Raw genomic sequence first — 72,089 nt, forward strand, 5'->3', positions numbered from 1 at the left:
GTGCATCGCTAAGGAGCTAGAGCTCCTGAAGTGTGAGTTTCCGGACAAGTTTGTCATGGGTTACATTATTGCAAAACTCCCTCCTGGATGGAAAAACTTTGCTACTTCTCTCAAGCATTTGAGACATGAATTCTCTCTTGAGGATGTCATTGATCATCTTAGTGTTGAGCAGAACTCAAGAGCAAAGGACTCACACTTGAATGGGCAGAGGGTTCTTCTAGCACCAATGTGGTGCAGAAGAACTTCCACAAGTTCAAGGAAAAGAACTCTGTCCAGCAGAATACTGCCTTTAAGAAGTAGGGTAAGAAGAAAGACAAAAGGAGAGATGGATGCTTTACTTGTTGTTCGGAGGAACACCAAGTGCCCAAACAAGTATAAGAAGCCAAGACAGGACTCCAAGTCTGTCAACATCACTGAGCAACAATGATGCGGCATCTGGGTATGGTAATCTATTTACCATACTTTCAGTTTGTCAGTCCACCGATTGGTGGGTTGACACTAGGGACAACATTCATGTGTGTGTTGATGTGTCTTTATTTTCTTCTTACCAGGTCGCACGAGACTGTTCCGCCCTGATGGGGAATGGCTCGCATGCTTTTGTTCATGGTGTTGGCATGGTAGATTTGAAGTTTACATCGAGAAAGATCGTGCAACTAAAGAACATGCAACATATCCCCGCCATCAAGAAGAATCTCGTTAGTGGCTCCCTTCTGTGTAAAGAAGGGTTTAAGTTAGTATTTGAGTCCAACAAAGTAGTCATATCTTGGTATGGACTATTTGTTGGAAAAGGATATGATTGTGGTCGTTTGTTCCGCCTTTCCCTAGAGGATTTCTGTAATAAAGTCGTGAACCAAATTCATTCTAATGTGAATGAACCTGACATTTGGCATTCATGTCTTTCTCACATAAATTTCGGTTGTATGACACGGCTATCTAAGATGGACTTAATCCCGAGTTTCACTTTAGCTAAAGGCTCTAAGTGCCATGCGTGTGTGCAAGCTAAGCAACCTTGTAAGACTCACAAGGCTACGAAGGAGAGACACCTGGCACCACTAGAGCTCATACAATAAGATCTCTGTGATATGAATGGTGTGTTATCTAAAGGTGGAAAGAAATACTTCATGACTCTAATTGACGATTCCACTAGATTCTGTTATGTGTATTTGTTAAATACTAAGGGTGAGGCTTTGCACTACTTTAACATCTATAAGGCTATAGTTGAGAACCAACTTGAGAAGAAAATAAAATGAGTCCGTTCTGATCGTGGTGGAGAGTACTTTTCCAGTGAGTTTGACTTATTCTGTTCGGAATAAAGCATTATTAATGAGAGGATGCCTCCCTATTCACCCTAGTCAAATGGGGTTGCCGAACGGAAACTGTACTCTAATATATTTGGCTAATGCCATGTTAGATACATCAGGTTTATCCAAGGCATGGTGGGGGAGGCTATATTGACATCATGTCATGTCCTGAATAAAGTTCCCACGAAGGATAATGAGACTACTCCCTATGAGAAATGGGAAGAGAAAAGAACTACACTCTATTACTTGCGCACTTGGGGCTATTTGGCGAAAGTCAACGTGCTGATAACCAAAAAGCGCAAGTTGGGACCAAAGACGGTGGACTGCGGTTTTCTTGGCTATGCCAAGCGGCTATAGATTTCTAGTGGTGAAATCTGATGTACACGATGTGAAAGTCAGCACGATCATGGAGTCTAGGGATGCTACATTATTTGAGGATATTTTCCCCACGGGAGATATGCAAAGCATTTCTAGACTGGAATCTGATGAGACTCCTGAACCTGCCATTCCGATAGAATATTATGAACATAAAAGTGATGAAAGTTCCATGGAGGATGATGAGGAAGCTCCTGTTAGGAGCAAGAGACAGAGGACTGCAAAGTATTTTGGTGATTATTTCCTTGTGTACCTCATGGATGATGACACTCCCAGTTCCAGTTCAGAAGCTTATGCATCTCCGGATGCTAACTACTGGAAGAATGCAGTCCGTAGTGATATGGATTCCATCTTGGCTAACGGGACTTGGGAGATCACTGATCGTCCTTATGGTTGCCAACCATTGGGATGTAAGTGGGTGTTCAAAAAGAAGCTTAGGCCTGATGGTACTGTTGAGAAGTACAAGGCTAGGTTTGTGGCCAAGGGTTATACTCAGAAAGAAGAAGAGGATTTCTTCGATACTTACTCACATGTGGCTAGACTGACGACCATTCAAGTGTTACTCGCTTTGGTTGCCTCGCATGGTCTTCTCGTTCATCAGATGGACGTTCAGACGGCTTTCCTTAACGGAGAGCTAGACAAGGAAATTTACATGCAATGGCCAGATGGCTTTGTAGTGAATGGTCAGGAAAGATAGGTGTGCAAGCTAGTGAAATCTTTGTATGGCCTGAAACAAGCGCCTAAGCAATGGCATGAGAAGTTCAACACTACTCTGACATCTGTTGGCTTTTGTTGTTAACGAAGCTGAAAAATGTGTATACTATCGCTATGGTGGGGACGAAGGAGTTATACTGTGTCTGTATGTCAATGACATATTGATATTTGGGACTCACCTCAAAGTCACTGAGGAGGTCAAGGATTTTCTATCTCATAACTTTGAGATGAAATACCTGGGTGTGGCTGATGTTATCTTGAACATCAAGCTACTGAGAAATACTGAGGGTGGCACAACACTTTTGCAATCCCACAGTGTTGAGAAGATTTTGAGCCATTTTGGATATTTAAACTGCAAACCTTCTACAACACCATACGATCCTAGCGTGTGGATTCGAAAGTTCGAAGGCATGGCTATGGATCAATTGTGATATTCTCAAGTGGTTGGTTCACTGATTGATACGTCTCCAACGTATCAATAATTTTTTATTATTCGATGTTGTTATATTATCATTCTTGGATATTTTACAATCATTTTATAGCAACTTTATATCATTTTTGGGGACTAACTTATTGACATAGTGCCCAATGCCGGCTGTTGTTCTTTGCTTGTTTTTTACTTCGCAGAAAATCAATACCAAACGGAGTCCAAATGCAGCGAAACTTTTTGGAGATTTTTTCTAGACCAGAAGACACCTATTGGGCCAAAGAAGTACAAGAGGGGTGCTCTAAGGGAGTACAAACCGCCAGGGCGCGCCTGGGCGGGTGGGTTATGCCCACCTCAGTGGCCTCCCGAACCGCCTCTTTGCTCAATAAATAGCCCAATATTCCAGAAACCCTAGGGGAGTCGACGAAAATCAATTCCAGTCACCGCAAGTTCCAGAACCACCAGATCCAATCTAGACACCATCATGGAGGGTTTCATCTTCCTCATTGGTGCCTCTTCGATGATGCGTGAGTAGTTCATTGTAGACCTACGGGTCTGTACTTAGTAGCTAGATGGCTTCCTCTCTCTCTCTCTTTTGATTCTCAATACAATGGTTTCTTGGAGATCTATTTGATGTAACTATATGTGCGGTGTGTTTGTTGGGATCCGATGAACTTTGAGTTTATGACCAGATCTATGTTTTTATCCATGAAAGTTATTTGAGTCTTTTGATCTCTTATATTCATGATTACTTATAGCCTCGTATTTCTTCTTCGAATCTTTGGTTTAGTTAGGCCAACTAGATCGATTTTTCTTGCCATGGGAAGAGGTGCTCTGTGATGGGTTCGATCTTACGATGCTTGATCCCAGTGACAAAAGATTAACCGATACATATGTATCATTGCTATTAAGGATAACAAGATGGGGTCTATTTCTACATAAATAGATCTTGTCTACATTATGTCATTGTTCTTATTGCATTACTCCGTTTCTCCATGAACTTAATACACTAGATGCATGCTGGATAACGGTCGATGTGTGGAGTAATAGTAGTAGATGCAGGCAGGAGTTGGTCTACTAATCTTGGACATGATGCCTATATAATGATCATTGCCTCGATATCTTCATGATTATTTGAAGTTCTATCAATTTCCCAACAGTAACTTGTTTACCCACCATACCCTATTTTTCTCGAGAGAAGCCACTAGTGAAATCTACGGCCCCCGGGTCTCTTCTTTATTATATTTGCCTTCGTGATCTATTTTTATTGGCTTTTTTTCAGATCTATTAATCCAAAAATACAAAAATACCTTGCTACAATTTATTATTATTTATTTTATCTCGCATTCCCGCGAGATCTATTTATCCAATCTACTATAATTTTACCTATCTCTTTACCCGTGAGGGATTGACAACCCCTCTCTTACGTCGGGTTGCAAGTATTTGTTCTTTGTGTGCAGGAGTTGTTTACGTGGTGTTGCGTGGTTCTTCTACTGGTTTGATAACCTTGGTCACATCACTGTGGGAAATACCTATAGTAGATGTGCTGCATCATCCCTTCCTCTTTGGGGAAATACCGACGTAGTTCAAGCCGCATCAAAAGGGATTTCTGACGCCGTTGCCGGGGAGACATCATCAACATCTACCAGGTTCCTAATCACAAATCCCATCTCCTTGCAATTTACCATATTTTTCATTTGCCTCTCGTTTTTCTCTCCCCCACTTCACAATATTTGTCGTTTTATTCGCCCTCTTTTTCGTTCGTCATTATTCTTGTTAGATCTGTTTTTGAGTGCAATCTTGTTGCATAGTCACAATGACTCAAGAGAACACCAAGTTGTGTGATTTCTCCAACACCAACAACAATGATATTATTAGCACTCTGATTGCTCCACCCGCCACTAGTGCGGAGTCTTGTGATATTAATGTTTCTTTGTTGAATCTTGTTATGAAAGATCAATTTTCCGGTACTCCTAATGAGGATGTCGCGTCCCATCTTAACACATTCGTGGAATTATGTGATATGCAAAAGAAAAAAGATGTGGACAACGATATTGTGAAGTTGTAATCATTTCCGTTTTCTTTGCGAGATCCTACAAAGTTTTGGTTTTCTTCTTTGCCTCACAATAGTATTGATTTTTGGGATAAGTGCAAGGATGCTTTTATTACTAAGTATTTTCTGCCCGCGAAAATTATTTCCCTTAGGACGCAAATCATGAATTTTAAGCAACTTGAGGATGAACATGTTGCGCAATCTTGGGAAAGAATGAAATTGATGCTAAGAAATTGTCCTACTCATGGTTTAAATCTTTGGATGATCATACAAAACTTTTATACAGGATTGAATTTTGTTTCTAGAAATCTTTTAGATTCCACCACGGGGAGTACTTTTATGGAAATTACTTTGCGTGAAGCTACTAAATTGCTTGACAATATGATGGCAAATTATTCACAATGGCATGCCAAAAGAGCTCCTGCTAGTAAAAAGGTCAATTAGGTAGAAGAAACAAATTCTTTGAGTGAAAATTTTGATGCCCTTATGAAGTTGGTTGCTAATAAAAATGCTCCTATTGATCTTAATGATGTGCCTTTGTCTACTTTGGTTGAGCAAAATAGTGATGCCATAGATGTGAATTTTGTCTCGCGAAACAATTTTAATAACAATGCTTATAGAGGTAATTTTAATCCTAGGCCTTTTCTGGGAAATTCCTCTAATAATTATGGTAATCCTTCTTATAATAATAATAGGAACACCTTTGATCTTGAGAATAATATTAAAGAATTTATCAATGCTCAAAATAATTTTAATACTATGATAGAAGAAAAAATGAATAAGATTGATGATATGTCTAGAGGCATTGATACAACTTCTCATGATGTACAAAATCTCAAGATGAAAATTTTTATGCCTAAGGTAGAAGAATCAATTAAAGCTTTATATGTTTCCATGGATGAAAGTAAGAAAAGAACCGCTATGCTTAGAGCTAAAAGAGAATTTTTAGAAAGAGCATTTTCTAGTGATTGCTTTCATAAAAATGATGAGGATCTTAAAATGATTGGTGTTTCTTCAAATTAATATTGATAAAAAAAGAGACTGAAGAAGAGTCAACTTTAGTTATAAGGTGTCCCGATAATTCAGAGGGTGAAAATCTTGTTGAGAAAATTGACAAAAGTTGGTTTAAAGAGGTCAAAACTTTAACTAGTGATGTGCCCACTCTTTTGGATTACAAAGACTTTAATTATGATAATTGCTCTTTGATTAATTGTATTTCTTTGTTGCAATCCATGATAAATTCGCCTCATGATTATGAACAAAATAAAGCTTTTACTAAACATATTGTTGATGCTATGATGAAAGCTTTGGAAGAAAAGTTGGAATTGGAGATTTCAATTCCTAGAAAATTCATGATGAATGGGAACCTACTATCAAAGTTAAGATTAAAAATTTTGAGTGTTTTTATTTATGTTACTTGGGTGCCAGTGTTTCTACAATTCCGAAATCTTTATGTGATGTGCTTGGTCTTACCGATATTGAAGAATGTTCTTTAAATTTGCACTTGGTGGATTCTACTATTAAAAAGCCTATGGGAATAATTAATGATGTTCTTATTCTTTCAAATAGGAATTATGTGCCTATAGATTTTATTGTTCTTGGTATTGATTGCAATCCGTCTTGTCCAATTATTCTTGGTAGACCGTTTTTACGCAATATTGGTGTCGTGATTGATATGAAAGAAGGCTATATTAAATTTCAATTTCCATTAAGGAATGGTATGGAACACTTCCCTAGGACAAGAATTAAGCCACCATATGAATCAATCATGAGGGCATCTTATGGATCTAGAAACAAAGATGACAACACTTAGATCCTTTGCACTATGCCTAGCTAGGGGCATAAAACTATAGCGGTTATTGGGAGGCAACCCAACGAATAATTTTTTTTGTATTTTTCTTTCTATTCTTGAGTGTTTGAACAATTAAGCTACTGTTATGATTGTGTTTTTTGTGTTTCCATTAGTGTTTGTGCCAAGCAAAGGCTTTGGGATCATGTTGGGTGATAGTTGATTTGATCTTGCTGAAAAACAGAAACTTCTGCGCTCATGAAAATAATTCTAATTTTTAACAGAAGCACGATAAAATACTGATTGCTTTTTTCAGAAGATTAATATACAAATAGCCCACATTGTCCTAATTTTTCATATTTTTTGGAGTTACAAAAGTATTCAAAATATTCAGATTGCCGCAGACTGTTCTGTTTTTGACAGATTCTATTTTCTTTGCATTGTGTGCTTATTTTGATTGATCTATGGACTCTTTTGGGGGATTTGAGCCATAGCAAAGTTGGAATACGGTAGATATAATGCAAAAATAAAATATTAATGGGTTTGCAATAGTACTTATAGTAGTGATTTGCTTTCTTATACTAACGGATCTCACGAAGGTTTTGTTGAGTTTTGTGTGATTGAAGTTTTTAGGTTTTGGGTGATATTACGATGGATGAAGGAATAAGGAGTAAGAATAACCTAAGCTTGGGGATGTACATGGCATCCAAGCTATTATCTAAAGATAAGCAAGCAACTAAGCTTGGGATGCCCGAGTGGCATCCCCTCTTTCTTCTAACGACCATCGGTATTTTACTTGGAGCTATATTTTTATCCATCACATATCATGAGTTTTGCTTGGAGCGTATTGTATGATATGAGTCTTTGCTTGTTTTTATTTTTAGTTTTAGTCATGAATCCTTGTTGTACACACCTATTTGAGAGATCCAAAATTATGCTATGACTTGTTAGAATTGCTCTCTATGCTTCACTTAAGTCTTTATGAGCTATGGAATTGCTCTAGTGCTTCACTTATATCTTTTTGAGCACGGTGTGCTTTATTATTTTTGAAGAAATGCTCTCATGCTTCACTTGGATTTATTTGAGAGTTAGTAATTTTTTTAAGAAATTCTCTCTTGCTTCACTTATATTATTTTGAGAGAAGACAAATTTTATGCTCATGTTCTTCACTTAACTTTGTTTGAGCTATCAAAAGCAACATATGAAATTTGTCCCAAAGTGATAGATATTCAAGAGGGATATAATAAAAACTTTCATGAAGATCATTGGACAAAATAAACTTGAGTCCTTGTAATAGTTTTTTGTGATATGATGATATAATATGTGAGTCATGTTGATGAGTAATTATGCTTTAGTAAGAATATTGGTGTTAAGGTTTGTGATTCCCTATGCAAGCACAAAAGTCAATAGTTATGCAATGAAATTACATCCTACTTGTGGTGCATTATTCGGTGTTAGTTATGCTTAATGCTCGCTTATGAGTTTTTTCGTTTCTTGGTTGGATGCTTCTCAATCTTTTGCTAGCCTTCATTTGCACTAAGCATGATCACTATTTGTGCATCCAAAATCCTTTAAACTAGTTTTGCCATAAGAGTCCACTATACCTACCTATATGCGGTATTCTTTTGCTGTTCTAAGAAAATTTGTATGTGCCGTCTCTAATTTTCAAAATAAACTTCTCTTTTGTGTGCTCGTACCGCTCATGAAACGTTAGGGGGTGGCTGATATATTTCCATGCTAGATGCGTTATTCTCAAGATGAGTGTTTATTCACTTGTCATTGCACGAGAGTACGACAAAGGTCTTAGGGATACCCAATACCAAAATGAAAAATGAATTTACTTTATGTTATCAAATAATAAATTCATTGGAAAGTGTTGGTATGGAAGGCACCCGTAGATACGGTTAGCCATGGAAAGTGAAAGTATGGTGGAAAAAGGAATGAACTTTATTTTCTGTTTGGGAACCGCCTATGATATATCTAGCATGGAAAGTATTGGGAACTACTCGATCATTTTCGTTGACAGGAAAAGCATGCCACCCAAAATGTTTTTATCTCTATCTTTTTCGCTTTGAGCTCTGGCACCTCTACAAATCCCCACTTCCCTCCGCCAAGGGCCTTTCTATTTACTTTATGCAATTTTTATTTGAGTCTCCATCTTCTCTTATAAAGCACCAACTAAGGGGCACTATGATCATACTTGAGCATTGGGTGTAGCTAATATGCGAGTGTGTTTCATGAATGGATCAATGCTTGAGTATTGAAATTTTCATGTTAAAACTAGACTATTGCTTTGAATCATATAAAAGTCCAAATGTCCATGCTACAAAGAAAAGAATGTGTGATGAACATGTTAGGCAGCATTCCACATCAAAAATTCTGTTTTTATCATTTACCTACTCGAGGACGAGCAGGAATTAAGCTTGGGGATGCTGATACGTCTCCAGCGTATCTATATTTTTTTTGTTGTTCCATGTTGTTATATTATCATTCTTGGATGTTTTACAATCATTTTATAGCAACTTTATAACATTTTTTGGGACTAACTTATTGACATAGTGCCTAGTGCCAGTTGTTGTTTTTTGCTTGTTTTTTACTTCGCAGAAAATCAATACCAAACGGATTCCAAATGCAACAAAACTTTTTGGAGATTTTTTTCTTGACCAGAAGACACCTTTTGGGCCAAAGAAGTACCAGAGGGGGGCTCCGAGGGGAGCACAACCCATCAGGGCGCGCCTGGGGGGCCAGGCGCGGCCAGGTGGGTTGTGCCCACCTCGGTGGCCTCCCGCACCTCGTCTTTGCTCTATAAATACCCCGATATTCTAGAAACCTAGGGGAGTCGACGAAAATCAATTACAGCCACCGCAAGTTCCAGAACCACCAGATTCAATCTAGACACCATCAGGGAGGGGTTCATCATCCTCATTGGTGCCTCTCGGATGATGTGTGAGTAGTTCATTTTAGACCTACGGGTCCGTAGTTAGTAGCTAGATGGCTTCCTCTATCTCTTTTGATTCTCAATACAATGGCCTCTTGGAGATCTATTTGATGTAACTCTTTTTGTGGTGTGTTTATTGGCATTCCATGAACTTTGAGTTTATGATCAGATCTATGTTTTTATCCATGAAAGTTATTTGAGTCTTTTGATCCCTTATATGCATGATTGCTTATAGCCTCATATTTATTCTTCGAATCTTTGGTTTAGTTAGGCCAACTAGATCGATTTTTCTTGCCATGGGAAGAGGTGCATTGTGATGGGTTCGATCTTACGGTGCTTGATCCCAGTGACAGAAGGGGAACCGACACGTATGTATCGTTGCTATTAAGGATAACAAGATGGGGTCTATTTCTACATAATAGATCTTGTCTACATCATGTCATCGTTCTTATTGCATTACTCCGTTTCTCCATGAACTTAATACACTAGATGCATGTTGGATAGCGGTCGATGTGTGGAGTAATTGTAGTAGATGCAGGCAGGAGTCGGTCTACTAATCTTGGACGGGATGCCTATATAATGAGCATTGCCTGGATATCGTCATGATTATTTGAAGTTCTATCAATTGCCCAACAGTAATTTGTTTACCCACCATACGTTGTTTTTCTCAAGAGAAACCACTAGTAAAATCTACGGCCGCCGGGTCTCTTCTTTATTATATTTTCCTTTGCGGTATATTTTTATTTTCTTTTATTTTCAGATCTATTAATCCAAAAATCCAAAAATACTTGCTGAAATTTATTATTATTTATTTTATCTTGTGTTCCGGCGAGATATATTTATCCAATCTACTACAACTTTACCTATCTTTTTACCCATGAGGGATTGACAACCCCTCTCTTATGTCGGGTTGCAAGTATTTGTTCTTTGTGTGCAGGAGCTGTTTACGTAGTGTTGCATGGTTCTACTACTGGTTCGATAACCTTGGTCTCATCACTGAGGAAAATACCTACCGTAGCTATATTGCATCATCCCTTCCTCTTTGGGGAAATACCGACGTAGTTCAAGCCACATCACTGATGTACCTAGCTTGTGCTACTCATCCTGAGATCTCATTTGCTATGTGAAAACAGAGCCGGTTTGTCTCCAATCCAGGAGATGTGCATTGGCATCCTGTTGAGCGAGTGATGCATTACTTGCGAAGTACTATGAACTGCAGAATTCACTATTCTTGGTACCCCACGGTACTTGAGGCGTATAGTGATTTTAATTGGATATCTTATGCCGATGAGATGAAAGCCACAAGTGGATATGTCTTCACACTTGGTGGTGGTGTTGTTTCCTGGAAGTCTTGCAAGCAGACAATCTTAACCAGATCGACCATGGAAGCAGAACTCACAGAATTAGACACATCATGCGTCGAAGCAAAATGGCTTCGAGAGCTTTTGAAGGATTTGCCGGTGGTTGATAAACCAGTGCCGGCTATCCTTAGAACTATGATAATCAAACGGTGATTGCCAAGGCCAAGAGTTCAAAGGACAACATGAAATCCACAAAGCACATAAGAAAAGATTAAAATCTGTCAGAAAATCAAGAAACGCCGGAGTGATAGCGGTGGATTATGTACATACGGCTAAGAATCTGGCAAACCCTTTTACGAAAGGGCTATCACGGATTGTGATAGAAAGTGCATCGAGGGAGATGGGTATGAGACCCACGTAAGTTGCCATCGGGCTAACCCAACCTATGTGATCAGAGATCCCGTGAATTAGGACCTGGGAAAACAATCCAGCGGTCAACTAAGGAGAGTATCCTTTATTAACCCACTCCGTTGGAGATGCAATAATACTCTCAATTCTTTAAGGCAGATTTACTTTTGTCTAATGTGTTCCAAAGCTTGTATAAGCAAGATGCTAACCTACAGAGCATTATTTGGAGGAACACACCTATGTGAGCCCGACTGTTGGTCATAGTCTATGAGATTGGATAATCTCTAGGAAGCTCATGAGAAGGTACGGAGTATGACTTATAAGCTCCACCCATGGGGTTTAGCCTTTGGCAGCCATGTATCAGCTGACAATAGGCAAAACTTCTGCACGCCAAACCGACAATTCAGGGCTTAGTCCATTGTTCAGTTGTGAAGAAGTCTCATCCTGTTGCTCTAGGTGGAAGTTCAACTTAACAGCCTCCACTAAATTTTCTGATATATCAAACATTGTTTGGAACAGTTGACAAACTTATGTGCCTCGAGATCAGGTGAAGGATTATTGAATCATAGATGTGCTTTAGGCCCATATGAACAATGCTTCCTGGTTAATCTTGAGGCCCATGTAGGTATATGGCAGATGCTGGGAAGTTTAGTACTGCCTTGCTAGTTGAGGAGAGTTGAGACCCCTTTATAAGGGTTGCTCTACCACCTGCCACTGGGAGCTTGGGAAGAGGAGTGGTACACGCGCGCTCCTCCTCCTCCGTCGCCCGCCTCGTCACGACGTGTGCGCGTCGTGGGTTGCGGGAATGAGCTGAGCCGAAACTTATTTGCGTTCACAGGATTCGTCGACTATGTTCACGGGTGTGCGACCCTTCTCCGGGAACGACGACTCCCTTCTTGGGAGTGCATCGACTCCGTCGTCAGCCTCCTCCCAGGCCCACGACTTCCTACCAGACGGCTTATATAAGAAGGCTCTGGCCAGTGGAGTGACCTAGTTCAGTTCACTCACTCCCTCTCGTGTAACCCTAGCCGTCATCTACTATTCCTTACTCTAAGCTGCCTCTCGCGATCCCATCCCAACAACCGCGTGCACGGTTGGTTGGGAGAGCACGTGCCTCCGAAACCCTGTCGTTCGAGATCCTGCCCGGGAGAACGGCAATAAGGTTTTTGGGGAGCGTCGCGACGCGACTGCTCCCGATCCGTCACCATCTCCTTCCGCCTCTGCTTCCACTACTTCCCCTGCATCGACACCATGGTTGACGACATCGCCGCCGCTAAGAAGAAGGCCATGGATGACGTCGAGGCTGCTGCTTCCGCCACCGCGTTGGCCTGGCCAACCGTAGGGTATGATATGTTCATCCCTCGTTTACTCGTACGTGTGCTAGTCGTATATGTGCTTCTCATAGATGGTTCACTTCTATGTTATGTACGTGCTAGTATGCTTAGGTATCGCTATGAGATGCATACCATATATGCCATGCTTACCGTTTACTCGTGGATTAGTTTAATCGAAAAGTGCTAATATTTCCACACTAATAAATATTTATAAAAACTATGGTAAGAATGCTAGCACATTCTGATGTACTACTAGGCTTTTATAGCTTCTCATGTTGCTACAATTTCTAAATTTCAGTCAAGCATTTGTGCCTTTTCACTAATCCGTACAGTGAAGAATATTCACCTCTTCCAACTTCTCATTGATTTGTATCCTGTCGTGTAAGCTTCTCCTACGTGGAAATGTTTCAGTGATTTGGTCTACTTAACATGGAGACTTGGAGTAGTGCCAAGAAACCACGCCAATCTTCACGTTTAATTGTGATCTTCCCTTCATATGCATGTATGTATACAAGTTTCTGGAAACTGAAAACTATTAAATATTTTGGATTGTGAATTCCGTGGTACTGCAAGTTTAAACAAGAAGTTCATGTCCTAATATTTCTGTATTCTGTATTATGAAGAAATTAGGGTATGAATTTGGATAATAAGTCCATCTCATACAGAAAGCTTGAAACTTTGTATTGATATTGTAGGTTCATGACATGGTGATTGCAACTATTTCCTTTTGACAAAAAAAGTGCAACCATTTTCTCTTCAGCAAGAGATTTTTTCAAGTCAAACCCGAGTTTGCCTTGATTCCTAATAATGCTTTAAATGTTGATGTCCACCTCGTTTATCTTGCAACTGGTGGTAATGCGTACAAGTATGCTTTTATTGGATTTAAACTTCTACTATAGTGCTAAAATATTTGATGTCAATAATGTCAGATGGTGTGTGCCTTCTTTATTCATGGTACAAGTACTCTAAACTATCACTGCTACAGTGCACAAACGACGTGTTTTTCTCATTATATTTTGGTTGACATGGATTTTATTTATCTTCTAAAATGTATAGTCAAATTATGAATTTTAATGATTGCTTGATTTTCATGGTCAGAGGTGGACATGCATGGTTGAGTGGCCACAGGAAGAATGAGGGAAGTAGCGTGTGAGGCATTTAAGAAATGGGGACAAGGAACATTTTAGTTAATGACGACTATGTATTAGTTTGAAGTTTTATCTTTGTTATGGTAAAAAAAATAAGGTTAGATTAACCACCACGTATATCTTTAATTATTTTTAAATAAGAAATATGATCAGATTTTTTTTGAATCAATAAAATGTATATAATTTGTACAAGCACAAGGTCGAGCATGAAGGTGGAATGGTAGGAGGGGTGGGGAGAAGATTAGATATCGTTTTGTCTTCGTGCGAGGAGAGGATGGTTATGAAGAAATGAGTAGGCGGAAAGAAAGGAGAGAAAACCAGTTTTATTATTATATGGGTGGAAAGACATGCCATCTTGTCCAACACACATTTTTGCATTAGGACAATTATTCGATCACTATGTTTTTTTTAATTCTGGGGCAACACACATACATTCAACTAGAAAATTCAAATTTATAGGTTGTTCATCCACCTTTTTCAAGCTATTTACATATTTGTCATCAAGTTTGCATATGATGCTGGGAAATTCAACATAAGGAAGTGAACATAAGGACACAGAAACGTTGCAATTTGAATATGAAAGAACTCAACAGACAAATAACAAATTAGTTGCTTTATCCATTAGTAAGCAAGAAACGTAAGCATCCTTCTAAAGAAGATATTAGCTATCTTGAGGCTGGAAATGCAAGCATCCTTCCAAGTAAAGATATTTGCTATCTTCATGCCGGAATGCAAGCTTCCAAAGTTAACAACAATATCTCTAAAAACCAAAAACAACCTTGCAATCTTGATATAAGAATGAAAGTATAAGCAGCATCCCAGATTTTGCTATTTCTTTTGATGTTGAATCAACAATACTTATTTTAGAAAAGAAGAGGCGAAAGGATGCATGCTGTACACAATTTCGTATATCATGAGAGCAAAAACACGTTGTGGTGGTACACATTATGCGATGGAAACGTGCCCCTGCGTCACCCTTCCCGAGCGAGGCGACCGGGGCGGTTCCCCACCCCTCCCCCTCCACGCGAGTCCCCGCCCCCCTTCCCCCTCGCCGCTGCCGCCGGCGGGCGCGGCCGGGCGTTGCCCGCGTGGCGCCCCGTAGTCCGGCGGTGGCGGCCCTCCTTCTTCCCCTGTCGCTGGACCCCGGCTCGGGCGAGCGGTCCTGGCGGCGGAGCCCTTCGGCCGGCGGCATTCCGACGCGGATCTGGACGGCGGCGGTGCGGCGGCGTTGCCCCTTGGCGGCGGTGACGGCCCATGGCCTGCGGCGGCCGGCAACGCCCGGCTGGCCCAGATCTAGGCCCTACGGGCCCGATCTGGGTCGGGGCGGGCCTGCTGGGTGGCCGCAGTGGGCTGTTCTCCGGTGGTTTCCGGCGAGCTTCTCGCGACAGGGACGGCGGCTGCTGTGTCGCGACTGCTGCAGCACGGCGGCGAAGCTTCACGGGCCCACGCTGGGCCCGGCCGGACAGGGGGTCCGGTGTGCCTCTGCTGCTATGCCCGGTCTGCTACCGCCTAAGCCGGTGGAGGTTGTTCCCTCCCTCGTGGCTGCGGTGCTGCCGGTCCTTGTCTTCGGGTGTCTCGTTTGGATCCGGCCGGCCTCGCTTCGTTGGTCGTGGTGAGACGACGGCGGTGTCCTCGTGACTGTTGGCGCATGTTGGTGGGCGGCGGGTGTGGTGGAGCTGAAGGTTGGTCCTGGGTGGTGGGCGCGAGAGGTCGGGAGAAATCCATGTCGGGTCTTGCCGGCACCAACGCGGTGACGCCTGCGGGCGCCGCCATCCTTCTTGAAGGGCGTCAGGTGACCCTCTCCCCCATGTACCCTCCGTGTACCGGAAGAAATCCTAGGATTCGTCCGGGCAGCAGCATCGTCATCGTCGCATTCCTTCTTGAAGGTGGTGCTTGGTACCCGGCAACTCGGTGGCTTTGGAGCGTGGTGGTTATCTTCGGTGGGCGCAGCGATCGCGGTGTGTCGTAGCTTTCGTTGATCCGGCGTTGTTGGCATTTTTTCTCTTATTTTCTCTTGTTATTTCTTTTGGGCGTGCTTGTGCTGTTTGCCCCAGCGTGGTTCGGATTGTTGTATCGGGTGGTTGCTATACCAATATAGCGGGGCGTAAGCCTATTTCGGTAAAACACGTTGTGGTGGTCACCCTCGGCTATGACGGTGTGCATTCCTTGGCACTGGGAATCGGCCTGGGACGCCGTAGAGGGGGAGGGAGCAATGCCGTGGAGGGGAGGGGAGACGGCGCTGAGAGGAAGGGTGGGTTGAATGCTATGGCATGGTTTGATGCCAATGACGACAACAAGAAGAGCAGGACGGGAGAATGAGATGCGAGTGTGAGCGTTGTGCCATGCGGAGAGAGAAAGAGAGAGTGAATTGCTTTTGGTTTATAATAAAAAGAGAAGGAGTGGCACCTTCTTTAGGGAAAGCCAGTTTCTGGAGAAAAATATCAACAAATCATTTCTGGAGAATAATTACCAACAAGTGATTTATAGGTGAGCTTACACTTTATTAAATGGGAATGTGACTCACTCTACTAAAAAGTACAATGCCACTCACTCCAACTAAAAATAGACACCTGCTCACATTTGACATCTGACCAATGAATATGAATTGTATCTGGGCTTATTTTTATTTTAATATTATCTATATGTTCACTTTTGTAGATCAGAGATAAAAATCGATGGCTTCCAATGATGCTCTGAAAATGTTGATTGCCATAGCTTTATGATGCACAAGACTAAAAAATCATCGAGTTTTAACAATCAGAAGAGATGCATACAAAATATGTTCCTTATATATTTGTTATGCGTGATAATACAAAAGGTGTGTTTCTGTGTGTATATGTATATGTTTTGCAAAGTATGAGAGGGATGGAGGTGGATTACGTCGACATTCAAAAAGAATTCATCAAGGGTCCGCCTAAGGGAGGAGCCACGTGTAGAGAAGTGCTTTTCATGGATGCCATGCAACCAAGACAGTTGCACACGCGACTGTTACACACCCTCTTCGCCGACCAGAGATGGACTCCAGTCGCCACTAGCGAACGAAGGAGAAGTTCTGATTTGGCCCTTCGAATGATCACCTGAACGAACATCTAGAGATTGTAGCAGTTGAGTCCCGACATCTAAAGCATGCAAATCTAGCTGCAATGGATTATACAGGAGGCCGAGATTAGCGTCTGGACAAAACAATCGACTGAACTGGCTTGGCGTCATATACACTTAGAGAGCCCGGAACAATGGTTCAGCAGTCCTACATCGAGAATAGATCAATTGATGTAGGGGAATCTAGTGTTTGCACATCAATACTATGCAAGGCTGGGAATGAAACCTCAACGCATAGCCAAGTCGCTTCATCTTACATTTGATCGGCTGCTAGCAATCGCACATCTAAGATTCCAGTCTGAGACCAAAGTCATGTGCCTCCACTGGGCATGATCGTGCAACTGTTGATGCAATGCAAATGGACCGAAGGGCCAACACCTCGCGTGGTGTGGTAACCTCCCGAGCTCCCAGTGCATGTGTCGCTCAATGTGGCCTGAGTCAGAGCGTCAGCATCTAGCGTGGCATGATAAACTCCCAAGCCCCCAGAACATAATAAGTCACCTCTTTGTAAGAAAATCCGCTAGCAAGTACACAACTAGGTTATCGAACCCCACACATGACGTGCACTTTATAAACATACACGCATCATGCACGCCATATGCTGAAAACAACAAGTATCTCAACAAACTCTATGAATGTAAGCATGTATATTCAAAGGCTCTTTTGAGCAAAACATAACAGAGTTATTACAGTTACCTTATGGTAGCCTCCTGAGGCACCAGATTGTCATATGGGACCTTCAAGCTATTCGTCGATGCCAATGTCAAGGTAGAAATCTGTGAGGGGATTAGTGTTCTCTTATGCAACAGTGTATTAAGCAAGGACTAGATCGTTGATGGCGCGTGTTGTTGCGCCCGTCTATTTTGACTTAAAAGAGTTGTTAGAGATATGAAGTAACTTGTATACATTTGTTTGCAGTGCTTTTATATACTGTACTTGTCTCTCCATTTTATAGAATATGATGGGATGTAACTAAAGAGAGAAATCAAGAATATAATGCTGTGTAACTCAAGAGAACTCCAGTCCGATTAATCTGCAAAAAAGTAGTCCCTCCGTCTCAAAATAAGTGTCTCAACTTTAGTACAACTTTGTACTAAAGTTAGTACAAAGTTGAGAACTTTGTACTAAAGTTAGTACATAGTTGAGACATTTATTTTGGGACGGAGGGAGTAGTATTTTGAGTTTTCTCCTTAGGTCTAATGTTTGAGTTGTGGTATTAAGCGCGGAGATATAAATTATGATTGATATGGAACATGACCTCTTTTTGTCTCCTAAAAAGACTCCCGCAAAGACTCACATCATGATAACTAAAAAGGTATCGAGGAAAGACATGAGAGAGAGAAAAAAAGCAGTACAAATATTTCAGAACTTTGGGGCGATATTTATTATCTTAAAAAATCTCAATGCGTTCTGGCCAGTAATACAAGTATACATTATGGTCTAAGGGACAAATATTCTGCATTGCGTCAGGATAGATGACTGAATGTGTACTTGCTCAGATTTGAGGTTGTAGATTTCCATCTGATCTACAATAATAATAAAAATTCTGAAACTCAATATCAAATGCCAGTGGGTTGTTATGAAAGAATGGTTCAAGTTGTGTTACATCTTAACCAACTTACAGTTGCTTACACTGAAGTACAAACAAAATACTTGTTAGCAAGGAAAATGAATTGAGGAAATAACTACATAAGTAGTGTGCCAAGGAGAAGCGCACAACAGTTATAATTGCTCCCTAAATAACATGGTGTATGTTGATGAAAGAAACAATAATAACAACATTACCTACAGAGCATTTTTGCTAGTATCATGTGTTCCACGGATCTGACCTTGTTTTCTGTGCAGGTCTTGAGGGCATTGTTAAGTACTCCCTCTGTCCGAAAAAACTTGTCCTTGATATGGATGTATCTAGCACCAAGTTAGCGCTAGATACAACCATTTGAGGAACAAGCTTGGGACAACCTTTTCCGGACCGAGGGAGTAATAAACTAATAAAGATGGAGACTGCAGGTCTGAATATATTACTCACTAATTAGACTTGCTAGCTAGTACCTCCGTCCAGGTTTATTAGGCCCCCCACTATTTTGAGCCAAACTTTGACCATCCATATTCCCAGTAAAATATAAAATATATGGTACAAAAAGTACATGGTTGGATTTGTATTTGAAAGAGCTTTCCGATGATATAATTTTTGTGACATACTTAAATTTATTGGTCGGCCTAATAAACCCGGATGGAGGGACTTGCTAGCTACGAGAAAACTTGGGAATCAATCTGAGGTCCTAATGAAGAAACTCATTGATCTCATTAGTTAGCCGATCGATGCAGCCTTGATTCACACGTTGGCAAAAGGTAGAGCTGGCCGCTAGCATGTCGTCTTCTCGTGGGATTTCAACCTTCTCGGTTAGTATAGTCCGTTGAGACATATATTTTGCAATTGGAATAGTAAAAAGTAGTCTAGCAGCGAACCCAGGCTACAGATAATGGAAAGGGATTGAACAATCACAACCGAAACCAGGGGAGTAAATGAGTCTCACCTTTGTTTGAAGACGGCCATTCTAGAATGCATGTCGGCAGATTCAGTATTTTACTACAACTTATTGTCGATGAGGAAGTCAAAATAAATGGAGTTAGTAATGAAGTAAACACCTATTCTGGGCCTAGACTACAAATGTGTTGGTTGGGTTGTTCAAGAAGATAGAACACAAGAGCACAAAAATAAAACAGTTTTGAGCATCTTGGATGGATCTGCTTCAGTTTGCGCCTGGTCAACATGTTTGTAAGCAATATCAATGGTACTGAAAATGACTTCTCACAAATGATGACATGCATGTCAATAAAGCGATGAGCCCAATCCTTGTATTATGCATGTTTATTAAAGACTTGCGAAGCTAGAGAAGCCAAGTCCTTTTCTTTAAGAACACAACAAGTGGTACACTTGCAAACAAGACTGCTTCAATTCATCAACTAATTGGTTTTCCAATTGCTAGCTAGACATCGCACCACAGATCCAATGAAATTAATACTCGGCCATTCAATGAATCTGCATCGTACAAAACCATTCTAAAACGGGGATGAACGAGGAAGGATGCTAACCTTTGTTTTGTTTGAACGCCGACCATTTCAGAATGTGTATGTCAGGCTAAGGTTGTGGCAAACACAATAATTTTCTTCACGACATTGTATTCCAAGTGCAGTAAAACTATTGCAAGTGCAGACCATATATTGTAGTTTGCATAGTGAAATATTTTTGCATATGTACGTAGATTCAGTTTGTTCAACTTACAATCAAGAAACTAAATGAAATTAGTGGTGGGAAGCTAGAGTACGTAACATCTACCTAGATGGAGCCTTGCAGGCATGTCTGAACATGATGCATATACATTACTAAAGGAAACTTGGCAGCCATACCTAGGTAGCGATGAAGGTTCAGGTTAGCCGAATGTGGAGCTGGCTTCTAGCACGTTTCTTCAATGGGGGTTTTGCTGCATCCATCTTGAGATTAATAAAATCACAATTTTAGTAGTAATCAACAGTCTAGCGAGCAGCTACATAGACGCGGGTTGAACAGTCAAGGCTTTACAAACCACGGGGGTGAATGAGGAAGGATGCCTCACTTTTATTGAGCGATGACCACTCCAGATCATGGCTTCCTGACATGGCTGTTGTTTGCGAAGTGAAACAATTGTGCATCCAATCCACGGCTGCTGGCGAAAAGAGGAGAAATTAGCATGGAGTACCTGTGCAGAGTGAGGTGATTACTGCACTGGGCAGGAAAGTGTATGGCACCTGCGTAGACAGAGCCATTGGGGTCGGCTCCTCGGACACCTCCTCTCCGCTGTATAAGCATTAGACAGCAGCATATACTGAAAATATACATTGGGCAACATCATTTTGAGTACACAAATATATGGCCAACAATCAAGAAAATCGGATAGCGTATAGGAGAGAAGAGACCAACGAAATTTAACAGAGGAGACGAAATTTGTGAATCGCTCCTATCTGAATCTCCTATCTGTCTCTGCTAGAACATACACAAGGGGAGGAGGCTAGGATCTGTAGCACTTTCGCTGTTGCATCAAGATTATTTCCCACTGCCTCACCTCTAGAAGAAATTTTCTTCACCCGTCAATGATGAGGAGAGGTCGGAGAGCACGCGATCGATGGTCAGGGAGAGCGCAACAGTCTTTGTGGAGTCGTCGTGGCCTTGTGCACGGCTTGTGCACCCTCGCCGGCGCCGCCTCCTCCTCAGTCACCAATTCCAACCCCTAGGATGACTCCCTCGTGCACTTCAACTGGATCCACCGAGATGAACACGCGCCGCTAGATCGCCTCGTCCCCTCGCACGGGATCCCATCGCGCGCCTCAGCTGGATCCACCAAGAAGACCGTGCACCTTGGAAGGATCACACCGCAGATGGCTTGCATCAACGTGGGGACGAAATAGAGTGGGAGGAGCTCCAGGCCGCCGTCGCCATGGGATGTGGTGCCTCCGCCGCATCTGGGAAGGTGCCGCGACCCCGCCTCAGATGATGCAATCGCCTTGGAGGGACGGAGGCGTCGCAGAGGCAGCAAAATCAGTGGGAGCGGCGGCGGCAAGGTAGATAGCGGCCGACAGGGTCGACGTCGCCATTGGAGCGGCCCAGCAGAGCACCAGCCGAGTCATCTCAGCCGCCAGCTTCGTTAGGTTTCTTGAGGGCTAAGAGAGCAAAGGGGAAGAGGATAGGAAAAAGGCAGAAATCACATATTTGACCTGAGGCCCAAATCAAATCATAAACTGACCTGCTTCCGAAAAAATTTCGCTCTGCTGACCCTTTCGAGTGGCTCCCGACAGCTAGGCGCCGCACCCTACTGTGCAGCGTCCTTCCATTAGGCGTCGCACCTCCTGTCAGCGTGGCAGCCCGAGGCCAGGCGCGGCCCCACACGCACCTGTGCAACGCCTAAGTACTAGGCGCCACACTGTGACGTGCAGTGCCTAGCCCTTAGGCGCTGCACAGTTACTTAAGCGCGGCTGCCCCAGCCCGACCAGGTAGTTCTTCATCTCTCCGCTCTCTGGACAGAGAGCAGCGGCGGCGCCCCCATCTAATCCCCCCACATCCCTCTCAGATCTGAAGATTTGATCCGTGGATTCGATCTCCAATCCATTCTACTAGGTAAACTCTCCCGTTCTCTTTCTTTTCCTCTGTAAATTTGTTGCCATTTTAAAGATTTGTCCGAGATTTGATGGAACCTTTGATTTGCTTGATTTGCTCGATTTAGGATGTGTAGTCATATTGGTAGTACCGTAGTGTTATTGATTAGTTCACAATATATCATTCTTGTTAGTGAAACCCTAGATTGTTAGTTTTTTTAGATATATATGAGATGCCTATTTTTATAGATAACTATGAGATGTTGATTTTTGTAGAGATGTTTGTTTAGATATATATTAGATGTTGAGTTTATTTCAAATATTAGATGTTGAGTTTATTTCAAATATTAGATGTTGAGTTTATTTCAAATATTAGATATTTAGTTTATTTGAACACATATGACATATTCATTGTGTGAGAAGGAGATGTTGAGATTCTTGTAGTTGAACACATGTTATATGTTTAGTGTATACCGATATTTGAGATGAAGATGAACTCTTATATGTTTACTGTTTGAAATTGTAAGGATGGTTTGGCTTCTGGACGATGTCTACGACGTGCAACACCGGGCCTACATGATGCGCGAGAAGGACAAGGTAATAATGAGTAATCTAAATCTTTTGCAAATTTGCCTTTAGTTGAAATTTACATGCCCTAAGATTTGTCATTACTTGTTTTTTGCAGAAGCTTGAACCTCTAAAGATTCGGTATCACGGGGTCTCTGGTCCTGCCATGCCTTATGATGAGCGGTACACACCGTACATCAAGCAGGCAGGACTACTCCTGTGGATTCTGTTGGTCAGCCGGTCCACGTCGAATCTGAACGCTCCACTGGTGTCCGCTCTTGTTGATCGGTGGAGGCCGGAGACGCACAGTTTCCATCTTCGGACTGGGGAGATGACCATGACGCTCGAGGATGTCTCGTTGATCACCGGTCTTGCTATCGATGGGAGGCCTCTCTGTATGAGCACCGATTCTGATGGGTGGCGTGAGCAGATGATTACTCTTATCGGTATGGCTCCTACCGAGGCTGAGGCTGATGTAGAGGAGGGAGAAGAGAAGAAGAAGAGGGAAAGGAAAGCAGCCGGAGCTGCTTTCACGTGGATTCAAAATAACTTTGCGACGTGCCCTCCGGATGCCACTGATGATGTGATCCAGACACATGCTCGTGTGTATATGTGGTACGTTGTGTCGAGGACTTTGTTTCCTGACTCCACTGGCAAGAACGCTCCATGGATGTGGCTGAAGGCGTTGACCATCTTCGATAGCAAATGGAGCTGGGGTTCAGCGACTCTTGCCTACTTGTACCGACAGGTAGTTGGTCTGTTTTGTGATCAACTCATTTCTTCATTAGCAATGCAAGCTTGCTGTCAAGTTAACATTGTTTTTCTTTCATATGTAGTTGGACGATGCGTGTTGCAGGATCACAGATAGTGCAGGCATTGGTGGTAATCTGCTTCTACTTTCTGTATGGAGCTGGGAGCGTCTGCCTGTTGGACGCCCGAAGAGCGTCAGGTTTGATCCTTGGTATGCAGATGAACATGACGAATTACGGCGCCCCACGTGGGCTTACAAGTGGGATATCGTTCCGAAATGACGAACGATGTCAACCTCATGTACCAAAAGTACATTGCCGAGTTGGACACGATTACGCCTGAGCAGGTAAGGATGTCATTACTTCAGTCCTTTCTCATGCTTGCTTGAAAAATAGTCATCAAATTTGCATTGTTGCCCTATTTCATAGGTGGAATGGCAGCCATATGGCGTGGGTGAGAGCTTGGGGTACACCGAGGAGTTCCGCCTCAACCCGATGTGCTTGCGTGATAAGGATCTCTGGCTTATGCAGTGCCCACTGATATGCAACTGGGCGGTTGAGTTTCATTTGCCGCATCCCGTGTATCGTCAGTTTGGTCTGTTCCACCTCACCCGCCGGAGTGGGTGGACACGGACAAAGCACTTCATAGGTAAGAGAGCATGTCTGCGTATGCTTCCTCCCAATTGTCATACAACATCTTGAATGCGGCTTGCTTCGCCTTCCATGCCTTGTCGTACTTCACCTTGTAATGAAAGATGGCTTTCACAAGGTCAATGACACTCTTGATGCTCATTATTGGAAGTGTGGATATTTGGTTGGACAGCCTGTAAGCAATGAACTCGGATGTGAGTTGTCTGTGTTGTTGGTACACAAGCTTGCCATCCGCATTCTTGTGCCGGCACATGTGAGTTGGTAGACAACTCACTATGCGCCAAGTGGGGCCTCCTTTCCATGGCCTTGCACGCACAATCCATGGACATGTTGGCACTTCACATTTGACCGTGTAACGCACATTCACGTCTGAGTTGGACACTTATGTGGACGATAATGTGTAACCGAGTAGTTATCGAGCCATATCTTCAATTCCAAGAAGGATTGAAACTCACAACCGGGATATATCCCGTTCTTGCCGTCTTCCAAATCACGGTGAGAACTTGGCCTAGCTCCAAGAGATATGCATTTGCCACCATCCACAACGGCTTCATCCGTGAGACTAAGATCCTTGAACAATGGTGTCTTGTGATCCCGCCCGAATACCTTCTTGAATGCTTGGGCCTCCTTGGGCATGAACCCCTCCTCATCAACTTCTTCATCGGGACCATCGTCATCCGAGTCCGATGCATATGCACGGGAAAAAGGGATGGATTGGTCCATTGTCTCTTGCACATGATATTTGTAGAGATCACCCACATTGTTGTCATGGAGATCAACTTCGTTGTCATCCTCTTCGTACTCATCATTCTCCTCTTCAAAACCTTCATTTTGGTTGTTTGGAGTCGGGCTCAATGTTGGCCAATCTTGTTGCATGAAATGAGGTTCACTCATTTGATCTTGGTTCGTGGGTGGGGGAGTGCTAGCAACCAACGGGGAGGGGTTCCGGTTCAAGTCTAAATTCAAAGTAGACTCAACCTTCTTGGAGGCAAATAACTCAAGAGCCTTGTCTAGAGATTCGGCAACCATCTCCTTGTATGCAACCCAACGTTGCTCGGAGTTCACACGCATTGTCTTCCAACGGATGTGCATTCCAAAACCAACATTATGCCTTCCCTCTAACTCAACAACGTCACTTGGGTCCATCCAATTCAAATCGTTCCTCACTTGTTCCAAAAGCTCCGCATAGCTAGGACCTAAAAAGCACGGACACGGGGACGGAAAGACGGGGATACGGATACGGGGATACGGGATACGGGATTTTCCAAAAACAGCCATTCGGGGATACGACGAGTATATATAAAATAAAATAAAAATATGCCATGTAATATAGAGTTAAGACAGAAAATTAAAGAGAAATAGATCAAAATAAAGATTAGACTAGAGTACTGCCCCATTTGGTGTCTCTTTTATCAAGTGCTTGATCGATCCTCGTCCCCCCATCTCATTGTAAGTTGCATCTTGCAAAACACATCAAACACAAATTGGCTACCAGCTGTGGCGCTCCCAGATGCCATGCCCACTTGCTAGTTGCTACCTATCAACAAGTGTGCAGCAACAAAAGCTGTTAAATTCAGAAATAGGCAATAGCACTAGCAGGCTAGCAGCAGCAGCAGCAGCCCAAGCAGCACAAGCGAGCAGCAACAGCATAACAAACAGCAGCAGCACAAGCAGAGAGGTAGCAACAACAAGTCAACAACAAGCTAGCAAGCATCCAGACCCAGTAGCTTAATCCCTTAATAATGGAACAAAATCTGAATCTGAAGAATAAAAGAGGAAGAGGTTGAAGAATGGAGAAGCTGCTGGGTTACCTACAGGCTACAGCTGCGAGGAGCCGAGGAGGCGAGGAGAGAGAGAGACTGCTGCTGCTGGTGCTGGATGGAGGAGTCGCCGTCGAATCCAGGAGTCGCCGGCGCCGGCGGCGGCGAGTCCAGGTGGTGGGAACTTCGATCCAGAAGGTGGCGGCTCCTTCTGTTCGAGCTGGGAAGCAGGGAGCAGCTCGTATGGCACGCTGGAGACCCTGCAAAATAGGGTTACATATTGGGCCGTGGCTGGCCCGGGGGTGTGTTTTTGGGCCAGGCCGTATCCCTAACGTGTCCCTGCGTATCCCGGCGTATCCCAGTCGTTTTTTCTTTTTTTTTAATTCGAATTTCGGGGATACTCCAAAATTCGCGTATCCCGCCGTATCCCGCCGTATCCCCGTATCCCGCCGTATCAGGACGGCAGTTCGGCGATTCCTGGCGTGTCCGTGCTTTTTAGGCTAGGACTACTCTCAAACACCATGTCAAGCTCATCCGGGTCCGTCTCAACATTGCCTTTCAAAAAGGCCTCTTTATCCACATGATGAACATAAACACATGTTCTCCCCATCCCTACAATAATCAAAAACACACATATATCAAGTAAGTACTTAACAAAAATATTTGCACACATATGCCCTAACATATATATGAATTAATAACCCTAACCCCCACATAACAATTACCACAACCCTAACCATAGCATAACCCTAACACCAACATCAAACACACATAACCCTAACACCAACATCAAACACACATAACCCTAACCCTAGCATACTATGGAAGCCTAACCAACCCAAGTTAGCAAAGAAACATAACATTATTCAACACAAATTTGCAAATCCAAGCAAAAACTAGGGTTTCCCCAAACTAGCAAGATTTGAGCAAATGTGACAATTCCTATGGATGAAAACGAGGGGATCGGAGGAGATTACCTTAAGGGAGGGGTTGGCTTCGAAATCCACGGTCAAATACTCCGGATTTGCAAGATTTGAGAAGGATTTGAGAGGGGGGAGAGGGGAAGAGAGGAGGGCCACAAGACTAAGGGTTTGGGTGGGGTGGGAGTGTGTGGGGTGGGGGTGGGAGGGGAGAGAGGGTGGGGCCAGCCCAAGTGGAACACAGACTGTGCAGCGCCCAAGATCTAGGCGCCGCACATTACAGGTGTGGCGCCTAAGCCTTAGGCGCTGCAGTGCTGTCTATGGGGCCGCAACTGGACCAGGACTGCCACGCTGGCAGGAGGTGCGACGCCTAAGCCAAAGGCGCTGCATAGTAGGTGTGTGACGCCCAGCTGTCGGGCGCCACACGAAAGGGTCAGCAGAGCGAATTTTTTTTGGAAGCAGGTCAGTTTGTGATTTGATTTGGGCCTCAGGTCAAATATGTGATTTCTACCTAGGAAAAATGGGTCACACAGCCCAATACGAGCCCGATCAACCACGGGGCTCCAATTTTGCCACGGGAGCAGCTGCCCAGCTCAGATTGCAGGAAGTGCTGCCGTGAGAGTTTTATCGAACGGTCGAAAACTTTAAACCTGAAGATCTGGCGGCTGTGAATGCTAATGGCCTGAGAGAGCTTTTAAGGTGCACAGTTATAATGTATTAAAATGGGTACAAATGATGTAAAAGGTCTTATGTTAGTTCACGAGGGAGTACTCAGCAAGAGTTACATTAGAACTATCTTGCTCAAGTGCGAAAGAAGAGGATTGTGAACTAGTTTGCAAAAATGTCAGTTTTGACCTTTAGCAGACCTGGTTCACTTTTGTGCAATAGTGGCGGCCCAACCCCTCTAAGTCTGCTCACTTGTGCTTTGTGTCATACTACCAACTAATGTTTAAATGATTCACTTTTGTGCATAGTGGCAGCCAACCTCTCTTGATGGGCACTAGTGGCGGGGGCGCCACCTCGTGGCGCCTCTTGAGGCAAAATTGTATGCACTAATCAAGCTTTCCTATTTGTTAATGTCTTTGCATGACAGCATGTGTAATTCAGCAAAAAAAAGAGGCAGTCTAGATGAGCGTAGTGGTTCGAATATAAGACACGGCAAAAACTGCAGGAGACAAGTGTTCATTCATAAATGAGAGCATGCGTAGTAGTTTCATAGATACTAACAGGTCTATTTAACAAAGAAGATTGTGAAGCAAAACAAGAATTGTAAAATGGCAAGACATTTCAATTCCCACATTCAATTGACAACGACCGACCAAATACCATTGCAGTTTAGTGATTTTAGGGGAAAAAAGATTTATTCTAGCCACAGAGAGATATTTGCTTGGAAGTTCCGACACGTTCGATAATCACCAATTGACGGTTTCCCAACCTGAAGCAAGAAAGAGAAGTACGATGAGTTTAAATAAGATGTTCACCATTATGAGTTTGATATCGGATGAGATAAAATACACAGAAATCCACATCATAAAACAAACAAAAAATCCTGGCAACAAAAAAATGACATGCATTGTAATTTTCCTGCATAAATAAAAGAACTATCTGAGCATTCAAATTGGGAAAACTACAATGTTCTAATATCAAGAAAAAACTAAAATGTTCTAACAAAATTAAGTCCATAGCGAAACACACAGGCAGTTACCCATAGTTCTGTACTGAAGTAGGTAGTCTAAAAATCTCAAGGCTATTTCCTGTAACATCATCAATTTCTGACTACAAGTGCAAAGCTGGAGAAGAAGAAAATGAAAATGAAGCAGATCTGCTACTTCATTTATAAGTTTAAATAGTAGCATTGTACCATTTGTATTTTTTTAATAGCCTTTAGACATTGCCCAAAATTGCATATTTGGTTATTACTATATTTGGTACAATCTAGATGGCAGGAAAACAACTATAAGACTACAGTACATCCACATTTTAGTTTCTATTCATGAACACAGGTGAAATGCGTAACAATAACATATGGTTTTCCTTCAACAGCTGATCTAAGAGTAACTCCTTCAGCTGCATACCACCAATTCATGTTTTGGGATCCTTATAGGAAAGAGCTGATGGAGTGGGAGATATACTACACCATTGAACATACCAACATAATATGTGCAAACTAAACATAGATGATGTTTATGATACAACAAATAAAAGACATAGATAAGCCCTTTGCATGCTGGGTTGTGGTGATATATTGCTGAAACCAGCAGTCATATATTTAGAAAATACACAACTTTATGAAAGCAGAGAGAAACGACTGCAGAACTGAAACTCCTAATGTAGAGAAGGAAACTACAAGAAACTACAAGCAAATGCTATAATTAAATTACCCTGTGAAACCCCATTTTCCTGGCTTAGTTCCCTAGATTTCATTGTGACAATTAAACTATCAGCTTGACATAAAAAGGACATGCATATCAGCTAGCACATAGATAGAGAATATTAACATTGATTTCTACTGTTTGATCCACACAAATAGAAAAAGGGGCATATAAATGTGTAAAACTACACATTTCAATGGAAAAGGAAACTTTCAATAAATACTACCTTCAATTCTTAGTTCAATTTGATCTGCATGCACATGTTAGAAAGTTAAAACACAAACTCAATTCAACTAAATTGAATCTTTGAAAACAATGTCAATATTCCAATAATAGAAATAGGGAACATTATATGAACTTTGCAGCAGTTATCACTACATGATAGTAGCACTGAGGCCCATGAGCATCATACCTTCCATCCTCTACCTTCATGCTGAAAAAGCAGATTTTTTGTCAGCTATAATTAGTATGCATTTACCATAAAACGGAATCAAGCTATCTTCAGTTAATTCATAATGTTCTCACCACTTAAGTAGTAGAAGTATGACAGTAAGTACGAGATACCAAGTGAGTCAATGACAATCTGTGCATCCAAGATGTCACCGGACAAGACAAGGATCATCAAGAGGTATATAATCTCTCGGCAGTACATGATGGTGGCCTCTAGCAATAGATGGCCCACACCTAGAGAAGAAAAGTGGTTGGAAACGTTAAAAGTAAGGCCTCCAACTCTTACAAGAAAACATTTCAGTTAATCTTTTACCTTGGGAGGTACTCTACCTTTTGTAAGTGTTGTTGTTCTCATTGTCTCATGAGAGTTGACACTTGAGCATTAACTTCCTATGTTAATTATGAAACAACCATGCTCAGATAAGCGAGAAGAGTGACATTAACCCTGAAAAATAAACAAGTATTCGTCTGAACCCAACCTTTCTCTGCTTTCCACCAGTCTGGGAGAACTTATCTGTTATCAAACAACACTAGAAAATTCACAACCTGAGACGAACAATTCTGAGACAAACAACATTTGAAAATTCCACCAGTGTGAACAACAAACACATGAAACTGATATGATCAAACATGGCTCCTACTAACTTTTGTTTTTCATTTAGGAAACAATATAACTGAAAGCACAGATGTCACGACTAACCAAAATAAACTAAAAATCAAGGGAAACATGTGATCATCAGTAGTGGTACAGTATTAGAATCAATTACAGTATAACCCACAAGAGCAAGCCATCATTCACTTACTAAGTTTGTACTTCTGATCCCCTATGCTTTAATAAACATGAAATTCTTCTTTATTTTCTTGATCCAGATTATTTCATGATGTCACTTAATTCATAGTACAGATTTTCTCTTAACATGGGATAAGAATAGAGACTAACCCTGAAACAAATTGATGCTTAACTTGACTGAAGCTAGATCCTATTCTCTGAACCAAAGATCAAGTAAACAGTAGAAGTCACTCATAAATTATTTGACTAAGATTTGTTCATGGTATCCCCTAGCCCAAGGTTGTACCTGATGTTGATGGCATCGAAAATAATCAAGACATTAGTACCATCCTAAAAGATTTGATTGTTGCAACCAAACTCTAAATACAATTAGTGCCTGCATCTAGCACCTCTGGTTCCCTTGCTCCCACACATGTCATGGATCCGCCAATTGGATAACTCTCTGTTGTACTGTATTGACACAAAATAAAACATTCGATTAGCTTGAATCAAAATTCTGCAACCATTTGTACTTACAAGAGTGTCAAAAGGGATATTCATTGCACGTAACATAAGAATCCAAAATTGTTTTTACCTAACAGAAGACACCAGGGCCAGAATCTTGTGTCATTAATACAATCCTGATGGCGAGGGTGGCGAAGCGACGACAAGATCTGCCCCGATGACGATCATCCAAAAAATATCAACATAATCTACTAAACAAACTTCATTACCTAAGGAACAAGCTCATTACCAAATGTAGTATTCAAAGACGTTCTTCGATAACGAAAGTTGCAATCAATTAAGACCTGCCAGAACATATTGCAACCTAATTGGTGCTCAATATTCGTTGGCCTCGACTTTCTGCCATGCTCCATGACTCACATGATGATGCTAGATTTGATTCAACGTTTCTTTTGTTCAGTTCTATTTTCTTGATCCTCGTTGTGTTTTCATCGATGTTTGATTCAGCCTACTTATGTATATTACAACCTTAAGTGCTATGGCAGTATGGCTCATTAATTAGAGGGAAAAGTCTACGAACGCCTCAATGTTGTTGAGGATGGGGATGTCTAGATTGTCACGCTCTTGGGTACAGAGGAGGGACACAAGAAGCAGAATGTGTAGGCTTGAATAAACTTGTATAGTGGTTGCTGGTTCAGAACTTTCGCTGTCTAGGAACATGGCGTTGTATTCAACAAAGTCCGGATGCAGCTACCTATTATAATAAAAGGAGCGTGTTTACCAAGACTCAAATTACATAGATTATCTCCCTTTCATCAAACACCTTCTAGGTAACCAAAGACAGATTTTTTTTGAGATTAAATGGACTGGAGACTTACCAACGAGCGGATATGAGTATGTGTCTTGTCATCCTGCTATTGACTAAGATCAGAATCACATTTCTTAAGGAAGCTTTAGACATCTTCAGGAAACACATGTAGGCGACCAATAACCATCCAAATCGACAGGTTCATCAAATTTATGTAAAGATACCAAGGATCCATAGTACAAGCTGCAACATTCATTCATTACAAATCCATTTTAGTTGAACATATGATGGAACATGTAACAACCAAATCACGAAAATCAAAACAAATTACAGAAGGGGAGAGGGGGAGAGGGGTGCGGTGGATGAGCATACCCGTAGCTGTCATTCACAACACAAACCAAAGCTGGATGCTACCGTGGGTGATGTACAATCTCATGGCCGCCGGAATCTGCAACGCTAGCGCCATGGCTGGGTCGAGCCACCTCCCTCACCAAAGGAAGCTGCTGGGAAGTCGGTAGTGCCACCGCCACATCAAGAAGGTGCCGAGCCTCCGTCAGCACCTCGATGCAATCCCCTCGCTTGATTTTCTGATGAACTATCTTCATTCTTGTTATAGCTGAACACTCTGCTTGTGAAGAACAAAATAACATAAGCACATTTGCAGGGAGGAGAAGAAAAGAAGGGTATAACCAAGCACCTATTGTGGGCTCCAACATCCATGGCCTCCAACCTCTTAATCCTGCCCTATTCGTCCATGCGCAAGCCGTCGACTGCACGAACTACGCTTCCAGCGGTCCTCCATGGTCTGCTACACCAGGGCAGAAACAGAGGAGTAAACAAAGGAAGAGAAATACAAGGGATGAGAAAGGAAAGGAGTTCCCTGCACGCGAGGTTAGTGGTGGCGGATCATGACCAACAATTACGGGAAGTCGTCGCCGGACACATCGGCCAATGCTGGTTCGTCCACCCAGTCGAGGTTGTTGATGAGGCCAGCACCCCCCATGAGGCACCGTCGCCATCCCCATGGGTTGCAGGGCCTCCATCGCTAACGAGATGGGGGGTGTGGCGGTTTGGGGCAACGGAGAAAGGGGAGAGTGAGCGAGACGAGGAGGTTGCGTGGGAGCAAGGAGAAAAGGGGGGCGCGTTCTAGGGAAGGTAGTATCTGGGCAAAGACCTACCGTACGTGGTACAGACCCCACCGCCCCTACCGTAAATCAGCCCCACAGGTCAGCCAACCACACTACTGCACATGCACACAAGCACGGTAACCGACGCTGACACCGCTCAGGACGAGGCAGAGGTAAATATCGCAAGCACATCAAAGAGAACACGCAAAGGAATTGACAATGGGCCCGGTGAAAAACAAGGGACCACCTGCAACCACGCCACGCACCACAGGAACTGCTCGGTGCAAAGCTCAGCCGTGATTAGCCTCTCAAAACATTACGCCAGCAATGACGTGTCCAACGCCACGGATCGCCATTTAGGCGACGCGTAATGAGTTTGATGTTTGTATGAACTTTGGTTATTGCTTTATTAAAAAAAAAGGTTGGACCAAAGACTAATTTGTTTTTTTATTCAAATGATAAGTGCCACACGTCAAATGTGACACTTCGGCCCCGATGTTTTTGATGGCAAATTTCAATGACACACCAAGTTTATGAAAAAATAAAGAGCACGTGTCACTAAACTTTAATTCTGTAATTTCTTGGGAGGGTGAACATGAGATCTGAATAGCAGCTAACATATAGCCCTCAAGCGCAAACAACTGGCTCTAACAAAGTTACTACTCCCTCCGCCGTAAGATTTTCAAAACATACGGAACAGCGGGAGTAGTTTAATCCTTAGTTCGCCATAAGTCAGAAACCCGTCATGAAAACAAAATACGAAGGCAAGCGGAGAAATAAATATTTCAGGGGACAAGAGCAATAGCAGCATATCACCAGATGTAACTAACATTAACAGAAAAGCAGGCAGCAGCAAACGCAGTTCACACACACAAAGCTCACATCCAACACCACGTACTGCAGTAGCATCCAACATAACGAACGGGATAAACTTTAGGGTAAAAGACTGGTACAAGTGCTCGCTTAGTCGACCTCCTCGATCTTGGGGCCAGCGCCGCCGGCAGCCGGAGGCGCATCGTCCTCGTCCATGCCACCCGCCATGTCAGCTCCGGCACCCTGGTACATCTTGGCGATTATGGGGTTGCAGAGGCCCTCCAGCTCCTTCATCTTGTCGTCAAACTCATCTGCCTCAGCAAGCTGGTTGCCGTCCAGCCACTGGATGGCCTGGTCAATGGCGTCCTCGATTTTCTTCTTGTCGTCCGCAGCTAGCTTGGAGGCGATCTTGTCGTCCTTGATAGTGTTGCGCATGTTGTAGGCATAGTTCTCCAGGGCATTCTTTGACTCCACCTTCTTCTTGTGCTCCTCGTCCTCTGACTTGTACTTCTCTGCCTCCTGCACCATCTTCTCGATCTCATCCTTGCTCAGCCTGCCCTTGTCATTCGTGATTGTGATCTTGTTCTTCTGCCCAGTCGTCTTGTCCTCCGCAGAGACGTTCAGAATGCCATTTGCGTCAATGTCGAAGCAGACCGTGATCTGGGGCACACCCCTGGGGGCAGGAGGGATGCCGGAGAGCTCAAACTTGCCCAGCAGGTTGTTGTCGCGGGTCCTGGTCCTCTCGCCCTCATAAACCTGGATAAGGACACCAGGCTGGTTGTCAGAGTAGGTGGAGAAGACCTGCTCCTTCTTGGTGGGGATGGTGGTGTTCCTTGGAATCAAAACGGTCATGACACCTCCAGCAGTCTCCAGACCAAGAGAAAGAGGCGTGACATCAAGCAGCAGGAGGTCCTGGACCTTCTCGTTGCCCTCTCCACTCAAGATGGCTGCCTGGACTGCAGCACCATAGGCAACAGCCTCATCCGGGTTGATGTTCTTGCACAGCTCCTTGCCATTGAAGAAGTCCTGAAGCAGCTGCTGCACCCTTGGGATCCTGGTGGAGCCACCAACAAGGACAACATCATGGACAGTGCTCTTGTCCATCTTAGCATCCCTCAGGCACTTCTCAACAGGCTCCATGCACTTCCTGAAGAGGTCCATGTTCAACTCCTCAAACCTGGCACGGGTGATGGTCGTGTAGAAGTCGATGCCCTCATACAACGAGTCGATCTCAATGGTGGTCTGCGCAGTGGAGGAGAGGGTCCTCTTCGCCCGCTCACAAGCTGTCCTCAGCCTACGGAGAGCCCTGGGATTGCCGCTGATATCCTTCTTGTTCTTCCTCTTGAATTCTTGGACAAAGTGGTTGACCATCCTGTTGTCAAAGTCCTCACCACCAAGGTGAGTGTCACCAGCAGTGGACTTGACCTCAAAGATGCCCTCTTCAATGGTGAGAAGAGAGACATCAAAGGTGCCACCACCAAGGTCAAAGATGAGAACATTCTTCTCACCAACACTGGTGGCCTTCTTGTCAAGACCATAAGCAATAGCAGCAGCGGTTGGCTCGTTGATGATGCGCATAACATTTAGGCCTGCAATCACTCCAGCATCCTTGGTGGCCTGCCTCTGGGAGTCATTGAAGTAGGCGGGGACAGTGACCACAGCATTCTTGATGGTGCTGCCAAGATACGCTTCAGCTATCTCACGCATCTTGATGAGGACCATGGAGGAGATTTCTTCAGCAGCAAACTCCTTCTCCTCACCCTTGTACTGAACAACAATCATAGGCTTGTCTCCAGGTCCAGCAATGACCTTGAAGGGCCACAGCTTCATGTCACTCTGGACAGAAGGATCGCTAACTCTCCTGCCAATAAGACGCTTTGCATCTGCAGAGCAAAATTTCATGTCAGAAACTTTGAAGTACCAATTTATTACAATGATATATTGATAACTAGGTAAGAAAATAAGCAACAGAATATCAACCAAGGCTTGTATAGAGAATCAAAGTTTGGAATCAGTGCAAGCCAAAAGCACATGGCAGTAATCAGAGAACATGCAAAACGCATACAGAACAAAGCACCGTAGGATGTACTGGTACAGGGACAAGGTGGAACATTCAACAGAATAACAAAACATTGATAGCATAATAACATGGAAGGTCAATAATCAAGATGTTATCCACACATGCAAATGCATTATGGAAGAGCTAACAAAGCATAGAATAGGTTACTAATCCTACAAGTTTGAGAAATTAGCAAAGTAACATGTAGACGACTATATATTGTAAGAGTTAAAAATACACTACAGGTGCCCTAACTTGTCCAGCACGGTCAGTTTAGTGCCTAAACTTGAAAAATACACAAAAATGGTGTCATAACTTGTCTAGGCGTTCAAATACGGTGCCTTTGAACGTATGCCGCTGTATGAAGTGCCCATGTGGCATGACAATGTGTCAGTGGGCCACATGTCAGTGGCTGCAGGTGCGTTTTGAGCTGTGCGTGTAGTTTTCATTATAGAAATGCCCCTGGACTTAAGTTAATTCTCAAAAAAAATTGTTGCGGACGCGCAATACTGTTTTTTAGGGGAACGCGCATATATACTTTAATTAATTCTCACAAAAGTATAACCACAAGTTGGCATGGCGGGATTTCGAACTACTTATATGGACGATTCCACATATCGCTTTGCACATGTTTTCTACAGTTTTTTTTAAGTACTGCTTTGCTTTTCTTTCGAGTGAAGTTTCTGTTTAATTTTCATGATACATAAATTTTCCAATATGAAAATATAAAACAATTATCAATATGCAATTATTTTTATTTTTTATCTTTATTCTATTTTTCATTATTATGTACCTTTAAGAGATAAACATGATTTTTTTTCTAAAATTTATGTGGACATGAATAGTTGAACATATATTAAAAGTTATTATGTAAATTTATGCATCTTCATTGAGGACCATAAGCACGCACAATTATTGTGTATCTTCATTCTATTTTAAAATGCACAATTATTTAAAATTGACAATATTGTATTTTAAAAACTGTTCAACGTGCATTAAATATTATTGTGTGAAAATAATAAATTCTAGAAATGTACTAACACGTTAAGCGTGTTTGTAGAAATTTAAGAATAATATTACCCAATAATTTTTTAATACGCATTCAACATTTTCAAAAAACATGGTGAGTATTTTCTAAAATAATATGAAAATGAAAAATGAACATGAACTTGAACGTGTATTTCAAAAAATGCTCACCGTGATTTTAATATACGTTCAACTCTTTAAATCCACATCAATTTTAGAATATTTATCTCTTCAAAGTACACAATAATGGAAATATAATAGAGGTATAAAATAAACAATAATTTCATATTTACAATTTTTTTATTTTTTCATATGGAAAAATTTATGTATCATGAAAACTAAACAGAAACTTCACTCGAAGAAAAACAACATAGTAACTTGGAAATAAATAAAAAGAAAATTACTCCAGTAAAAACATATGCAGAGCGACACGTGCAATCGTCTATATAAACTGCTTGCTGATAATTAAGCGCAAACTAGAGCGTTGCCGCCTGGTTCGAATTCCCTACACGCTCGCTTCCTTGTATTTTTCGCAAGTATTAAACTTAAAATCAAGGGTTACTTTTTGTGAGAATTAATTAAAATCCTAGGGCATTCTTGTAAAAACACGCATAGCTCATAACGCGCGTCCAACGCTTCAACCACTGACATGTGGCCTAGCGACACGCTGGCATGTCACGCGGGCACTCGATACGGCGCCATACATTCGGAGGCACCGTATTTGAACACCCAGACAAGTTACGACATCATTTTTGTGTATTTTTCAAGTTTAGGCACCAAACTGACCGCGCGGGATAAGTTAGGGCACCTGTAGTGTATTTAACTCATATTGTAACTATAAATTGACAAGGAGCAGCTAGCATCACAAGGTCCATTCCGATTTATTATATGGGATATTTCAAGACGCATAGACACAAAATAGGACCACGTGTCAGATACCAAATGGCGGCAATGAAGAGCAACATAAATATTCAAGGGGTAAAAAAACAACATCTTCAGAGTTTCAACAAGTTAGCAACCTCACTATGTTCAGCAAAAGTTAGCAACCTCACTATGTTCAGCAAATTGGTTAATTTACATCGCATGTGTTAACTCCATGTTAAAAAAAACAAATAGGAAAGCAAAAACAGTTTAAAAAATAAGCCAAATGAATTAAGAGCTTTATGAAGTAAGATCAGATGGTAGTGCATGATCATCATTTTGGATTCAGTTATGCCTAGAGATAATGTATCATCCATTTTGTTCAAGCTAGATGGCACAACTGAGATATTTTATTTGTCGTAAGGTAGCAATTCATATAAAACCACATCAACAGTGGGAGTCCATATCTACTTGCGATTCCCTTCTTACTGGCTCTGCCAATGCAGTTTAAACAGATAATGGCACCATGATTCCGCATGCAGAAGTATCTACACATAAAAAACTATGCGCACGCACAGATCTATTATATACTAATAGAGCTACGGCAGGAACAGATTAAACTAAGCAACCAGGCACTTGTAACCTGGCGCAGGTACAACTAGTCAACAAATCAAATCAACCGAAGCACGAGCTGACACCAGAACAGATTCGAAAGGCTAAACTACTGAAGCAATCAATCAACAGTAACAAACCGTACAAAATCGATCTGAACGGACTGAACTAAGCTCAATCCGTACACTAGACAGAGCCCCAATCGACAGATCTAAAGCGCAGAAACAAGAGTAGTGACGAAAGGTGGCGGATTGCTCACCGAAAACGGTGTTGACCGGGTTCATGGCGACCTGGTTCTTGGCCGCATCGCCGATGAGCCTCTCGGAGTCGGTGAAGGCGACGTAGGAGGGGGTGGTGCGGTTGCCCTGGTCGTTGGCGATGATTTCAACTCGGTCGTGCTGCCACACGCCGACGCAGGAGTAGGTCGTGCCGAGATCGATCCCGATGGCGGGACCCTCGCCCTTGCCGGCCATTGCAGCTGTCGCTCGGTTTGCAAGTACAGCGGTTGTGCTGGCGGTGGCGGCGCTAGGGTTTTGGTGGTGGGAGGAGGATTGGGAGAGGGGGAGAAACGGAGGCGGACGGCGGGCGTTTATAGCGGACGGGGAGGGGCTCGTGGAAGGTTCCGACGGTGGCGTTCGCGGGCGTTGGGTTGTGATCGGACGGCGATGGGCGCGCGAGGCGTGGTTTCGTAGCTCTAGGCGAATATTGGTCGCGTTTCTTTCCTTTTTCTGTTTTTGGTAAGGAAATACTAATTGGGTTTTGTTGGGCTGACCCCAGACAATTTCCCTGACGCCAATCATTCAAATCATTGGGCTGGCTGGCCTGTAACACAACCATGTTGCTCTCGGTTTTTTTTTCTTCTATTTCTCTCGGTTGGTTTTTGAAGAGAGCTCCTCCTCGATGCCTTTTTTTTTTGCGTGAGAATCTTTCAATCTATTCATCTTCAATCATAGCAGTATAAAGAATACCAGAGATAATAAAAATTACAACCAGGTCGGCGAACCACCTAGCGATGACTATAAGCATTGAAGCGAGCCGAAGGCGCGCCACCATCGCCCATCCCTTGCTGAAGCCGGACAAACCTTGTTGTAGTAGAGAGTCGAGAAGTCGTCATGCTCTTCGTAGGACCGGCGCACCAGAGCAGCAACCATCACCGATGAAGAAAGTCGAAGATCGAAAGGATCAAACCTGTAAACATCTAAACGAAAGCGAACGAAGAACGGATCCACCGAAGACCAACACCGACCGGATCCCGTGAGATTCGATCACGAAGATACATCTCCACACGCCCTCCGACGACCCTAGCAGCATGCGCGAGAATCTTAAAAAAAAAGTAACATGCGCGAGAGCTATATTCTTTTTAGAAATGTGTAGTAAATCACTTACAACAAGACGTTAACTTCTCCCGGGCGAGTGGACCGGCCATTAGCGTAGGGTTCACCCTACTCCAAGTTTTCTTCCGGTTCTTTTTGTTTTTCACAGGTTTTCTTATAACTTTTGTTTTCTTTGTTTTTTCTTTCTTTCTTTCTTTGATCTATATTGATTTATTTGGTTTTCTTCATTTCTCTTTATTTTTCACTTGTTATTTTCTGTGCCTTTTCTTTCCTTTTTCTATTACTCTTTATGGTTTCAATTGGTTTTTCTTCGGTTTTACAACATTTTTTGTTTTCTATGTGTTGTTTGTATCATTTTTTTATTTTATATGTATATTTTTCATGCAGGCCTGAAACATTATTTCTATACATGTTAAATAATTAAAATACACAATTATTATTATTTAAAATAAATGCTTCCGATCTCTAGATTTTTCTTATACAATAAGAACATACATGCTTAATATATTTTAATACACGAGTAGCATTTTTAAATACAATGATTAACATTTCTTTTGAATAAATATTTGATAAATACCTTGTTTATAAACATTGTACATTTTAAGTATACATCTGAAACATTTATTTGATACACTTTTAATATTTTCTAAATACATGATTGATAAATTCTTATAATGTCTCATACTTTTTTCTGAAACACATGAACGATTTTAAAATGTCACAAACAGTTTTTTATGCTATAAAAAAATTTCACATACATTTGAACATTGATTTATATACATTTTAATTCTTTGGAAAAATGATTAAATTTGTTCGTAATGTCAATTACATTTTTTTGAAACACATGAATATTTACAAAATTCACAAACATTTTCTAATAGGCTATAATTTTTCTTAATTAGTGTTAATATATTTTTCAAAATAACTATTTTATTATTTTTATTTGTTTTAATGTTTTGAAATATATCTATTTACAATATTTTCGAAAATATAAAAATATAAAAATATAAAAATGAACAAAGGAGAAAACAGGTAAAAAGACGAACTTACATGTAACTTACCTGGGCCGGCCCATTCGCGACGCCCTAATGCGATAGGTCGCTCCAACTCGTGTTAGTCGAGGTTTGTATAGGCGCCGCTGACCATTGACCATAGAACGTGGACCCTTTAAAAAAAGAGGTAATATCACTAGAAGTCACAGAACTTGTTCTCGATGTTTAGTTTGGTGCTAGAACTTTCAAAATACGGGTTTGGGATCATCCAACTTGCATTCTCGTGCAAATACGGTCACTTCGCCCGTATCCGGCACTTAGAGCATGATTGGTTCCATGCCAAAAGTTGGCATGCCAATATTTGGCAAGTATCAAATGTTGGCTAGTGATTGGTTGGCTACCAACTTTTCTTGTCAACCTCATGAAAAGTTGCCAACATTTAGCAACTTTTGGTTTTGCCAAATGTTGGCTTGCCAACATGACTATGGCCCACTGTCAGTGACAAGAGCAAGTGTGCGCATGTTTTTTTAGGGCCTGTTTGGTTCATAACTAACTTTGCCACAATTACCCTTAGGCAAAGTGTGGCTGCCACAAAAAGTGTGGCTAACAAAATGGCCATCACAAGTGTGGCAAGATTTGGCAAAAAATTGAGCCTATGACATGTGGGCCGTATAACTAGAAAAGTGTGGCAAGGCACAAGTGTGGCAATAAACCAAACACATGCCTAAGGTGTTGTGGCATGACTAAGGTTAGGCATGGCAACCTTAGGCTGGGAACCATACAGCCTCTTAGAAACACCTCTGCTCTATATTTAGTTGTGCAGCAGCACATGTGGGTCCCACTTGACAGTCTGTTAGATGAATAAAGGCCAACGGACTATCGCTGCCGCTGCGTTGTGTTTTTCCTTGTAGTCTAATTCGTCCAATTTCACGTCGTCATGCACATTTTCATGTCTATGAAGAGATACTTTTTTTTATTTTAGAACGAAGACGCTAGAAGCGTCCGGCTTTAAATTAATAAAGCCCGATACACACTAACAGGTTCAGCAACACACCCCTCAGGGCAGCAAAAGCAAGGTTCATCGCTACATGATAACCATCACGGACCAGCAAGAGCAATGACCTAAACGACTAAACACCGCGGAAGGCTCTAGGTGGCATTTGAAGATCATGTCTGCAGGGTGGTTAGGAAATTTCTTTTCAATCGTAATTTTGAAGAGATACATCATCTTTTATTTTATAGAGAAAGCAGGGTTCTTCATGTCGATTCCGATGGTCTCCACCACTAAACTTTTGCAATTTTAGCTGATATTTACAGTGCAGTACCTACCAATTATACAGAATTTTAGTGCAATTTCAAAATCTGTTTGAATAAATTCGAGCAAAAAAAATCTGCTCACCCTCGAGTAGTTGTCATTGCCTTATTTCTTTGAATTCAAATAATTTAAAATGTAAAAATCTAGATAAAAAATATGGGCCATTTGCTATCTATATTTTTTTATCTAGATTTTTACATTTTAAATTCAAATAAATTAAAATGTAACTGGACCAGGTTCGAATCTTGTGTAGGTTATATTTTTGCCAAAACACATATTCGATACAAAAATAATCAAAATGACCTACCACAGCAGTATAAAATTGCCTTTTTTGCGATATACAAAATTGGCTAATTGCCTCATGATTTGAACTCTAGGCCTAGATGTGTGAAGAAAACGGACCTACCGCTATAGTACAAAATTGGACTTTAATTTTAAGTGATCCAAGTCCACTTCGAAATAGGAATTCAAACCAACCGAAATCTTTTGAGGGGAATGGAAATAAATTCGTTCACCCTCTGATTTCGTTTATATAACTCGATATTAGAGCAAGCTTATTGCTGACATCGGTGGCGTCTTTGTATACGGTTGTCCCGGCCGAAATAAGGAATTTATTTGTCAGTTGACCAATATAATAGCATACTCCCTCCGTCTGGTGAAGAGTGTACATCTAGATATTTTAGGACAAATTATGGACTTGAATAAAAAATGCATTGAAAAGGTGCAAACCACCATCTCTCTCTTTTTTAATTACTCAACCCCCAATGAGCTAAGTGCATGTAGAAATTAAGAAAACCATGTGTAGATTGCTATTGGTCTTAATTACCGTGTGATGAGATAGAAGTGTTTTTTCCTACTTTAAAGTGCATTGGGAAGATAGAAGTACACTCTTTTGTGAACAAATTTTAAAGCTAGATGTACACTCTTCACCGGACGGAGGGAGTATGCATCTTTGTATTAGACATCAAAGGACGTTCATTGTGGTGGTTAGCACGCGCGGCGGGAACTGAAGAGGACAGAGGCAATTACAGTACTTATTACGCGTGAATCATTTATACAGATGTAATTGTGTGAATCATTTGAACAAGCTGAGGGTGTTTCTGTAAAAAAAGAACATCATACCTAGCGCCTCCGCCACTAACCGGCGCTGACAGTGGGAAGATGCACACGTGGCACGTCATGCACACAGCGGATATGCCGGCGTACATGCTTTGTGACCGTATTTGCACGAGATTGCAAGTTAGGTGACCATAAACCCGTATTTTTAAAGTTTTAGCACCAAACTGAACGTCCAGAGCAAGTTCTATGACTCCCGGTGATATTACCTTTTAAAAAAACTCGAATTCGAATATACGTGGATGTATGGGTGCGCGCGCGTTTCGGGGGCATCCCTGTCGGTATCTTGGTAGTCTCCATCGACATTGTTCGGTCTCGAGCTGCCAATAGCGTTTCGCTTGCATGTAAGTCGGCTAATAAAAGCGCCAGGTAGACGCGCAGCGTAGGGATGCATTTTGAGGGACCTAATAAGCAGTACACAACAGTTCCTTTGTTAAGAACAACATTATTTTGTCCAGCATCATTCACATACAATAATCAATGTACAAAAACCAAAGACCATAGTGAAACATTTCAACATCGATGTTGACACAGAATTCTTGTGAAGCTGAAGATAAACTTCGGAGGAATTACAAAGCGCAAATGGTGGAGCAAAGCAAAGGGAAAACACAAAAGATGCCATATCACATTGTCACTTAATACTTGCACAAATAAATAAATAGATCACCATAATCCTCTCGGATGTCCTGCTATCTTTCTTGCGTTTCTCATATCCAACTCACAAACCTGTTAAGAAAGAGCATACTGCGAATGAATAGTTTTGTCCAAAGGCCTCAACTTCTCGGCATATTCCAAATTATGATGTCACATGTTCTGCACTTAAGAGCTGAATGAATACATCAATCGATCGTCGAATCAGAGTTAGTGAATTAGTTTACACCTCTACTATCACTATCCATTACAGCTTGGGCAAGTGATACTCTCTAGGAAATCACTTTACTGTTATGTCCATTCATAACCTAGCAAATAGAAAAATAAAGTACTCCCAGTTTACAGTGGGAGTACGCATTAGATTCTGCGAACTCCAGTATGGGACACTAGAACTTGTCAACCATGTCACTGGCGGAGGCGCACAGTAATTAGTTCATGTCATATAAAACAGTTGACTGATTTTCACCTAGAAATTGCAATACCTAAGAATATTTTGGTCATGGGGTGTTGGTTAGAGACGTTGAATTGCATCTAAAAGGATAATGCAAACAAACAATAAGCCATGGGAAGTTCTGTTGGGAAACATACACACAATTTACTGGGAAATGATAATCATAAGCTTCAGAATAGGAGCACTAGATGCTAGACATGCAATAAGTGAATGAAAAGGGTTTGTATTTGGGGGAGAAGAGGGAAATGGTGGTAGTGTTAGCATCAAAACTGAGATAGAAGTTATTAGTGGATACTTCCTGTGTAACCAATATTCTGAAAGTGTCGACTCAAATATATATCTAATTACTACAATAAAAAACTAAAAGTTATAAAAGATGGGAAATATATAGGGACAATAATCATATTATCATGGTACCTTAGAGGCTTAGAGACTTTGAAAAAAAATTCTTGTCCAACAACTCGCCTCGGGAAAAAGTCATGCTCGATGAGGCTTTCTTTGAAACAATGTCCAAGTCCAATAAAGTCCACGGCCCATGGTTTCCATCGGAATTCCTGTAGCAACTTACCGTTGTTGTCACATTGGAACATGTGACGTGTGGATTTACTGTAGACTGACACATCTCCCTCATGGGACAAAACCACATGTTCTGTATCTGCGAGGTTACATAAGCTCTCTACCGGAAATTTAACATGATACTTGAATGACCACACCTCTCTCTCGTAGTCCCGCAACACCCAGATTCTGGCAACTGTCCTCTCATCGTCAAAGCAGCTGAAGCCAATCAAATCTTCCATGTCGCTCAAACGAGTGCAGAAGCTGGTAGCACCAGCCGGACGACGCATGAACCTGAATGACTCAGTCACCGTATTGAAAACGACTATGCCAGCATCATGGTGAACCCATGCATCCTCCCAATGAAGGCAGCTACGAAACTTGATAGGTGGGGCTAAATTAGTAGGATCTATTGTGTGTGCGGCCAACATAGCTTTCTCGATGGCGGGGGTATCTGAAGGAACTCCAATGCACCTCGGCGAGCCCCTCCGTCCCACCATAAAGATATAGTAGGTAGCTTGGTGTCCCAGTTCCCAGTACAAGATGCGGTACTCGATGGACGGGCAGTGCAGGTACAGCGCGGCGATGTTGATGTGTCCATTGTTGGGGAGGCCTGGGAGTGGAGCGCACTGACGCGTGGCCGGGTTACAGATGCTGAAGCGGCCATCTGATGGGGTGAGGAGGAGGAGGCCGTCACAGGATGCGTGCAGCTCGAAGCCAATGTAGTCATGGAACCCGAGGACAGGCCGGCTGTGCTTGGAGATTGATAAGCCGTCCTCTGTGGTGGGTGGCGTGCCGTTGAGCACGACGAGGGGTAGCGACGGCTGGCGCCGGTGGTGGGCGACGATGAAATCAGCGGCGGAGGTGAGGCCGCGCCAGGAGCGGCAGACCGCGCGGCAACGGAGGATCACCTTGGCTGGAAGGCGAACAAATATCTCCCACACCATGATCTCCTCCGGCAGGTCGAGGGCTACACGGCGGCTGGGCATCCGCTTCGGTGCTCCTGCCGTCGCCTCCTCACGTCGGACCGCAAAGCTTTGTTTGGTGGCTAGGGCTACTCCCTGGTCGACGGTGGATGTAGGGTTGTGTGTTAGGAGAGACATGACAAGTACCCACCGGCCGAGCCACTGCGATCGCGGCCGCGGCCGCGACGAGAATGTCGTCCGGGCCATGGTAACCAGAAGCAAGCGCAAAACCCTAGATCACGGCCTTGCACTTGCACACGCAGGGATGCGCCGCCGCCCAGATTGAGGCCTTGGGTCAGGTTTTGTGCGGTGCATGTGGATGTGGTGAAAGGAGGAACGGATCCGCCGGCATGTACATGTGGATGTGGATGTACGGATGTGCATGTGCATGTGGATGTGAAAGGAGGTGCGGTGGTGTGCTGAGATCGAGATCAAGACGGGTGTATGATTTGGTTCAGTATACTCCCTCTGTCTAGGTGTGTAAGTCATCTTACGAAAACCAAATAATCCCAAAACACTTAGGCGCGGTGCATTAACTTCTAACTCGTTTCTTGTTTCTTGACATATCAATTAATAAGAAGCGAGGGGTGTGCATGCTTTTAATGACTTGAGACTATCAAACACGACATGCAATGGTTAGTTCATTGCATGCAATACTATTAATTAGCAAATAAACATTAATGTTTCTCATTTTCCCCTCCTCCTTGGTCACAGTGCACAACCTAAGATAACTTACTCACCTAGACTGAGGGAGTATATAAAGATGGGCCTGCTAGGGAGAAGGACCGTGAGCTCAGGGCTTCCGACTGGCGTGACGATCGAGGAGCCATACGATCATTTTCTCAAAAAAAAAAACTATCTCCTCGTTGCTGAAAGCTCGAATGTGTTGCTGCACCCATCCCTTCCATGCAAATGCAATGCTGCCGTACAAGGAGATGAGGAGCAACACCGCTTCTCTTGTCTCTTCATGTCCGGACACTAAAATAGATATAGATAGTGCAATGCATGATCTATCACACCATCACCATGCGAGGGAGCGAGCACATTACACAATTTGCATGTATTGTCATCATCAGAAACAGAAAGAGCTCACACAGAGCCGCGACTTGTGCAGCACCAGCAAACTTTACTTCCCACGCCAGCTTCAAACCTCCTTTCTCTTCCATGCATGTGCCGTATATATGTTCCACACCGAAAGCTTCACTGCCCACTCTGTGTTTTCTTCTCCTCTACGAGTGCGACACTTGTCTGGACTTGAGCAGGACACATGGCGCCACACGAGGTCAAAATTCTGACTCAGCTGGGTCCGGGGCCATATAGTACGTAACGTGTCATTCGCTAATCCAGTTTTAGTAATCAGGATTATGCTAGATGGTTGGTTCGTCACGGGTTTGGGCCAGAGATAGATAGATACGTCCCCCTCTCCAAAGTTTCCATGGGTACTGAAAACTACCTAACCTGCAGGGAATGCACAGCCATTAATCCAGCCAGCATCGATCACCTCGTTTTTAAGAAAAGATGTATGGATGCGATGCCAACTCCATGTAGTATACCATCAGCATGCATACAAATCATCCAAGTGGTGCTGACCATTAAATGTGTGCCACAAGGCATGAGCCACGTCTCCTTCATTCATGGAGCAGCACTGATTGATACTGCACCTACTCAGCTTTAGACTCGCACTGAGTCTGGTCATAGTGAGGAGTAACTTAGAGTAGTAACATGCATTTGTTACTAGTCTATGTTACTACCTTCATACTTCCTTCTTTTTGGTTTATAGGGCTTATCTTAAATTTTCAGTTTTTCCATTTTATAAGGCTCAATATGGTTGTTCCCTATTACATGTTCAGATTTTAAGGTGTATTAAATCATTACATGCAAATATTGAGAGAAAATTGATCAATGCATGTACTTTATGCATGCATGCATTGCAATTAATATATTGGTAAGCATAATTTTTTGAGGAAAACAAAAGCATTAATTAGGTGCTTTTGCAAACTACAAAAAGTATTCCACCACTCATCATCTACCTTGGTCGGTGAGGTTTTTGAATTGAGCCCTATAAACCGGAAAGGAGGGAGTAGTGGGTAGTGTCATATGTGTAGTAACATAGCTGTCTTTATTTATCACTTTGTAGACTCATTTTGCATTGGAAAACGCTATGTGATGGTAACATATTATGTTACTCTATTTGCCTCTCTCCTCATTAACTATTTTCCACATCATCATATTTGCTTATGTGGCATCTATGTTACTCCCTAAATTACTCTCACTATGACCATGGCATGCAACGCCACGTTTTTTGAGGTGCTTGCAGAAACTAATTTTCTATGGGCCTTAGATGAGGTTGTAGGTATATGTCAGTGTTAATTAGAGAGACATCACCACAAATTATATAAAGTAGGACCTCTCCCTGACTTTGACTTTGTCCACGTGATCAAATAACCAGTACATATTCACTACTGTGCTGTGCTGTGAACGCTAACCTGTATAAAGTCTACTGTAAGGCTGGCTAACTTGTGCAATGAAAATGCACATGCCGGTACGGTGGTACCACAAGTACATGGCTTGTCTTGCAATTTTTTCTGGATTGCTGTTACTTTGGACCAACACAATGATGACCTAGCTGCTCTGCATATCGCTCTACAAATTCAGGGTACATGACAACATTTCATCTCCAATCAACCCCCGGCCCGGCCCTTGTTCGACTACCAGAAAAGAATCTTATGCTTAAATCCTAGGCAAAGGCAACCAAACCAAACCAGCCTAGCTAGACCTAGCTAGCAGTACTGGTACTGCATTCTACTACCTGTTGTAGGGCACCTCACGTAGTACTACCCAATAATACCATCGGATTAGCACCTAACGAGAGATTATGAGCACTTGGCGTGTTGCCAATGTTAGAGCATATTAACCTTCACTGACTCAACTCTGCGAATATTGTGTTGCTTCCCAAAAAGGACGGGGCGGAGAGCATCGTTGACTTCAGGCCTATTAGTCTCATTCATGCGGTCGCCAAGCTCATCGCCAAAATGCTCTCTAGTAGGCTTGGACCGCACATGTCCGCCCTCGTCTCCAACGCCCAAAGTGCCTTCATCAAAACGCGGAGTATCCATGACAACTTCATGTCTGTTAGGAACCTTGCTCGTCGCCTGCACAAGAACAAGACCCCTTCTCTCCTGTTCAAGCTGGATATTCGCAAGGCCTTTGACTCCGTCAAGTGGGAGTATTTGCTTGACCTCCTGCGGAGGCGTGGCTTCCCTAGCAAATTTCGGGAGTGGATTGCGGCTCTCCTTTGCTCCTCATCTTCGAGGGTTCTCTTGAATGGGGTAGCCGGCTCTCCCATCAAGCATGGCCAAGGGCTTCGGCAGGGGGACCCCATCTCTCCTCTCCTTTTTGTCATTGCCATCGACCCTTTGAAGCAAATCCTCGACACGGCAACTAGGAAAGGCCTTCTGCACAAGATCCGTGGGAGAGGGGTCATCGTGCGTACCTCTCTTTACGCGGACGATGCGGCTGTGTTTGTTGCGCCCATCAAAAGAGATGTGGACAAACTGGCGGCCATTCTGAGGGGATTCGGGGACGTCACCGGTTTGTGCACTAACTTCCATAAGAGCTCAATGGTGCCCATTTGGCAACCTCGACTTAGACCGCATAACCCATGGGCTGCCGGCTGTTAGGGCTGCCTTTCCGCTCCGTTATTTGGGGCTACCGCTGTCGATTTGGAGGCTGAAGCTTGCTGATCTTCAATTCTTAGTGGATAAAGTGGCGAGTAGATTGACAACATATGAGGGCCAAAACATCACCACCATTGGACGCGCGACGCTCGTCAAGTCGGTTCTCGCTTTCCAAGTCATCTACTTCATCACGCCGCTTGTCATACAAACCACCATCCTGCAAAACATTGACAAACTCGAGCGGGCATTCCTTTAGTCGGGATCGGATAAGACAACTGGGGCAAAGTGCAAGGTCAATTGGGACACTGTCAGTAGGCCGCTTGACTATGGTGGGCTTGGGGTCCTAAACACCTTCAAGTTCGCGCGGGCCTTGCGTCTGCGGTGGCCTTGGTATGAGTGAAAGGAGCCCACAAAGCTGTGGGTTGGAGGTGGGAACCCGTGTGATGAGGATGACCTGAATTTTTTCTACGCATGTACCACCATCACGGTCGGCAATGGTGCGCGGACACCTTTTTGGGACTCTCCTTGGCTTCTGGGTCGCAAGCCCAGAGACATCGCTCCGCTCATTTATGAGGCTTCCTCACGGAAGCGCTGGAAGGTGCGGGAGGCCCTCAAGGAGAGCGCGTGGATTCTCAAAATCAGGCCACCTACACCGGCCTCCATTGAGCATGTTTCACAATTCTTCACCCTATGGACGCTGCTCCAAGAGGTCCACCTTGATGAGCTTGCCAAGGTCCACCTTGATGAGCTTGCCGACGATGACATCCTTTGGAAGCACACGGCTTCCGGGAACTACTCCGCCGCCTCCGCGTACAGGGCGCAGTTTTTGGGCTTGGTCCTTTCCCCCATGGACCAAATGGTTTGGAAGGTTTGGGCCCCTTCGAAAGTCAAGTTCTTTGCTTGGTTCGCGCTTCAAGATAGGATCTGGACTGCAGACAGATTGCAGAGGCGAGGCTGGCCAAACTGTGGCCCTTGTCCCTTGTGCAGAGGGGTGCAGGAATGCGGTCCCCATCTATTCTTCAGATGCCGCTTCACCCTCAGGCTCTGGAACATGGTGATTCAGAAGCTCCGCATCCACGACGTGGACACGTCCACATGGCACTTGTACGACTCCATCAAGGAATGGTGGGCGAGTTTGAGCACCGAGGGCACCGCCAACCGAAAAGCGAAGGCTTCGATAACCATGTTGGTTTCATGGGTGATCTGGAATGAGTGTAATGCAAGGGTGTTTAGACACAAGAGTGCCCCTCCGCATGTCTTGCTAAACAATGTGATCGAAGAGTCCAACCTTTGGGTTAAAGCCGGGGCGAAAAATCTAGGGTCTTTCTTATTGCGAGAGTAATTGCCATGCCGTTTCTTGGCACTGTGTTGTAACAAACTCTTTCTCCTCCTCATTTAATATATGAGGCAAATCTTTTGCCTCCGTTTCAAAAAAAAAATGTTAGAGCATATTGGCATAGAGGTGCAGGTCAGGACGCAATTGCCATTGGTTCTCGCATCGCCAGCGCATCCTTTGTTGCCCTCAGCACCACATGTCTGCCAGAGGTGCTCTCAAGTTAGCAGCAACATAACTGTCACTGACACAGTGTTGGTTTTGATCTTGATGTGTTTCCACAAGTTAGTACTGACTCATGTCATTTTACCTGCTCAGTCACAATGATGATAGGTTCAGACAAGAATGATGGTTAGTTCCGGAGTCAATTAGCCCGTGGAGTACAAGTCAATGCTAACAGCAGATTCAACTGGAGGTCTATGACAGTACTTTGATGATACACGTGGTGAGTGCCATGACCAACCATGACATGGCACTGCCAATTAAAGTGCTTATTACTAATAGCTTCAGAATAACATGACATGGTCCTGGTGGTTCTCTGTCTGTCCTTTTATGCACTTCCGGCTTTTGAATAACCCAAGCAGAAAATGGCAGTTGGCCAAACTATAGACTGTGAATTCATGTTTTGACTCTCTACTGTACAGTACTTGATTGCTAATTGGAGTATTGCCCTTTTCGGAAAAAATGTAACCTCACGACTCCAAGCTGACTCCACAATGCAATCATATTCGCAACGAATGGCCTGTGGATTCTGATTAAAGTATACTGCATGTGTGGTGTTGGTGTAGGAATCTTTTCTGCGCCTTCCACTTAAACTTTAATTCTACAAAACAAACCAACACAATCAGAGTAGAACACGTGATAAAACAAATCATGGTCTCAAATCTCAAAAGAGCTGCCATTTCTTTCTGGTGGAACAATTTTATCACCCCCCACATGAAGAAGGCAATGAGAATATATCAATCGCCTTTCGCTGCGGAGAGAATGGGAAAAAAACTAGAGACTTTTGAGTTGGGGCTTAGAAAGGCCTAAAGATCTTTGCCGGCATCAGAAAAAGGGGGTGATTGCATTGTTCCTCCTGCTCCTTCATTGTTCTAAAGCAGTATGAACAAAGCTGTGACCGGAGGACAGCTCAAAAAGACCAGAGAAGACTTGACAAAATTGCCAAGGAATAATTTGCATTGTGAACAATCTAATTAAAGGATTCTGCCAAAAAAAACTAATTAAAGGTGGTGGCATGAGAGTAGAAAGGGGTCAATATGCTTGGCAGAAGTTGCAAGGAATTTGTATTACACACCAGTATAAAGTTAAAAGTTTCATTGTCAGGCAAAGTCGGCATGGAGCTTACCTTCAGATAATGTTCTCTCCATTCCTCTTGTTCTCATGGATGAGTAGATAATATAGACTAGTATTTTCTACTACATACAACCCATCAAAAGAGGAAGAGAGCATGTGTCCTCACAGTTTATTAATATTAGGATTAATGATATTCTGATCTGGGATGATGGTCCATTTATGCTCATCATACATAACATAAGAGTGCAATGTTTTGCCTCCTACAACAACAAAATTACAGTACTGTAATTAACTTGCACCTTAAAGTCACAAGTCACAGACTAGAGACTAGAGACTACAGATACAGATAGTAAAAGAAAATATTGATCCCAAGTTCTCAGTTCCTCGCCATGTTCATGTTATGTACATCCAATCATCCAATTGGAATGATCAAAAAAAGATGACAGCACAGAGGCTACGCTAGAACGGAACACTGACTGACTCTGCATCTGCATCAGCATCAGACGAGTTAACAAAAGCCACCTTTTTTTCAAGCGCTGCCGGGAGGCGAGGGCAAGGGGATGACTCGGGTGTTCTTCCCCACCACGATGGTGATGTACCCGCCGCAGTCCTCCTCGCCGGCCGCCGGCGACCCCCGCGCCCTCTTCGCCTCCTCGGCCAGTGCCCGCCGGTACAGCTTCTCCTCCGCGTCCTTGAGGAACTGGAGCTTGGGCGGCGGCGACGCCGCCACCGCGGCTGGGCTCGCCGCCGGCGACTCGAACAGGGGGTTGTACGATTTCTCCATGGCCGGCGGGAGGGGCGAGGAGGCGGGCGTGAGGTACGGCGTCTCGGAGCAATGCAGCAGGTCGCCGAGGCTCCGGCTCCTCCCGCACCTGCTCCGGCCGCCCTCGGACTCGAGGTCCTCCTTGGTCTCCTCCTTGATGGTGAAGAGCAGCCGCGGCGGGCCGACGAGGCTGCCGAGCCGCATCAGCTGCGCCTCCACCGTCTCGTCGTCGTCGTCGACGACGACGACCTCGGCCACGGCTTCGGTCGGCTCCTGCGCGTAGGTGGAGGCGAGTGCGGGCGGCTTCTTGAAGCAGAAGAGCTGGAGCAGCTCGCGGGAGGAGGAGGAGGGCGAGGAGGCCGCGTCGGAGACGGCGGCGGCGCGTCGTCGCTGGCGGCGCTTGTGCACGAGGAGGTAGTAGAGCTCCGCGGCGAGCGCGAGGAGGAGGACCGCGGACACCACCGTGAGCCCGACGCCAAGCCTACTCAAACCCCGCATCTTTTTCTGCCCCTCGCCGGCGGTTTCTCTTCCTTTCTTCCACGGCAAGTCGGCAAACTAACTCGGATTCACCATTGGTGGGAGGCCAAGCAAAGCATCGATACTCCTCCCACTCAGACGAGCAGAAGCGATGTTGAATCTAGAAAGCTCGGACCGATGAACGGAAGAAGCTGACACGTAACAGAAAGAAGAAGCTCTGCCACCAAGAAGAGTGAGTGGGGAGTCGGAGGCAAGGAGTCAATCAGGGCAGGAGACACATGGACATACGGAGAGGAGAAGAAGAAGAAGGAGAGGATGAGCAACAGTGGAAGCAATCAAAGAAGAGGGAAGGAGAAAGAAGACTCGAACTGAAGGGGAGGGAGAGGCAGGGGGCAGCAAAACAAATGGTGCAGTGCAGTGAATCTGTTTACTGAATCGCATGTGTGGTGATGATAAGGCAGAGAGAGGCAGGGGGGAAAGGAAAGCACGGGGCTCTGCGTCCAAGGGAGGAGGTAGGAGACACACGCCTTCACATCACATGGCATGGAATGGGGAATGGGAGTGGTTCTCGTGGGACTCTCACGGTCTCACCTCTCCTCTCCTCTCCTCTCCTCACTGTGTTGTGTGTACTAGTATGTGCGTGTGTGAGGGAGAGACTCGGCTGTTTGCTTCACCAAAAACAAAGCAAGATTGTCCTCTACTGAGAGAGGGAGTGAGAAGGACCTTAAAATAAAGAGGGACCTGTGGATTGGATTGCAGCGCATTCATCAGCTTAGGTGACCTAATTAGGGTTAAGGAATCCAATCTATTCTACAAAAATGATGCCTTGGAATTGTTTTCTGACCAGACCGTGCTGTTGTTGATGGCCGGCCTTGTTTTTTCTAAGTTCCTCCCCACTGTGACCAGCCTCAAGTTTTCGATCCTTGGGGTTGGGGGAGGTCCAAGATTCTCTCTCACCAATATAGTAGTACAAAACTGACGCCAAAATTGACTTACACCATTTATTTTTTATTAGGATTATTAAAACTCTACTCACTGATGTGCATCAGCAGCAGATGATGTGGCTACCTTTTTTTTTTTTGCCGTTACAGCCGTTCAGAGATTACTGAGTAGCATGCTCATTGTTTCTGTTCAATGCACGCGCATAAACACATGCTCCAGCTTTCCTCTACAAACCTTTAAGGGCTTGATTGAAGCCTTTAATCACCTCGAGACAAGGGCTATGATGTGTGTAACTATACTTAAACACATGCTAGACATAATCCTCCATTGCACATGATACTACTAGTACTAGTACTAGCACTCTGGTAGGCAGGCTCAAATCTCAATCCACTGCACTCGACACTGGCCACTCCTGGTCTTTGCACAAAATAATTTCAGATCAAAGATAAAAGATATTTTAATTACAGATGGTTGTAGGTATATTTCAGACCATAGCAAAAATAATTGGAGGTGAGTACTGTAGCTAGTACTCCTAGGTGGTAGTAGGAATGCTTGCCTGGTCCTGACCTAAGAGTCCTGTACAACATACCACCTTGTTGCACACACCAACTGTAATGGAAAAAGACCAAAGGTTCTCAGCTCATTCTTGACCATTTCCTCACCAACTGTATAAATCCAGATGCACATGTGTACAAACCACACATACAAACAGAGACTGCAATATTTACTCATATGGTCCTATGTATCTTTTCACATTCAAAGTTGTATGTTCCTTTTCAGTGACACATTCAAGCTGGCAGTGCTGATGAATTCTTGAGAAAGACGTCAATGGTCCGGACGGGAGGGTAGGAAGATGCATATATATATATATATATATATATATATATATATATATATATATATATATATATATATATATATATATATATATTACATACATATATGTAAGAAGAAGAAAAAACTTGTCGGCAGCAGACGGGGAGTAACACCCTTTATTTGCATAAAGATTAGCACAATTCAGTCAAGAGCATACCAAAAGGCATAAATAAATTATTATAGAGAAAGTGCATGCTTTGCTATGACCTCAATCATAAACATTGCAACACAAAAAAGACAGCTCTTTTGAGTCACTAAAAGAAAAGAAGAAGAAGAAATCCATCAAATGCCACGATGAATTAGGGGAATATATATTTTGCAGGCTGCATCGATCCCACCTCACAAATTCATTTTTTTCTGAGTAATCACAAATTCATTTGATATAAAATAAATAAATAATCTTTGGTCTTCTCCCACTTGAAGATGGCAATGATTAGCTTGAGAAGCTCAGTTATGATGAGCCACGGGAGGAATGTTTCACTGCTTATCAGATGAAAGGATATAACAATGATGCCATGCCAGCAGAACACAAATGTATAGGAGTATCTCGCGGCATACAATTCAAAAGCTGGCTTTTACAGACCCATGATTAGCACTGAACACCCAAGTGCATGGTGCCTATGCCCATCAATGTTTTTAGCCCTCCTAGTCTCAGCAGCCTTTTTTTCTCTAGCTGACAGTGTCACTCGTTAGGACCACCTCAACACTTGGGACAGGATCCGACTGGATGAAGAGAAGAGTTAGCTAGAGCTGATCCACATCTTAGTTTCATGATTGCCTTCCCTTGATTTCCGGAGACAGTTTCCAGGTTTCAAGGCCCTCAGACAGCACAAGCAGTATATAGACACCACAAAAGTCTGAACCAGTGTCACATGGTTCTACACAACATACAACAAAGGAACTACACCCATCATAGCTCTTGTTTCATCACTCATCGCTCTCTTACGCAAGACGTGTTTTGGGCACTCAAACCGAGGCTTCATGTTGTGGAGCATCCTACACAGGTCATCATGTTTTTTTTTTTGAGAATCGCCGAGGGGGAGCTTCCCCACCTGAATATATTACCCAAAGTGGCCAAATGCCAGAATAGTGATTCAGTTTATAAGGAAAACCGGATCGAAAACCTTAACAAATTGATCCCGTTTATAAGGAAAACCGGGCCGAAAACCATGCAAGGCACGACCAGGCTGGCAGACATAGGACCATCGCCATGAGAGGCAGAAGTAGATGAGGGGTGTCGTCGAGAGATCACAATACCAGGACATTGCAAACAACCGAGCGCATCGGCGGGCAAACTGGCCCCATGGCACAACTCAGGAGCAACCACAATCAACGAGTGTCATCCCAGACACGAACCTTGACTGGGGCTCCGCCACAGAAAAGCGGAACGATTAGCAGTTTGAGATCTTGCGCCATCCTTGAGCAAAGATGAGTCGAGACAACACCAAGAGCATGAAGCTCGCCGCAGCACAACAGTAGCCATGAGAGGGTCTTGAGCAACCATTACCAACCTGGACCGCACGGGAACACCACCCCCGTAGATGAAGAGCTCCAATCAACCGAGACCATCCATGGTACCTCAAGGCTATTGGCGCAGCCAAAGGGCAACGAGCGACCGAGTCCACACCCAGACGAAGAGTCACACGTAGCCGAGTTTACATCACAACAGCGACACCGTCGGCGAAGTCGAAGGGCATCAAGGGGCCGAGTCTACACCCGGATCGCTTCGCCGTGCACACTAGCGCTAGCCGGCCACACCACCACCACCGTCCAACCCGCAGTGAGCAGCCACCACACAATCCACCAAGCTGATGCCTTCAAGAAGGAATGCGACGTGAAGAGCACCGCCATCGGCCGTCCCGGACGGACCAGGAACATGGGTTTCCCCAGGAGCCTCGAAGGGGAAGTCACCATGACAGTGATGCCTCCAAGGAGGTAAGCGGCACCCGCGGGCGTCACCATCGCCGGCTCCGACAGGAGCAGTGGCTTTCGCCCAAGTAAGCAAAACCACCTCCGAGAGCTCCGGTAGACTGCGATTCGCTGCTCCCTGCACCACCACAGAGCAATGGGTACTGCAGCCCGCCGCTGTACGTGACCAAAGCCGATCCACCACCACACCATGCATCCACCACAAAACCACCGTCGACCCCTTATCCGGCCGCAGCACGACCAACATCTGCCACACTCCACCGCCGCCCCCATGGGTCATCAGTTACGGCCAAAGTCATGGTCTCCAAGACAACATCTCCAAGGAGGTAGCGACGCTACAGGCGCCGTCGTCGCCCGATCTAGCAAAACTAGACCTTGGGCTTACGCCCAGAGATACCGGACTCGAGGGATTGGAGTGAACTGGAATCCTCAGCAACGCCCCAGGGAGGAGAACGACACCAAAATGGCGCTGCCGTTACTGGCATCAACTGAAGTTTTGCAAGGTTTTCACCTGGAGCCAGGAACGGCCGCATCACCTCAAAATCCAAGGACCTGGCACACCTTCAACCACAGCAGCAGGCCCCGAGAGGGGAGAGGAGCCCGTTAGCACCACACCGGGAGGGGGGCCCGCCACCCCGCCCCAACCCGCCGAGCAAGGCTGCTGGGCCGAAGCCAGAGCAACCAACTGCAGCTGTAGCACCGCTGAGAGAGGCCTGGCAAGCAGCCAATAGCCGCCGTCCGAGTCCCGACTCGCCGGATCCACGCGCCAGTAGCCGCGGAGCGCCGCCAATTGCCATGCCGTCCCTGCCAGATCCCGACGAGGGGCAGCAAGGCCGCACACGCCGCCACACTCCTCGCCGCGCCAGCACCACCTGGCAGCGCCCGCCCGCTGCCACCCCATGCTGACTCGGCGCGTTGCCCCGAGCGCCAGCGCGCCGGAGCTCCCACCGAAGCGGCCGGCCCGCGCCACGCCATCCCGAGCGGGAGGAGGAAGCGAAGCACGGGAGCACATCACCAACCCGCCGCGAGGACCGCCGCCCTCCCCACCGCGCCAGAGCACAAAAGACACGCATGCCAAGGAGCGCTGCACCGCCGCCGCCACACGAGCCCCGTGCCCGCAAACGAGCCGCTCCGGCGCGCCATAGCCCGCCACCGCCGGATCCGCGCGTGGGCTTTTCCCAGCGGAGGATGATGGGCAGCGGCGAGGGGGAGGGAAGGCGGGGGAGGGGGGGGGAGGCCGCTGCGGTCGGTAGATGCACATGTCGGTGTCAAAACCACCGGATCTCGGGTAGGGGGTCCCGAACTGTGCGTCTAAGGCTAATGATAACAGGAGGCGGGGGACACGATGTTTACCCAGGTTCGGGCCCTCTCAATGGAGGTAATACCCTACTTCCTGCTTGATTGATCTTGATGATATGAGTATTACAAGAGTTGATCTACCACGAGATCGTAGAGGCTAAACCCTAGAAGCTAGCCTATGATTATGATTGTTGTTGTCCTACGGACTAAACCCCCCGGTTTATATAGACACCGGAGGGGGCTAGGGTTACACAGAGTCGGTTACAGAGAAGGAGATCTACATATCCGAATTGCCAAGCTTGCCTTCCACGCAAAGGAGAGTCCCACCCAGACACGGGACGAAATCTCCAATCTTGTAACTCCATAGTCCAACAGTCCGGCCAAAGTATATAGTCCGGCTGTCCGAGGACCCCCTAATCCAGGACTCGCTCAGTAGCCCCTGAACCAGGCTTTAATGACGATGAGTCCGGCGCGCAGATTGTCTTCGGCATTGCAAGGCGGGTTCCTTCTCCGAATACTCCATAGAAGATCTTGAATATGAGGATCGTGTCCGGCTCTACAAAACAAATTCCACATACCACCATAGAGAGTACAATATTTCACAAATCTAATCTGCTGACAACTTTTCATAGCGTGACATCACGCTGCGGCCCGGTCATTATGCGAACCGTTTTTCTCAACCTGCCACCGCACATATCGCGAGGTGGTTTTATTGGCACGTCCCGTCGAAGCAGAGATCGTGTCCCCTTATCACGGGATTCTCATCAATACGTGTGTGGATAACCCAACCGCGCCACCAACGCAACGCTTGGGGAATAAGCGAGTTTACTGGGCAAGTGGGGAGGCGCAGGATCCCTGCTGCCTTTATAAGGAGATAAGGACTCCCTTTTTTGCCCACGCCTTGTTCTTCCTCTGCTCATCCATTCCCCCTCGCTCGAGCCCTAGCGCCCAAGTGTTCGTCTTCTCCGCCCAAAAAGGTCTTCCGAAAATGTTCGGATCCGGAGCAGGAGGCAAGTGGATGGCCTCTACCGTCCGGGAGAAGGATATCAAAAAGCTTCGGGAGGCCGGGTATTTGGCCAAGAAAATCGGCCACCGTCTTCCAACGGCGGGACAGATCGTCCCTACTCCGGAACCCCACGAGAGGGTTTCCCCTCCACCCATTCATTCGCGTCATCATGTATTATTACGGGATCGATTTTTCATGATCTATCCCACAGTTCCTTCCTCAACATCTTGACATTCATCGTCGTGTCCGAGGCCTTTCTCCGCATCTCGCCACACTTCGGCTTATGGCTGAAGGTTTTTAATGTGAAGCCCAAGGTAGTGAGTGGCGAGCATGCCGAGTGCGGAGGTGCCATGGTGAGCAAGATGCCCAATGTCACATGGCCAACAGGTACTTTCAGTGATTCCGTCAAGGAGTGGCAGCAGCAGTGGTTTTACGTCACTAAGCCGCGCGACACGGAATGGGCCGCTGCTCCCGAATTCCAATCTGGAGCCCCCTTGCGGCTTACGTCCTGGCCCAAGAAGGGCCTGAACTGGTCTTCGTCCGACGAACTGTCGGTGCTCCAAACGCGTGTCAAGGATATGGAAGACAAGAATATCAAACTTGTCAATGTAGTCCAGGTGATGTTAGTTCGTCGGATTCTCCCTTGTCAACACCGGGCTTGCAATTTATGGGAATTCGACCCGGCCAAGCACCAGACCCTACTGGAGCTCTTTGGCTCCTCGCACAAGGACATCTGGAAGGTGCTCTTTAAGTCCGACAAATCATGGCCAGACTCCGCCGAGGACCGCGGGTACCAACTGTCCCGCCCTGCAAGTTCGGTAAGTCATTGTTATGTTGGCAATTCGTATGTTTTATTCGCATATCCTGAGGAAAATGCTTAATGTGTTTTCCACAACTCTCCTATCCTAGGGATGGATGAAGAAGGCGGGGCGGATCTACTGTCCGGCCCCACTGCTAGAAGAACCGGCCGGCCCACTTCTGACGAAGATGTTGGCCCTGGCGCCTTACAAGGCGCCGAAGAAGAAGGCCGAGAAGGAGGCCAAGAAGACCAGGGCGGCCTCCATCGCCGCGGCGCCTCGGACACAAAATCCAAAGACTCCAATGCCCGTTCTTCCTCCAAGGAGGACGAGGAGGAGGAGGAAGATGAATCCCCAGCGGGGGAAGAAAGAAAAGGACGCGGCCTCCACATCCTTGGAGGCCGAGTCGCCTAAGAGGGGAAAAACTCCTCTTCCAGAGGAGTCCACCGCCACCGCCTATAGCATCCCGGAGTGGGATCCCAGGGCCCAGCCCCTGGTGAACTCGTGAGTATATAAAATCCAAACACGCTTATGCGTTCAGGCTCGTCATGGCATAATATTTTAATCTGAACCATACTTTTTTGCAGTCCAGCGAGGTCCCGCACCGAACAATCCTCGTCGGAGGATTTGTTGGGTTCGGATGCTATGGAGAGCGGGACACCCCCGAAGGCTCCTTCCCCCAAACATGTGAATGACAACGAGGTTTCATCCCAGGAGGACCCAGGCCAAGGAGTGGGGGAAAAGATCGTAAAGGTGGCACCAGGAGGTCAAACTTCAGGGGCCATACATATGGGAGAGAAGGCTCCCATGGATGTCGGCGGCGGGGGCGATCTTGAATTCGGCCCCCAGCCGGACGCAATCCCGGAGACCAATACGGCTCCAGAATCAGGTAGGGGGCCTCCCTTGGCTAGAGGGGGTGTGCCTGTTCCACCGGCAACCTCTGTCCAACTAGAGGTGCCGGATACTTTATCGGCGGCGCTAAAAAGCGCCACCATCGTCGATGAACACCATGCCCTTATGGGTGCGGTGGTTGAGAAGATTCAGTCCGCTGAGAGTGGACTGAATGAATCCTGTATCGGCCTTATAAGAGGCTTTGAGGTATGTTTTATGAGGTTTCGAAGAGTGTCATAGTATAGATAGCAGCCCTTGATACACTGTTCGGTGAAAGAAAGAACCGGACAGTGGATCAAATATATGTTCGCAGGAGACTCACTTGATGACATCTATCTCTCTTCTTTTTATAAGCAGGCGTCTTTAGCGACTAGCGCCTCTCATATTGCGGAAGTATCCGGACAGAGGCAGAGTTTGGAGCGGGTGGAAGGAGAACTTGGCCGAGTGAAGAAGCAGTTGGAGGATAACCAAGGTATGCAGAAACCTTGTTCATCTAGCACAAATGAATAAGTGTGCATGATGAAAATATTTTTATGATGTGCTCTAGGGGCGACGGCCGAAATTGAGGCTCTTAAAGAAGGCTGTGGCCGAAGCCGAGAAGAAGGCAGCCGCATAGCAGGCTCTTCGCGAAAAGCACGAGGCCATGGTTATTGAAGCTGAGCAAGAGCTTTAGGAGGCCGTGAAGAAATGCGAGACCTTGGAGCAGAGTTTATCAGGGAAAGAATCCGAACTGTCCCAAGCTCGCCAAGCCGCAAGTGATGCCCGGGGGGAAGCCCAAGGTGCCCTGAAGGAAATCCAGGAGGCGAGGAAGATTGCGGCTGGTAAGGCTTTTTCTATACAAAGCAGGTATTTGAAAGGAGAAAATCAAGTTGATAATTTGAATTCTGATTTCTCCAGGGGTGTTTGCAGAGCTGCCACGCAGCATATCTGATGCCGCCCAATTCTACCGAGCCGAGGAAAAGAGTAGTGCGGAGAAGCTCTTCTAGTTGCAGTATTTGGCGCCGAATGCCATTTACCGATCAGCTGAAGCAGCTGATCGAACTGCATAAGGCAACCGAACTAGCCATGAAGGATTTAATTATCTGGCTATGGCCCGCCGAGCCGATTCCAAGCAGTTACTTCGGGCTCGTGAAGCGGCTTGTGAGTGCCTACCCTCGACTCGAAGTCATCAAGCGGTCGGTCTGTATGGAGGGTGCATGAATGGCCTTTGCCCACGCAAAGGTGCACTGGGGGAAGATGGATGCAGAAAAGCTGATGACCGAGGGACCGCCGGAGGGGAAGGAGCACCGCAAGCCCGAATTATATTATGATAGTGTCCTAAAAGGAGCCCTCCTTGCGGCGAAGCAATGCACCAAGGACATTATATTTCCATGAATACAGTCATGTTGTCCTTTGTAATGTTTAACAAGGTCATTTCTATTATTTATTGCCTGTTATTTGAAAGTTTTTCCTCCTGTGCGGCCGTTTTATATATCAATCCCGAGAGTTGGCCAGTCGTCAGCTTCTGCCCCCACGTAGTAACTACAGGGGTGTTCGGGATAAACCTGAGCACTCTTTACCCCAGTGTTGGGTCCTTGAAGGAGGTGTTCAGCACAACGAACAAGGTAATCAGACTATAGGACTTTATCACTCTCGCTTAGCCATAGGAGTTTGACAAAAGGAAGGTAGGCGCAGCCCCTGGTGTTCGGAAGGCCGCACGAGGGGCTCTATAAGCACCTAATCGGAAGAAAAGCCGATCCATCGCATGCTGCATTAGTTATGGCATTATGCGGAAGAAATCCTTAAAGATTTTACAACCTCTCGAACAGCTGACCAGCTCTCGCCGTATCATGACAGTCAGTTTTCGGCTTTTCTCTACTAAGGTGCTCGTACGGAAGAACCGGGACACAATCACAGTAGTTCTCCCTGTGCTACCTTAGCCGATATAGCGGAATGTAAGGTACCAAAACATGGGAGCCGGGCAAACCCAACTATTGACCCATGACATGATTCGGAGCTGATGCATATAATGCTATAAGTTCGGGGTGTCAAACGTCCGCGAAGGTGTTCGGACTTTATTGCCATTATTATGGGTACAAAGAAGCCCCTGGCATATTAAGGCATATCACGATGTATGGATGCCGTTTTGACGAAGGGTGTTAGTAAGAAACAATAGCAGATAAGCGTCATATAAATCCACATGTTGTGTTTGAGTAATATGTCGATGCGTATGGGTACAGGTAATGTGATAAAAAGAAATATGACTGCGGAACCTGCTGAGACCAGGCGGGAAGAAGCTGTTTGCGGATCCGGAGTGTAGTCGGATGGTCATCGAGGGGAATATCTAAGGATTCCCTTGCGCGTTCGAGCTGTTTCCATGTCGCCAGTCCTGGCCTGCGTGAAGGTGAACCTGCAAAGAAAATGCAAGAAATGTTTGTGTGCCACAGAGCGGTTGAGCCGCGGTATGTGGCCTATCCTAGCCGGACTGTTTAGTTGAGCTCCGGACGAGCCAGGCTATCCTGCCACGAAGTAGTTCGGACTCCTTTGAAGATGTCCAGGAGCTTGGCCGTCGACTTGAGGTTCGATTGAAAGGTGCCACTCATTGCTTCTGTTGTTAGAGCGGCGGTATACTCTTCGGCGCCGAGGGGGAGTTTAGCCTTGCCATTAACCGTGATAACGCCGCGCGGACCGGACATCTTGAGCTTACGGTAGGCATAATGTGGCACCGCGTTGAATCGAGCGAACGCGGTTCATCCGAGCAGTGCCTGATAATCACTGCGAAAGGGGACGATGTCGAAGATTAACTTTTCGGTACAGTAATTGTCCGGTGATCCGAAGACTACCTCGAGAGCGATGGAGCCTGTGCAACGGGCCTCCACACCTAGTATAATACCTTTAAAGGTGGTTTGAGTGGGCTTGATTATCGAAAGATCGATACCCATCTTGCGCACGGTGTCCTGATATAGCAGGTTTAGACAGCTGCCTCCGTCCATGGGGACTCATGTGAGGTGGAACCCGCCAATTATTGGGTGAGGACTAGCGCGGCTGAATTGCCCTGATTGGTATTGGCCGGACGATCCATATGAGTGAAAGTGATCGGCCATAGTTTATATTGTGGGGCGACTGGCTCTATTAAGTCGACATCCCTAAAAGTGTACGTCCATTCCCGTTGGGGGATGTGGATGGCGTTTATCATATTCACCGTTTTGATTTGCGGTGGAAATCTCCTTTGCCCTCCTTTATTTGGTGATCGGGGCTCCTCATCGCCGTCATCGCTTTGAGACCCTTTCTCCTTGTTTGCGGCACCTGAACTGCCAACTTGTTTGAAGACCTAGCATTCTCTGTTGGTATGATTGGCCGGTGTTCCTGGGGTGCCATGAATTTGGCATGGACGATCGAGTATGTGGTCCAGACTGGACGGGCCCGAATTGTTCTTTTGGAATGGCTTTTTCTGCTGACTGGACTTGGAGCCACTGAATCCGGCATTGACTGCCGTGTCTTCGGCGTTATCCCCATTTTTGCGATGCTTGTGTTTGTTGCGTCGGGGCTTGCCATTGCTATCCCTGGCGTCTGATGTGCTAGGATTGCTTGCTGTGTTGTTGCTACGAGCCAACCAGCTATCCTCGCCCGCACAAAAGCGGGTCATGAGTGTCGTGAGGGCTACCATGGACTTCGGATTTTCTTGGCCGAGATGTCGGGCAAGCCACTCGTCACGGATATTATGCTTAAAGGCCGCTAGGGCTTCAGCATTCGGATAGTCGACAATTTGGTTCTTTTTAGTTAGGAACCGAGTCCAGAATTTCCTGGCGGACTCTCCAGGCTGTTGGGTTATGTGACTTAAATCGTCAGCATACGGTGGTCGCACATGCATGCCCTGGAATTTATCCAGGAATGCGTCTGCCAGGTTCTCCCAACTTTCGATGGAGTTTGCCGGCAAGCTGTTCAGCCAATGCTGAGTCGGTCCCTTAAGTTTTAGTGGGAGGTACTTGATGGCATGTAGATCATCCCCGCGGGCCATGTGAATGTGGAGAAAGAAATCTTCTATCCATACCGCGGGGTCTGTAGTCCCGTCGTAAGGCTCGATATTTACAAGCTTAAACCCTTCTAGGAATTCATGATCCATTACTTCGTTAGTGAAGCAGAGAGGGTGTGCGGTGCCTCTATGCCGAGCTACATCACGACGCAGTTCAAATGAGTCTGGTCTGTTGTATTCGGCCCGGTCGGACTTGTTTTTAGTATATCCAGCATGACGGTCATCGTCACGTGTTATGGCGCACCCCCGTGATCCGTAGATCGATCTTGACTGTCCTGCTTTGTTTTTCAATTTGTCTCGCAGGTCATGCATGGAGCCCCGGGCCTTTGTGTTTTTGCTTGCTTGGCGCTGGGGGGCGGGCTAGACTTCTGGCTGATACGCCGCTTTGTCTCGACCACGAGGTGGCCGGTCAGCCACATCGTGCGCTGGTAGTGTAGGCTTTAATCCCTCCTCCTCGAGTTGAGGTAGCAACCTGTGCTTTGGGTAAGTTTTGGTTGGGCGCTCGAGTCCGTATTCCTCGGCTGCCAGGACCTCAGTCCATCTATCAGTTAGCAGATCTTGATCAGCTTGAAGCTGCTGCTGCTTTTGCTTTAGCCTTTTTGCAGTGGCTATAAGCCGGCGTTTGAAGCACTCCTGCCTGACGGGATCCTCAGGCACGATGAATTCTTCATCGCCAAGGCTCACTTCGTCTTTGGAGAGGGGCATGTAATTGTCATCCTCTGATTCTCCATCTGTTGCCTGTTCCTTAGGGCTAGCTTGCCCATCCTCCCATTTGGCCCGCTCGAAGCTTGGCTAGGCGGGATTGTTTTCGTCTTCGGCACCATCCGGATTGCTATGATCTCTTGTGCCGGTATCTCTATTTTTGCTATGGCGGGGCTTAGAGTGGCACCGATGACGCCAGTGCTTAGATTGCCTCTCATGGGGATTATCCTCCATTGCCTCATCGCCATTGCTTTCTTTGGGGGTGTCCACCATATATATACATATATCATATGATGAGGTGGTTGCCTAGCGCCCTGTGAGCGGTGGTTCCTGTTCCTCTCAAGCATCATCGTCCATACCGTCGATGTCTTCGGAGTCAAAATCAAGCATGTCAGTTAAGTCATTGACAGTGGCTATTAAGTGAGTGGTGGGTGGGGGACGAATTTCTTCGTCGTCCGCTTCCCACTCGAGCCGGACATAGTTCGGCCAAGAGTCTCCTGGAAGGGAGAGAGACTTTAATGAATTTAGCACGTCGCCCAAGGGCGAGTGCTGAAAGATATCCGTGGAGGTAAACTCCACGGTGCCCAATCAGATTCGATAGGCACGGACGCACGCGGTTCGGAACCTATGGTCGGAGACGAGTCCGAGGGTCCGATGACACAGACCTCTTTGGAGGTGAAGACTATGTTCGGCTCTAGCGCCGATGAGTGTGCGACCTTCGTGGCGGGGTCTATCCACTCGTCCTCGGATGGCACAATCTGCTCCGGATCTAAGGCCGGGGCAGCTGCAGGTGTGATCTCTCGAACACTGTTTGATGGCTGATCTAAGTCATGCTCGTCGTGACTGTTCGGTGCACCTGCCATGGGCTCGAATCCATCAAAGATCAAGTCTCCGCGGATGTCGGCGGTATAGTTCAAGCTTCCAAACCCGACCTGATGGCCAGGGGCGTAGCTATCGATCTGCTCCAGATGGCCAAACGAGTTGGCCCGCAGTACGAAGCCGCCGAATACGAAGATCTGTCCGGGGAGAAAAACCTCACCCTGGATCGCATCGTTGAAGATGATTGAAGGAGCCATCAAGTCTTACCATGACGGCGTAGTGGAACTCTCAACGAAAGCACCAATGTCAGTGTCAAAACCAGCGGATCTCGGGTAGGGGGTTCCGAACTATGCGTCTAAGGCTAATGGTAACAGGAGGCGGGGGACACGATGTTTACCCAGGTTCGGGCCCTCTCGATGAAGGTAATATCCTACTTCCCGCTTGATTGATCTTGACGATATGAGTATTACAAGAGTTGATCTACCACGATATCATAGAGGCTAAACCCTAGAAGCTAGCCTATGATTATGATTGTTGTTGTCCTACGGACTAAACCCTCCGGTTTATATAGACACCGGAGGGGGCTAGGGTTACACAGAGTCGGTTACAGAGAAGGAGATCTACATATCCGAATTGCCAAGCTTGCCTTCCACGCAAAGGAGAGTCCCACCCGGACACGGGATGAAGTCTTCAATCTTGTATCTTCATAGTCCAATAGTCTGGCCAAAGTATATAGTCTGGCTGTCCGAGGACCCCCTAATCCAGGACTCCCTCAGCACCGCCGCCCGAGTCGCCCTGGGGAGCCACATGTCATCATGTGAAGAGTCCATTTGGCAAGTGACACGTACCATATGTATTTCACATACATAAAGTGAATCATCTTCTTTACATATGTTCACTTGACTCTTTCGATGATGGTATACTACTTGACACTCCTCTCGTGTGCATGCATAGGTTTTATCGGAACTTCACACATGGCGGGGAGTTCATGTGGAAAAGAATGACTACACCATCCAAAAGGGAAGCTTGGAAGCTGAGAAGGAACCGTTGAGAAGAAGGCCAAGTTCCACAAGGACCGACGGGTGTCCACGAGAAGGCGACGAGTTCCGAAGCCTATGGATACCCCGTACACATGGTACAAGCTCGTGCGCAAGGCCTAAGTCGCCGGCTCTCTGGATACCCCATGCGCACGGGTCCCACTTAGGGCAACTCCAACGCATGACCCCAAATGGTTCACCCGCGTTCGTTTTGGGGTAGACAGACACAAAACGTGGCCTAACGCGCGGGAGCAAACGGACAAATGTTCGTTTTTTGTCTGTTTTTACCCATTCCCGGCCCAAATTTGGGTTGCATTTGCGTCGAAACGGATAACAAGTGGACGGGCGAGACTTGTGCCCTCACATTCCCAAAAACCCTCCCGTCCCTCCCCTCCCTCCTGCATGGCCGGCACCCCCAAAGAAACCCGGTGCCCCGGCTGCCTCCGAGAGCGCCGCAAGGAAGAAGAACGGTTCGAAGAAATCGCGGTTGCAGCTCACGCCGGCGGAGCTCGTGTGGTTCAACCAAGAATCGGCCAAGAGGAGGGGCCGGCGGACAAGGGAGGTGGAGAAGAAATCCGCTGCCAAATTCCCCGCTGAGGTCGTGGCCATGTAGGAAGTCGTGCAGCATAAGGCCGCTGTCAACTAGAACGAGTCCATCCTCGCCAAGGCCACGCAGGTAGCGACACCGCAGGTCCTCGTCATGTTAGGGTTGTGCCGACCAAAGCTGGCCATTCTCTCCGCCGCCACCATGGCCGTGGTGAGCACAAGCTCGTCGGCCATTCTTCCTCCATAGTACCGGTTGCCGAGCTCCTGCATAACACCTGAGACGCCGGGTTTCATCTGCCACGGCTGCATGGCCAGACCCGGTTCTCCATGCCACCAGACGGCAGCATGAGCGCGCCGGTCACCCCCGCCATCCCAGCCGTCATCGACCTTAATGTCATGCCTGGGTTCAGTGGCGCTGCCCAGTCATCTGACGGGATGCAAAGTAAGCAACCCTATTCAATTCCTACGACCAACCTTCCCGGTGCCCGAAAGCTGTTTGACGAAATGACAATCCCGATGCCCGAGGATTTCATGAGCAGAGGAAGTTTGCGAGCACCCGAGGCATCAACTCAATCCAAAAGAGATGGGGGTTGATTCTACAACAGTTTGCGAGCACCCTCTCGACATTCCCAAAAGAGATGGGTGCCCCCGACGAAATGACCCTGACTACACCATGTTCATGAGAACGTCATCTACGAGGGCCGTGGCAAGGCCTTCCACTTCAATGGCCAAGGTCATGACTACGATCCTGACAAGACCCAAAGCCACGATGGTCATGACCAAGATGGTGCCGACCACTTCGGTGCCCATGAAGAAGAAGAGGCCGACGACCATGGCAACTCACGGCATGAAGATGATGACATGTATTGCAAAGATGAGGAAGAAGAGGTCGACATTGCAGAGGAGCCATTGTTTATCGATGAGCTCACCCAAAGAGCCAAGGCACAAAGGAGGAAGCAAAGTATTCACATGGGATCATAATACAAAGAAGAGGACAATTTGATTTGCGAGAGTTGGATGGAGATAGGCCAAGATCCCAAGACTGGTGCCAAGCAAAAAGGATCCGTCTTTTGGATGAGAGTTCATACAACCTGTCATGAGTAGAGGAAGTTTACGAGCACCCAAGGCATCAACTCAGTCCAAAAGAGATGGGGGTTCATTCTACAAGAGTGCAACAAGTATTGTGTTGCGCTTGAGAGCGTCGAAGCCCGTCCCGTGAGTGGCCTAGGCATGGGCGACTTGGTATGACCTCTCCTATTTTCATTGCTATGCCATGATCATGTTTTTTGCATCCTGTGTCCTTCTCTATTACATTTGTGGCCTTCTCTTTGATTGTGTAGGCATTCCAATCTTTGCAAGCCTTCAAGGCCTGGCATGAGAACAAGCCATTCACTCTCACCCATTGTTTGTAGCTCATCAAAGATTGCCCCAAGTTTAAAGATCAATATGTCGCTCTAAAGAAGAAAGAAGGGCCAGCGGTCATGGCTGAGAATTAGCCCTAGCCATGGGTAGCCCGGCCCGACCCAACCTGACCCGACCTTGTCCATGGGCCAGGCTTGGGACTGGGTTTTGAGCCCAAAGGCCGGGCCGGGCCTGGGCCCATCATATCTACTGTTTAGGAGAGGCCCGACCCGAGGCCCGACATGATTTTGTAGTGATGGGCCGAGCATGGGCCTATTTTTTAGGCCCGATGCTTGGGCCGGGCCGGGCAGGGCTCGGGCCTGGTTTTTTGCTTCGGGCTTGGTCAAGCCCGGCCCAAAGCCGGCTCGGCCCGAGGGATGTCCAGGTGTAATAAGAATGGAGATTTTCTCAAGAGGCCGAGGGGCAAGACCAACTCGAAGCTCGACGAGAAGCATGATGTGGCATCCATCCCTTGCAAGCAACTTTGCATGACATGATGACTCAAAAGGAAATGAGGGAGGGGAAGGGGAGCAAAGGAAAGGAAGAGCAAATTAAGAAATACTTGAAGCTCCAAAGAAAGAAGCTTGACAAGGAGGAGGTCGCCAAGAAGAGGAAGCTTGACATGGAGGAGGCTGCCCAATTGAAGAAGCTCCTATCGAGGCCACCAATGGCGACACCAAAGCAAAAGAGGTGGCGCTAGCAATCATGAGCGTCGACTTGACCAACATCTCCCTGGAAAGAAAGACTTGGTTCACGAAGCAGCAAAAGGAGATGTTCGACCAAGACAGCCTGAACTAGGAGCCTTGGCCATGGACTATGGTCGTTCTTTTTTAAGGCTGGCAAGTGTGCCGGCCGCTGGCTTTGTTGCTGGCGAGAAAACTTGTTCATTTTGATGGCTGGCTAGTGTGCCGGCCACTTGCTTTGTTGTCGGCGTGAAACTTGGGGCTTGATCATTCTATAGGCTGGCATATGTTTGCCGACTGCTGGCTTTGTTGCTGGCATGAACTATGGGCCACTGCATGAGCTATGCCTGACAAAATTACATATGCAAAAATTTGCATATGCAGCAGGATGATGTGCGACCTAAATGTGTCCGTGCGTCGGGTGCACTGTCGGTGCATCCAGTAAAACGGTCGGACACCGCCCCATTGCTGGACCCAAACGGACAAAATCTGGACAAAACGGGCATCCGTTTCGGGTCGTGCATTGGATTTAGCCTTACCCCGTGCACATGGGGCTGCATGCGTGCAACTCTTTAGCTTTGCCCATGTATTACCATCTCGCCCTGCTCACCCCTTCATGTGTTGGACCTATATATACCCTTATTCCTCCTCCATTCAGGGATAACTAAGATTAGATCTAAATACTAGAGCTTAGCTCATGTATCTCCCCTTGGGGTTTCTCTTGAGAGAGGGACACTCCATTGAAGTTCAATACCTCAATTGGAGAAGATCCTTAGGGATTCAAGACCCCTTTTTAGGGAAGATCCACCCATGGATTCAAGACCCATATCTTCATGAGATTTGGATGAACTACCTTGTATCTTTATTTCCCTTGTTGTTCTTGGATCTTGATGCACCTTTTGTATTGCTTGTGATTTGAGGAGTACTTGGAGTGAATCTTGTCCAATAGAGTGTTTTCCCCTTTGAATTATCCACATTTTCCCCATGTTCTTCATGTTTCCCCTTGAACCACCCTCCAATTTGTGAACATCAGGACACCTAGAGTTTTTCCCTATATCACTTTGAGCAATAATTGATCTGATTATATGTGCCTTTTATTATGCAAGATTTATATTATTTCATTTGGCTTTAAAGGTACTTTGCTAGTATTGTTGTGATTTCCTACCCATTCACAAGATATTTGCAGTGGTCAGAGCTCCTCCACGGCCTCTTGATGAGTAGCCAAAAATATGTATGTCTCATAATAGTATCTACAGTTGGAATTGCCTAATTTGAGCCTCTATACGCCCACAAACGCGTCTGGACACGCCCATTGGTAGTGATCAAACATAGCCCATATTTCGTTGGCCCCAACCATAGTCCCCAAATTGCTCGCACAAAATCCATGCAATCCACAAACAAAAGAACCTAAATTAGCATCGAATGTTTAATCTAAGACATAGTTTGGACAGTACCAATTGGACCCAAAAGACATTTTTCATTGGATTAATACAAAGAAAATAAAAGTAGCTAAAATGCGGAGACGGCCGGAGTTCACCGCTTGGCTGGGCCCTTGCCCTTGTGGTCGGCGGCACGGTAGTGCATGTCCTCCGTGTATGCATCGGTGGAGGGAGGGTTGTCATCATCATCTGAGGTGGTGCTGAGGGAGTCCTGGATTAGGGGGTATCCGGACAGCCAGACTACATACTTTGGCTGGACTGATGGACCGTGAAGATACAAGACTCAAGACTTCGTCCCATGTCCGGAGGGGACTCTCCTTTGCGTGGAAGACAAGCCTGGCGATCTGGATATTAGATCTCCTCCTTTGTAACCGACTCTGTGTAAACCCTAGCCCCCTCCGGGTGTCTATATAAACCGGAGGGTTTGGTCTGTATAGGGACAATCATAATCATCATAGGCTAGCTCCTAGGGTTTAGCCTCTACGATCTCATGGTAGATCAACTCTTGTAATACTCATATCATCAATATCAATCAAGCAGGAAGTAGGGTTTTACCTCCATCGAGAGGGCCCGAACCTGGGTAAAACATCGTGTTCCTTGCCTCCTATTACCATTAGCCTTAGACGCACAGATCGGGACCCCCCTACTTGAGATCCGCCGGTTTTGACACCGACATTGGTGCTTTCATTGAGAGTTCCTCTGTGTCGTCGCTGCAAGGCTCGATGGCCCGTCTCGTTGTCAAGGACAACATCACCTCTG

General features: G+C 45.3%; 2 protein-coding genes and 2 long non-coding RNA genes across 19 annotated transcripts; all 4 read right to left on the reverse strand.

Moving 5' to 3' along the window:
• Positions 1 to 16,559: 16,559 nt before the first annotated feature.
• On the reverse strand, positions 16,560 to 22,732 carry LOC123091766 (uncharacterized). The gene is made up of 4 exons (XR_006443458.1): positions 20,677 to 22,732; positions 20,505 to 20,591; positions 17,584 to 20,382; positions 16,560 to 16,926 (listed from the first exon to the last, which is right to left on the reverse strand). It is a non-coding gene; the product is annotated as an uncharacterized lncRNA (long non-coding RNA).
• Positions 22,733 to 26,901: 4,169 nt separating this feature from the next.
• Positions 26,902 to 33,163, reverse strand: LOC123091768 (uncharacterized). Of its 16 annotated transcripts, none has more exons than XR_006443474.1 (10): positions 32,226 to 33,163; positions 31,901 to 32,153; positions 31,599 to 31,771; positions 30,851 to 30,929; positions 30,563 to 30,726; positions 30,427 to 30,473; positions 29,966 to 30,047; positions 29,817 to 29,876; positions 29,562 to 29,720; positions 26,904 to 29,469 (listed from the first exon to the last, which is right to left on the reverse strand). It is a non-coding gene; the product is annotated as an uncharacterized lncRNA (long non-coding RNA). The 16 variants fall into 16 exon arrangements; XR_006443472.1 differs by having other exon boundaries at positions 26,905 to 29,469; positions 29,966 to 30,000; positions 30,427 to 30,562; positions 30,666 to 30,726; XR_006443466.1 differs by having other exon boundaries at positions 26,902 to 28,099; positions 29,449 to 29,469; positions 29,966 to 30,726.
• Positions 33,164 to 33,457: 294 nt separating this feature from the next.
• LOC123091767 (heat shock cognate 70 kDa protein 2) lies at positions 33,458 to 38,710 on the reverse strand. Its single transcript, XM_044513385.1, has 2 exons — positions 38,286 to 38,710; positions 33,458 to 35,351 (listed from the first exon to the last, which is right to left on the reverse strand). Exons 1-2 carry the CDS (start codon positions 38,497 to 38,499, stop codon positions 33,619 to 33,621), a joined length of 1,947 nt encoding a protein of 648 aa, XP_044369320.1. The 5' UTR covers positions 38,500 to 38,710; the 3' UTR covers positions 33,458 to 33,618.
• Positions 38,711 to 51,850: 13,140 nt separating this feature from the next.
• Positions 51,851 to 53,729, reverse strand: LOC123091769 (uncharacterized). Its single transcript, XM_044513386.1, has one exon. It carries the CDS (start codon positions 52,970 to 52,972, stop codon positions 52,241 to 52,243), a length of 732 nt encoding a protein of 243 aa, XP_044369321.1. The 5' UTR covers positions 52,973 to 53,729; the 3' UTR covers positions 51,851 to 52,240.
• Between the last annotated feature and the right edge of the window lie 18,360 nt (positions 53,730 to 72,089).

Source organism: Triticum aestivum, chromosome 4B (assembly GCF_018294505.1).
Source record: "Triticum aestivum cultivar Chinese Spring chromosome 4B, IWGSC CS RefSeq v2.1, whole genome shotgun sequence".
Lineage (NCBI taxonomy): Eukaryota > Viridiplantae > Streptophyta > Magnoliopsida > Poales > Poaceae > Triticum > Triticum aestivum.

Excerpts from the sequence above, each read along its gene's own strand:
- LOC123091767 (XM_044513385.1), bottom strand. The coding sequence starts at position 38,499 with ATGGCCGGCAAGGGCGAGGGTCCCGCCATCGGGATCGATCTCGGCACG. Across the intron at positions 35,352-38,285 it reads CCCGGTCAACACCGTTTTCG|ATGCAAAGCGTCTTATTGGC; the intron begins GTGAGCAATCCG and ends TTTGCTCTGCAG.
- LOC123091769 (XM_044513386.1), bottom strand. The coding sequence starts at position 52,972 with ATGCGGGGTTTGAGTAGGCTTGGCGTCGGGCTCACGGTGGTGTCCGCG.